Below are 53,803 nucleotides of genomic sequence, written 5' to 3' on the forward strand. Positions count from 1 at the left end.
GTTGAACTTTACAAAACATCATGGTTTTTGTTGTTTTTTCTTTTTTTTTCTTTGTTTGGATAATAATTTCCTTTTTTCCCAAAAGGTATTGTTGCCCAAGAAACTCTTATAGCATCTCCTTTGGTGAGTTTTCAAGTGATACATATTCAAGATAATATTTATGAATCACTTGAAATAGGTAAGTCTCTTCCACCCTCATATCATTTGAATATGTGGTTTTTGTTATCAAACCACCTTTTAATGATCCATTAAATTCTCTAATGGTGGATTATTCATAGACAAAGTCTTCTTGAAAAAAGAGGTGAAATAGTCAAGCTAATGACTATAAAGAAGTGCTTGTTGGAAGGCAACCCAATATTTTGGTATTTTATTTCAATTTGGTATGATTTTAGGGTTTTGTTATGTATTGAGGTGAAAAATGCGAAATTTGATTAAGGAACTCAACCCTTCAATTTGAGTAAAAATTGTTTTTGATTTGTTAGAAAGGGGTAAAATGCATGTTTTGATCATTCTACATGTGCGCGCATTGATAATTTTGACAAAAGAATGATTTAGGATGCACTTTGAGCATTTGGGGTAAAAGTCAAATTTTTGGAAAGTTGCAAATTGCTGCAATTTTTTTTGCAGAAATTGAAAATGTGACTCAATACGCAACCTTAAGTCGCATATTCGATGGTCGCGTATTGCACCCATAACAAAGAAAACGAGGTTTAGCAAAGCGTGACTTCAGGTTGCGTTTTCCTGAAGTCGGATTTTGCTTCCTAGTTTTAAAAGACCAGAAAACGCGACTCATTTCCAGTTCCTTCTTCCTCTCTTTCTTGCGTTTTATCACCCACACTCACACACACTTCACCAATTTTCTCTTATACACCATTTCTTTGTAAGAAATCATCCAACAAACAATATTTGACCTTCATAGAGCCTTTTTAACCAATTAAAATCCAAGAAAAACACTTCAAAATTCGATTTTAAAGAGGATTAAGGTTAGGGTTCTTAGTTCTTAATTTCTTCAATTGGAGGTCAAATGGGGTGATTTTCATAGGACTTTTTTTGCATCATTTGCATCATCAAATATCACTGTACCAAATTGAGGTAAATTTTTTGAACTTAATTTGGTATTTTAAAATTCACCATTTGCATGTTTTTTAGTTTATTGATACACTTTGAATGGTGAATTTATGATGTTATTTGTTGATGTATATAAGCTCCCTTATACTTATTTAACATCTCTAAGCATGTTTAGATGATTAAATATGAGAATGTGATGATCTATGCAATGTTTCACTTTATGCACATTCCTATTTTATGATCAATATGGCACTTACTCTTGGAATGTTGTTAAGCATAATTGGATGGTTCAAATTGTTAAAATGTGACTTATTCATTATGTTTACATGTCTACATTCATTACATGGTGACATTTTAGCAATTTTGAATTTGTAACTTTAGAAAAAGACTAGTTTATCTAGTTTAACAAAATGATGCATTCAAATGGAAATTTATTGCTTAATCTTCATATAGAGTATGATTGGATGATGAATTTTGAATATGTGAAAAATTTAGCAATTTATGTGAAATTTTAGGGGTGAAATTGAACATGTGCATAATGTATGTTCCTTAGATTGCATTTTACTCCTAATCTTGTTATTATATGGTGATGTTATAATTACCTAGAGAAGGAGACATGCTTATATTTCATATTCTAGGTAATAAATGTGATAATTGTGTTAAATGCATAAAAAGTTTGGGAAATATTTGTGATGATGTAGGAAATGTTGGCATAGAGTTATTTGCAAAAATTCTTCATGCCTTTATCACTTTTGCATCTTTTACCCTTATCTAGTTTATTAGCCATTTTATATTTTAGTACTAATGGTTATCCAATGGAACTCGTGAAGTTGTGAAAATAAGCGAACAATGGTTTGTGATACATCATGATACTTCAATCGCAACATAGGGGAGTATTTCTTTCTTTATCTTGCTTTTCCTTTTTACACATTGAGGATAATATGCATATTAAGTGTTCGGGGGAGGGGAGAATTGAGATTATATATGTTGGTTGTGATTGACTTGTGATTGAAGTGATTTGGACTTGCCTTGGAAATATTTCTTGTGCTCTAATTTGTTCAAAACTTGGTTTGTTGGCAGGGAGTTTTGTCCAGTTTTAAGGGAAAACTCTGCCAAAATTTTTTAAAAATCTTGTCCAAAATTATAAAATTGCCCCAAAAGGTTTCTAATTTTTCCAAGTTTATCCAAAAGGCAACAAGTTCGATACCATTAGTAATTCAAATTCCTTCTACTTTTGAGATAAATATATGTGGCTTGAAAACTTCTTTTCTCATTTAACTTGGAAATGACTATTTTGTGATTACAATTTTTGCATTTATAGGAAAGCATATCATATAAAGTGGAGAAAATTATGCCTATATTTTGCATATTTGATGAAATTTCTTCTCTTTATTTGATTATATAAGTTAAGTTATTGTAACACTCTTCTCATGATTATTCTTTCGAGAGAATGTTTATTATCTTTACTTTAAAAAAAAGGCAAAAAAATGAAAAAAACAAAAAAAGAAAAAAAAAAGAAAAAAAGAATAAGAGTTGTTCAACTCCACTGGTTCTTGTACTTAGTAACCAGGAGTTTTCATCTATAAATGTCAACTTTTCACGTAAAATGGTACTTGAATTAAGAGTATGTAAAACAACTTGAGAATGTGAAGTGTTGAATAACCGGCGATCTTCATCTAAAAATGTCAATTTTCGCATCAAAAGGCCTTTTCACAACTTGAGTAATATTTAGCTATGAGATGTAATCCCTCTTTAAATATCAATAAGAAGATGATCATGGGTTTAGGAAGCATTTTATTGACCATATGACTTACTTGCTTGTGAAATTGGGTAAGGATGAGAATTTGACTTGAACTTGTTATAATTGCGGTATAATTGACTCTTTTTTACTTGATATTCTGAGTATCTGAGCTTAGTTGAGTGATTACATAATAGTTCTTAACCTTGTTTTTAAGAAATGAAGTTAAATTGTGCACATATGTTTATTTTCAAAATTTTGGAGTATTGTTCGTTTGTATTTCTTATTACTTGAGGACAAGCAATGGTTCAAGTATGGAGGAGTTTGATAAGTGAGTATTTTACATGTTTTTAGTATGTTTTATCAAGTTAGTTTTGGTGTGTTTATTTAGTTTTATAACTAATTAGCTAGGATTCTAGTGAAAATGTGTATTTTGTGGTTTAAAGTGTGAAAATTACATTTCTATGGATTTTAATGGTGAAAACTTCATATTTTTATAGGTTTAAGGATTCAATCATCAAATGGGATGAATTGAGAAGGCAATTGGATGATTGATGATGATTTGAAGTGATAAAAAGAGAACATGATGTGCAAAATACTCAAAGGATGAAGTGCAAGATTTTCAACTTTGACACCCTGTGATATTTTGGCTATATCTTGAGTTACAAGTATTGGATTGATATGATTCTTGTACTATTTTGAAACTAAGAGATAGATCTACATTTGGTATGAAAAATCGAAGTTCATTTTAGTCGTTTTCATTATAAAAAGTCAAAATACAGAAGTGCATGTTCATTATCAAAAGCTGAAACAAAGTTCTGACCAATCAAGGATAGTTTGGTCATTGCTCAATCCACAGAACTCCAAATTGGATTATTCTTGATGAATTGGAAAGTTAACTCAAAGGACTACAATGTTCATGTTTTGTACAAGATCTAGTTCAGCCTTTATCATCGAGAAAATATCAGTTGAATTTGGACAAAAAACAGAGCAAGGATAAAATCTGCCCAGAATGAGCAAACCTGCAACAAAGCAACACGTGGGATACAATACGTGATCTAAGGTCACGTTTTTTAGGTCGCGTATTCTCCAATTTTGGTTGCAACTTTCTCTTCAACTTGTACTATGTTCACACAAGCTTTTTGACCCATTTTCCTGCGAGAATTTTGGTGGAAACATACCAGGATAGCTACAAAAGAAGCTTTACAACTCAAATCTAACTTGTTTATGGGCTTAAAAGGAATCTTAACTTGATTAAACACTTTGTCTTTTGCACGGAATTCCTCTATAAATATAGGCCTTGGAGACCATTTTCACAACTTTGGAAGGTTAGAGAAACTCTACCAAAATGTAGTTTTCACTAGTTTTTCTTAGTTCATCAGTTTAGTTTATTAGTTTAGTATATGTTAGTATAGTTCCATCCATTTTTGTAGTTGCTAAACTTGGATTATGTTGAGGATGAAGATGGAGATCATGAAACTCATGTGATAAGGGTGACATTTCTCCTATCACTTTATTTCTTGTATTGATTCTAATGTTTAGTTATAATACAAGTTTGGATCTTTTTATCATGTTTAGCTAAAGTTTATGCCTAGAGTATGGATGATCTTTCTATATCCTATTTGTGATATTTATTTGGTTATTTGATAATATTATTTTGAGCAAGTTATTTATCACTTTTGTTTTTCTAATCATGATTAATCGGCCATTAATTGTGATAATCTTAAGGTGTAACGTTTGCAATAAGAATTGGAATTTAGCACTAGTTTAAGGAAATGATAAACTTAGGGAGTACACTCACGAGAGTAGAGGTGCACCTATGTGGATTTAGTGACTTGTTTCATGTAATTTCATAGAAGAAATGAGCTTATAGTTAATTTCATGACCACGAGAGTAGGTATGGCTTAGCTACAAGTATAATTGATTCACTACGAGAGTAGGTTTCGCATATATTAGGAAATTACGTCATAACTTGTCAAGATAATAGCTTTCACTTAATCGGTAATGTCATTTGTAAGAGTAATAAGCAATTCCATACCTCTAGGAGTTTTTTATTGTATTTTTATTACTTTTATAGTGTAGATTTAATTTTTTGTACTTGTGATAGTTTAAATAATAAATGAGTTTGAAAACCACTGGTAATTGACAATCTTCCCTGTGGGATTGACACCTAATACCCCTATTCTCAATAAACGATTCGTATACTTGCAAAAAGTCGTGTGTGGGGTATTTAGGATTTTATAAATATAAAATTTGACTGTGGATGAGATAATTGTTATATGTATATCCCGCGCTCGTTACTCGCACCTAAAACTCACATCACTTACAAAACCCCACTTTTCACCATCAAATCTTCAAACAATCTTTACCAAAACACTCTCACATCCTCTAGAGTGGATTTCATGGTTTCAAATTCTTCAAACACAACTCAAGATCTAGATTCAAGTTTTAAAGGTGTAATACCCGGTGCAACCCAATGAGTACAAACAATTTCACAATGATACACAAAGATATATCAAATTTAAGCACAATAAAGAAAACTTAATTAAAGAGAAAAGATAAGAAATGCAAACCAAATATCAATCCAATAGCCTCTTCAATTGATGGCGATGCTAACCAAGATGTACAAGTGAAGGTTCACTCCTTCCTCACCCCAAATACTCTTTGGTTGAGCCAAGGAGTTTTACAACAATTCTAGTTAACCCTCAACAACCTACACTTGAAAGATCACTCACCCAATTAAGAACTATTTTATACAAATGAGGCAACCTTCACCAAGGTTTTACCACTCCAAGTGATAGGTTCACCTTCACCAAGGTTTTCACTTGAGCAACATCACAACCCAACTTTCCCAACCCCTTATACAACCAACAAAGAATCTTTCTACTCAAAAATCTCACTTGTAAGCTTGTATTTTGTGTTGGCAAAAGTCTCTTGTTTTCTTGTGCTTTGGGGTGTTTATAGAAGGTGAGAAATGGCTTCAAAAGGCTCTCCAACGGTCAAATATTAAATGCTGTCAAAACTAGCCGTTGGCCTGTCGGACGTCCGAACCACCTGTCGGACGTCCGAACCCTGCGTCCAAACCACCTGTCGGACGTCCGAACCCTGCGTCCGACCGTCGTCAGAGAGTCATCAAATCTTTGCGAAATTTCTCAGACGTCCGATGCGATCGATGTGCGTCCGATGCGTGCGTCCGTTGATGTTCTTCATCCTTTCGGACGTCCGATAGCTTCCTTTCGGACGTCCCACATGAGTGCCCTGTTTTTGCTTCTTCTTTTACGCCACAAGAATCTGTTCTAACAAATTACTCACATAAAAACATTAGCCCAAATCTACATTTTGGTTTGATAATCATCAAAACCAAGGATTGATCGACCAAGGTCAACAATCTCCCCCTTTTTGATGATGACAAACAAAATGAAGATTTCTTTTATCAAATAAGTTCAAATAAAGCTCCCCCTTAGAAAGTGCCAACATACAAAGAAATTTCAATAAATCCTACTCCCCCTTTTGGCATCAATCAAAAAAAAAAAACAAACTCCCCCTTTATTTTTCAAATCAAGACCATATTGAATATCAAAATTTTCAAATGTACTTACAACCATATAGCACTACTTGGATCAAATCTTCATGATGTACCTAAATATGAGAAATTTCATTTGGTACCATTTCTTTATAGGGTCCTTGGGAGTTAATACGACATGATCTAGCAATTCACATGAATTTCATGCATTTTCTCATATTTTTCTTAACATAGCAATCATTTTGCATATGTCCAAATTTGCAACAAAAGTTACACATGATATAAGTATTTTGCACATAGGTGGATTTAATGCAACTAATTTTCTTATTTCTTATCATAGTAAACTTATTTGTGCCTTGAAAAGATTTGCTTTTTTTTGTTTGAGAAAACTTTTATTTTTCATTTTGGAGAAACTCGTTCAAGTCATTAATTCTTTTCTTTAACACATTTTGTTCCTCCAACATTTTTTCATAAAACTTTGTTTTCTCTTCTAACTTCCTTTTCAAATTATTTTTGCAATCAAAAACACTTTTTTGATTTTTTAAATCATCATTTTCCATTCTCAAACATTTGTTTTCTTGAAACAGTTTGGAGTTTTCTTCCAACAAATCATTTATTTTTGTTTTCAAATCTTTATTTTTAGCATAAGATTTTCTCAAACTTTTATGCATTTTAATCATAAGAATTTTCACATCATCATCTTCATTATCTTCATCACAAGAAGAGTGATAAGAACTTACCTCATCTTCTCCAACGGCCATTAGTGCCATTTGGGCCAACTTTTCTTTTTCTCTTTTTGAATTGCATTCATCCCATGTAACTTTGCAATCTCCTCTTGAACATCTCTTGTTGAGGATCTTCTTGAAACTTTTGATGTGAGCAGTTATATCATTGTCCACTTCCATGATTTCATTACCCATGAAGGATGGGTTATCCCCCACTTGAGATGCTTTAAAAGCTATGCCTCTCTTATACATTCTTGCATTTTCTTCCTCTTGCACTTTGAATTTCAACTTTAATTCATAAGAGGTTAGGGTATCCACAAGAGATTCAATGGACATAGAATTTAAATCCTTTGCCTCTTCTATAGCATTTATTTTGTTTTCCCATTCTTTTGGTAAGGCATTCAAAATCTTTCTATTTTTCTCACCCAAAGAATATTCTTTTCCAAGCAATTTAAGATCTTCAATAATGTCACAAAATCTACTACACATCTTATCAACATTTTCAAGAGTATGCATTTTGAAAAATTTATATTGAGAAACAAGCAAAGATTTCTTTTGTTCTTTAATATCTTGGTTACCTTCATGAAATACACACAATTTATCCCAAATATCTTTAGCTGATTTACAACCTTTAATCCTACTAGATTCATTTACATCTAATGCATTGTACAATATACACATGGCCTTGGCATTCAAAGAAAGGTATCTCTTGTCTTTTTCATTCAATTCTTGTCTAGTCTTTAATCTACTCAAATTGGTGGTGGAGTCAACTATTCTAGCTTCATAAGGACCATCTTCTACTACATACCATAATTCAATATAAACGGATTGTAAGAAAATCATCATTCTTTGTTTCCACATGCTAAAATGAGAACCATTAAACATAGGTGGTATATCAATAGATTGCCCTTCTAAAAAAGAAACTTTTATGGTTGCCATGATCTTTATTCTAAGCGGTTAAACTTGATCAAAAGAGACCAAGCTCTGATACCAATTGTAATACCCGGTGCGACCCAATGAGTACAAACAATTTCACAATGATGCACAAAGATATATCAAATTTAAGCACAATAAAGAAAACTTAATTAAAGAGAAAAGATAAGAAATGCAAACCAAATATCAATCCAATAGCCTCTTCAATTGATGGCGATGCTAACCAAGATGTACAAGTGAAGGTTCACTCCTTCCTCACCCCAAATACTCTTTGGTTGAGCCAAGGAGTTTTACAACAATTCTAGTTAACCCTCAACAACCTACACTTGAAAGATCACTCACCCAATTAAGAACTATTTTATACAAATGAGGCAACCTTCACCAAGGTTTTACCACTCCAAGTGATAAGTTCACCTTCACCAAGGTTTTCACTTGAGCAACCTCACAACCCAACTTTCCCAACCCCTTATACAATCAACAAAGAATCTTTCTACTCAAAAATCTCACTTGTAAGCTTGTATTTTGTGTTGGCAAAAGTCTCTTGTCTTCTTGTGCTTTGGGGTGTTTATAGAAGGTGAGAAATGGCTTCAAAAGGCTCTCCAACGGTCAAATATTAAATGCTGTCAAAACTAGCCGTTGGCTTGTCGGACGTCCGAACCACCTGTCGGACGTCCGAACCCTGCGTCCAAACCACCTGTCGGACGTCCGAACCCTGCGTCCGACCGTCGTCAGAGAGTCATCAAATCTTTGCGAAATTTCTCAGACGTCCGATGCGATCGATGTGCGTCCGATGCGTGCGTCCGTTGATGTTCTTCATCCTTTCGGACGTCCGATAGCTTCCTTTCGGACGTCCCACATGAGTGCCCTGTTTTTGCTTCTTCTTTTACGCCACAAGAATCTGTTCTAACAAATTACTCACATAAAAACATTAGCCCAAATCTACATTTTGGTTTGATAATCATCAAAATCAAGGATTGATCGACCAAGGTCAACAATCTCCCCCTTTTTGATGATGACAAACAAAATGAAGATTTCTTTTATCAAATAAGTTCAAATAAAGCTCCCCCTTAGAAAGTGCCAACATACAAAGAAATTTCAATAAATCCTACTCCCCCTTTTGGCATCAATCAAAAAAAAAAAACAAACTCCCCCTTTATTTTTCAAATCAAGACCATATTGAATATCAAAATTTTCAAATGTACTTACAACCATATAGCACTACTTGGATCAAATCTTCATGATGTACCTAAATATGAGAAATTTCATTTGGTACCATTTCTTTATAGGGTCCTTGGGAGTTAATACGACATGATCTAGCAATTCACATGAATTTCATGCATTTTCTCATATTTTTCTTAACATAGCAATCATTTTGCATATGTCCAAATTTGCAACAAAAGTTACACATGATATAAGTATTTTGCACATAGGTGGATTTAATGCAACTAATTTTCTTATTTCTTATCATAGTAAACTTATTTGTGCCTTGAAAAGATTTGCTTTTTTTTGTTTGAGAAAACTTTTATTTTTCATTTTGGAGAAACTCGTTCAAGTCATTAATTCTTTTCTTTAACACATTTTGTTCCTCCAACATTTTTTCATAAAACTTTGTTTTCTCTTCTAACTTCCTTTTCAAATTATTTTTGCAATCAAAAACACTTTTTTGATTTTTTAAATCATCATTTTCCATTCTCAAACATTTGTTTTCTTGAAACAGTTTGGAGTTTTCTTCCAACAAATCATTTATTTTTGTTTTCAAATCTTTATTTTTAGCATAAGATTTTCTCAAACTTTTATGCATTTTAATCATAAGAATTTTCACATCATCATCTTCATTATCTTCATCACAAGAAGAGTGATAAGAACTTACCTCATCTTCTCCAACGGCCATTAGTGCCATTTGGGCCAACTTTTCTTTTTCTCTTTTTGAATTGCATTCATCCCATGTAACTTTGCAATCTCCTCTTGAACATCTCTTGTTGAAGATCTTCTTGAAACTTTTGATGTGAGAAGTTATATCATTGTCCACTTCCATGATTTCATTACCCATGAAGGATGGGTTATCCCCCACTTGAGATGCTTTAAAAGCTATGCCTCTCTTATACATTCTTGCATTTTCTTCCTCTTGCACTTTGAATTTCAACTTTAATTCATAAGAGGTTAGGGTATCCACAAGAGATTCAATGGACATAGAATTTAAATCCTTTGCCTCTTCTATAGCATTTATTTTGTTTTCCCATTCTTTTGGTAAGGCATTCAAAATCTTTCTATTTTTCTCACCCAAAGAATATTTTTTTCCAAGCAATTTAAGATCTTCAATAATGTCACAAAATCTACTACACATCTTATCAACATTTTCAAGAGTATGCATTTTGAAAAATTTATATTGAGAAACAAGCAAAGATTTCTTTTGTTCTTTAATATCTTGGTTACCTTCATGAAATACACACAATTTATCCCAAATATCTTTAGCTGATTTACAACCTTTAATCCTACTAGATTCATTTACATCTAATGCATTGTACAATATACACATGGCCTTGGCATTCAAAGAAAGGTATCTCTTGTCTTTTTCATTCAATTCTTGTCTAGTCTTTAATCTACTCAAATTGGTGGTGGAGTCAACTATTCTAGCTTCATAAGGACCATCTTCTACTACATACCATAATTCAATATAAACGGATTGTAAGAAAATCATCATTCTTTGTTTCCACATGCTAAAATGAGAACCATTAAACATAGGTGGTCTATCAATAGATTGCCCTTCTAAAAAAGAAACTTTTATGGTTGCCATGATCTTTACTCTAAGCGGTTAAACTTGATCAAAAGAGACCAAGCTCTGATACCAATTGTAATACCCGGTGCAACCCAATGAGTACAAACAATTTCACAATGATGCACAAAGATATATCAAATTTAAGCACAATAAAGAAAACTTAATTAAAAAGAAAAGATAAGAAATGCAAACCAAATATCAATCCAATAGCCTCTTCAATTGATGGCGATGCTAACCAAGATGTACAAGTGAAGGTTCACTCCTTCCTCACCCCAAATACTCTTTGGTTGAGCCAAGGAGTTTTACAACAATTCTAGTTAACCCTCAACAACCTACACTTGAAAGATCACTCACCCAATTAAGAACTATTTTATACAAATGAGGCAACCTTCACCAAGGTTTTACCACTCCAAGTGATAAGTTCACCTTCACCAAGGTTTTCACTTGAGCAACCTCACAACCCAACTTTCCCAACCCCTTATACAATCAACAAAGAATCTTTCTACTCAAAAATCTCACTTGTAAGCTTGTATTTTGTGTTGGCAAAAGTCTCTTGTCTTCTTGTGCTTTGGGGTGTTTATAGAAGGTGAGAAATGGCTTCAAAAGGCTCTCCAACGGTCAAATATTAAATGCTGTCAAAACTAGCCGTTGGCCTGTCGGACGTCCGAACCACCTGTCGGACGTCCGAACCCTGCGTCCGACCGTCGTCAGAGAGTCATCAAATCTTTGCGAAATTTCTCAGACGTCCGATGCGATCGATGTGCGTCCGATGCGTGCGTCCGTTGATGTTCTTCATCCTTTCGGACGTCCGATAGCTTCCTTTCGGACGTCCCACATGAGTGCCCTGTTTTTGCTTCTTCTTTTACGCCACAAGAATCTGTTCTAACAAATTACTCACATAAAAACATTAGACCAAATCTACATTTTGGTTTGATAATCATCAAAACCAAAGATTGATCGACCAAGGTCAACAATCTCCCCCTTTTTGATGATGACAAACAAAATGAAGATTTCTTTTATCAAATAAGTTCAAATAAAGCTCCCCCTTAGAAAGTGCCAACATACAAAGAAATTTCAATAAATCCTACTCCCCCTTTTGGCATCAATCAAAAAAAAAAAACAAACTCCCCCTTTATTTTTTAAATCAAGACCATATTGAATATCAAAATTTTCAAATGTACTTACAACCATATAGCACTACTTGGATCAAATCTTCATGATGTACCTAAATATGAGAAATTTCATTTGGTACCATTTCTTTATAGGGTCCTTGGGAGTTAATACGACATGATCTAGCAATCCACATGAATTTCATGCCTTTTCTCATATTTTTCTTTACATAGCAATCATTTTGCATATGTCCAAATTTGCAACAAAAGTTACACATGATATAAGTATTTTGCACATAGGTGGATTTAATGCAACTAATTTTCTTATTTCTTATCATAGCAAACTTATTTGTGCCTTGAAAAGATTTGCTTTCTTTTGTTTGAGAAAACTTTTATTTTTCATTTTGGAGAAACTCGTTCAAGTCATTAATTCTTTTCTTTAACACATTTTGTTCCTCCAACATTTTTTCATAAAACTTTGTTTTCTCTTCTAACTTCCTTTTCAAATTATTTTTGCAATCAAAAACACTTTTTTGATTTTTTAAATCATCATTTTCCATTCTCAAACATTTGTTTTCTTGAAACAGTTTGGAGTTTTCTTCCAACAAATCATTTATTTTTGTTTTCAAATCTTTATTTTTAGCATAAGATTTTCTCAAACTTTTATGCATTTTAATCATAAGAATTTTCACATCATCATCTTCATTATCTTCATCACAAGAAGAGTGATAAGAACTTACCTCATCTTCTCCAACGGCCATTAGTGCCATTTGGGCCAACTTTTCTTTTTCTCTTTTTGAATTGCATTCATCCCATGTAACTTTGCAATCTCCTCTTGAACATCTCTTGTTGAAGATCTTCTTGAAACTTTTGATGTGAGAAGTTATATCATTGTCCACTTCCATGATTTCATTACCCATGAAGGATGGGTTATCCCCCACTTGAGATGCTTTAAAAGCTATGCCTCTCTTATACATTCTTGCATTTTCTTCCTCTTGCACTTTGAATTTCAACTTTAATTCATAAGAGGTTAGGGTATCCACAAGAGATTCAATGGACATAGAATTTAAATCCTTTGCCTCTTCTATAGCATTTATTTTGTTTTCCCATTCTTTTGGTAAGGCATTCAAAATCTTTCTATTTTTCTCACCCAAAGAATATTTTTTTCCAAGCAATTTAAGATCTTCAATAATGTCACAAAATCTACTACACATCTTATCAACATTTTCAAGAGTATGCATTTTGAAAAATTTATATTGAGAAACAAGCAAAGATTTCTTTTGTTCTTTAATATCTTGGTTACCTTCATGAAATACACACAATTTATCCCAAATATCTTTAGCTGATTTACAACCTTTAATCCTACTAGATTCATTTACATCTAATGCATTGTACAATATACACATGGCCTTGGCATTCAAAGAAAGGTATCTCTTGTCTTTTTCATTCAATTCTTGTCTAGTCTTTAATCTACTCAAATTGGTGGTGGAGTCAACTATTCTAGCTTCATAAGGACCATCTTCTACTACATACCATAATTCAATATAAACGGATTGTAAGAAAATCATCATTCTTTGTTTCCACATGCTAAAATGAGAACCATTAAACATAGGTGGTCTATCAATAGATTGCCCTTCTAAAAAAGAAACTTTTATGGTTGCCATGATCTTTACTCTAAGCGGTTAAACTTGATCAAAAGAGACCAAGCTCTGATACCAATTGTAATACCCGGTGCAACCCAATGAGTACAAACAATTTCACAATGATGCACAAAGATATATCAAATTTAAGCACAATAAAGAAAACTTAATTAAAAAGAAAAGATAAGAAATGCAAACCAAATATCAATCCAATAGCCTCTTCAATTGATGGCGATGCTAACCAAGATGTACAAGTGAAGGTTCACTCCTTCCTCACCCCAAATACTCTTTGGTTGAGCCAAGGAGTTTTACAACAATTCTAGTTAACCCTCAACAACCTACACTTGAAAGATCACTCACCCAATTAAGAACTATTTTATACAAATGAGGCAACCTTCACCAAGGTTTTACCACTCCAAGTGATAAGTTCACCTTCACCAAGGTTTTCATTTGAGCAACCTCACAACCCAACTTTCCCAACCCCTTATACAATCAACAAAGAATCTTTCTACTCAAAAATCTCACTTGTAAGCTTGTATTTTGTGTTGGCAAAAGTCTCTTGTCTTCTTGTGCTTTGGGGTGTTTATAGAAGGTGAGAAATGGCTTCAAAAGGCTCTCCAACGGTCAAATATTAAATGCTGTCAAAACTAGCCGTTGGCCTGTCGGACGTCCGAACCACCTGTCGGACGTCCGAACCCTGCGTCCGACCGTCGTCAGAGAGTCATCAAATCTTTGCGAAATTTCTCAGACGTCCGATGCGATCGATGTGCGTCCGATGCGTGCGTCCGTTGATGTTCTTCATCCTTTCGGACGTCCGATAGCTTCCTTTCGGACGTCCCACATGAGTGCCCTGTTTTTGCTTCTTCTTTTACGCCACAAGAATCTGTTCTAACAAATTACTCACATAAAAACATTAGACCAAATCTACATTTTGGTTTGATAATCATCAAAACCAAAGATTGATCGACCAAGGTCAACAATCTCCCCCTTTTTGATGATGACAAACAAAATGAAGATTTCTTTTATCAAATAAGTTCAAATAAAGCTCCCCCTTAGAAAGTGCCAACATACAAAGAAATTTCAATAAATCCTACTCCCCCTTTTGGCATCAATCAAAAAAAAAAAACAAACTCCCCCTTTATTTTTTAAATCAAGACCATATTGAATATCAAAATTTTCAAATGTACTTACAACCATATAGCACTACTTGGATCAAATCTTCATGATGTACCTAAATATGAGAAATTTCATTTGGTACCATTTCTTTATAGGGTCCTTGGGAGTTAATACGACATGATCTAGCAATCCACATGAATTTCATGCCTTTTCTCATATTTTTCTTTACATAGCAATCATTTTGCATATGTCCAAATTTGCAACAAAAGTTACACATGATATAAGTATTTTGCACATAGGTGGATTTAATGCAACTAATTTTCTTATTTCTTATCATAGCAAACTTATTTGTGCCTTGAAAAGATTTGCTTTCTTTTGTTTGAGAAAACTTTTATTTTTCATTTTGGAGAAACTCGTTCAAGTCATTAATTCTTTTCTTTAACACATTTTGTTCCTCCAACATTTTTTCATAAAACTTTGTTTTCTCTTCTAACTTCCTTTTCAAATTATTTTTGCAATCAAAAACACTTTTTTGATTTTTTAAATCATCATTTTCCATTCTCAAACATTTGTTTTCTTGAAACAGTTTGGAGTTTTCTTCCAACAAATCATTTATTTTTGTTTTCAAATCTTTATTTTTAGCATAAGATTTTCTCAAACTTTTATGCATTTTAATCATAAGAATTTTCACATCATCATCTTCATTATCTTCATCACAAGAAGAGTGATAAGAACTTACCTCATCTTCTCCAACGGCCATTAGTGCCATTTGGGCCAACTCTTCTTTTTCTCTTTTTGAATTGCATTCATCCCATGTAAATTTGCAATCTCCTCTTGAACATCTCTTGTTGAAGATTTTCTTGAAACTTTTGATGTGAGGAGTTATATCATTGTCCACTTTCATGATTTCATTACCCATGAAGGATGGGTTATCCCCCACTTGAGATGCTTTAAAAGCTATGCCTCTCTTATACATTCTTGCATTTTCTTCCTCTTGCACTTTGAATTTCAACTTTAATTCATAAGAGGTTAGGGTATCCACAAGAGATTCAATGGACATAGAATTTAAATCCTTTGCCTCTCTATAGCATTTATTTTGTTTTCCCATTCTTTTGGTAAGGCATTCAAAATCTTTCTATTTTTCTCACCCAAAGAATATTCTTTTCCAAGCAATTTAAGATCTTCAATAATGTCACAAAATCTACTACACATCTTATCAACATTTTCAAGAGTATGCATTTTGAAAAATTTATATTGAGAAACAAGCAAAGATTTCTTTTGTTCTTTAATATCTTGGTTACCTTCATGAAATACACACAATTTATCCCAAATATCTTTAGCTGATTTACAACCTTTAATCCTACTAGATTCATTTACATCTAATGCATTGTACAATATACACATGGCCTTGGAATTCAAAGAAAGGTATCTCTTGTCTTTTTCATTCAATTCTTGTCTAGTCTTTAATCTACTCAAATTGGTGGTGGAGTCAACTATTCTAGCTTCATAAGGACCATCTTCTACTACATACCATAATTCAATATAAACGGATTGTAAGAAAATCATCATTCTTTGTTTCCACATGCTAAAATGAGAACCATTAAACATAGGTGGTCTATCAATAGATTGCCCTTCTAAAAAAGAAACTTTTATGGTTGCCATGATCTTTACTCTAAGCGGTTAAACTTGATCAAAAGAGACCAAGCTCTGATACCAATTGTAATACCCGGTGCAACCCAATGAGTACAAACAATTTCACAATGATGCACAAAGATATATCAAATTTAAGCACAATAAAGAAAACTTAATTAAAGAGAAAAGATAAGAAATGCAAACCAAATATCAATCCAATAGCCTCTTCAATTGATGGCGATGCTAACCAAGATGTACAAGTGAAGGTTCACTCCTTCCTCACCCCAAATACTCTTTGGTTGAGCCAAAGAGTTTTACAACAATTCTAGTTAACCCTCAACAACCTACACTTGAAAGATCACTCACCCAATTAAGAACTATTTTATACAAATGAGGCAACCTTCACCAAGGTTTTACCACTCCAAGTGATAAGTTCACCTTCACCAAGGTTTTCACTTGAGCAACCTCACAACCCAACTTTCCCAACCCCTTATACAATCAACAAAGAATCTTTCTACTCAAAAATCTCACTTGTAAGCTTGTATTTTGTGTTGGCAAAAGTCTCTTGTCTTCTTGTGCTTTGGGGTGTTTATAGAAGGTGAGAAATGGCTTCAAAAGACTCTCCAACGGTCAAATATTAAATGCTGTCAAAACTAGCCGTTGGCCTGTCGGACGTCCGAACCACCTGTCGGACGTCCGAACCCTGCGTCCAAACCACCTGTCGGACGTCCGAACCACCTGTCGGACGTCCGAACCCTGCGTCCGACCGTCGTCAGAGAGTCATCAAATCTTTGCGAAATTTCTCGGACGTCCGATGCGATCGATGTGCATCCGATGCGTGCGTCCGTTGATGTTCTTCATCCTTTCGGACGTCCGATAGCTTCCTTTCGGACGTCCCACATGAGTGCCCTGTTTTTGCTTCTTATTTTACGCCACAAGAATCTGTTCTAACAAATTACTCACATAAAAACATTAGCCCAAATCTACATTTTGGTTTGATAATCATCAAAACCAAGGATTGATCGACCAAGGTCAACAAAAGGAGTTAGGGCATAACTTTCTTTAATTTTTCAAATGAGCTTGTTTGGAGCAAAATTTTTGGGGATATTTGTATCTCGTGCATCACTAAACATCCCCAAACCACCTTGAGGTAACAAATCTTTACCTAACTTTGTCATTCGAATGTTGCCATGATTGAATATTTTCTATTTATAGCAATTTTGAATTTCATTAATATGTGATGTTTGGTGTATTTATTTGAGCTTATTGATGATTATAGTAATTGTTAGTGATAAATAAATCTCGAAGTTTGAGTTTACTGTATTCATTTGGTGAATTTTAACTATTTTTATGCTTAATTTGATTTGGTGACAAAGTTTCATATTAAATGGCTAATGTAGCATTTTAATTAGCTTGTAGGAGTTTATAATATTCATTTGAGTAGTCTAGATTACTTGATGAATGAAAATGTGCTTGGTTGGATGATTTCTTGAATGCTTAGGTAATTGTAGAAAGTGTGGTGAATTGAAAATTGACCTTTAATGGACGAATTCATGAATGCAATTATGATCTTTGCAGTTCAATGATTTTTAGCATTTCATGAATTCTAAAAAAGGTCACTTCTATTGTGGTCTGGTGTGTTTGCCTCCATTTTGAGATTGCTTTTGTTCTTGGGGGAAATTGATCATTGATGTCAAAATGCTTGAATGAAACTCATTTTGTTCATGATTCTTAGCATATTTGTGAAATTAGCTTAACTTTAGTTTGATTAGTGATGCAAATACTTGTTATGTGAAGTTAACTAAATTCATGTTTTTTTATCCTTGAACATTGTGTTGGTTCCACATGATCGATCCCTTTACTTTTTTTATCTTGATTTCCATGTTTACTTCTTGATGGTTGCAAGTTTTTACTCTTAAGAAGTTATTTTATTTTGATTTTGCCATTTAAAGTGGTGCATTAATTGAACTCTCATTTCGTTGTCAAATAAGGTTGAAAATTCATCACACGGCCATGGATTTGGATAGCACTAGTCATAAGAGGAGCATTATATCTTACTCTTTAATTATTTTTCTTTTCTCACATTGAGGACAATGTGAAGTTTAAATTTAGGGGAGGGGATTAAATGGCTTGTTATTTTATGTCATGTGATGATATTTTGTGGATTTAAATGCGTTAGAAATGTTGGAATTGTGCTTGAAAAAATTGTCATGTGAAAAATTTTCTTGAAATTGGGTTTGTTGGTAGCGAGTTTCGTCCAATTACAAGGGGAAACTCTGCCCAAACATTTTCAAATTCTTTTCAAAATTTCACTATGACCCAAAATTTGTTCCAATTTTATTTTTAAAAAAAAGCCAATTTGTTCCAATCTTAAGTACTGTGCTTCTTGCATTTGTTGGGACTTTATATGTATTTTGAAAATTTTGGCTCTCATTTGACTTGGAAATAGTTAGTATGCTATTAGGACTTTTGCATTTTAGTAAGTATATCTTGTAAAGTGGGGAGAATTTTGCCTATAATTTTGCATGCTTAATGAGATTTCTCCTATTTATTTAATTTTACAAGTGATTGATCTAGTCAATAAAAGTTATACTCTTCCTTTGATTATTCTTATATACTACTAAGAGGGAATGCCTATTTATTGTCTTTTACTTAAAAAAAGAGAAAAAGAGAAGGAAAAAAAGAGAGAGAAAAAGAAAAAAAAAAGGATAAGAAGTTTTTGTTTTATTCCAATGATATTTGTATCGAACAACCAGAGATTGGCATTTACAAATGTTGGCATTCATGTAAAAAGGTATTTGAATTAAGAGTATGCATAGCAATTTAAATAAGTGAAATATTGAGTAACCGGGGTTCTTCACTTAAAAGTGCCGATCTTCGGGTCAAAAGGCAGTTTTACTAGTTGAGTAACAATTAGTATGAATAAGTCCATCTTAGTTGTGAAATTTGAGGAAAAGATGATTGTAGGAGGAGAATAGCTATGAATTGACTATGTGATTTTCTTGCTTGTGAAATTAGGTTGGAGTGAGAGACTAAATTTAACTCATTGAGATTAGGGTATAATTATCTTTCTTTTACTTAATATTATGAGTATTCAATGTAAATTGAACAATTATATAATGATTGTTTGACGAGTTATGAGGAATTGAATTCGAAAAAGTGTATATATTGTTTTATCTCTTGAATCATTGTAGTTGATTATGTGTAGATTGTTTGAAGATATGTAACGAATCAAGTATGGGGGAGTTGATAAGTGACTATTTGGTGCTATATTTGAATGATATTTTATATTATTTTTAATCGCTTTTCAATATTATAAGAAGAAAATGGTCAATTTTGCTAGAATTGGTTTTAAATGCAATCCAATGCTTAAATGAGATATCCCTTTTATTTGAATATTTTTGGTTGTCTTTGTAGGAGTTGGAAATGGACTTTATTTTGGACAAAAAATAATCTCACAATATGACGATTGAAGTCTTAAAGTTTGCAAGGATGATAAGTTTCAAAAGTAGTTTGAGTCTCTAGAAGAAGAAAACGAAAAAACTTGTCAAATATGGAAGTCAACTCGAATCCCTCCAAAAAATCCGGCCAGTTTTAGGAGAGATTGCTTGGAGGGATTCAAAGCAAAGAATTTTGGTGAGACAGGGAACAAATCCCTCCAAAGAATCCGGCCGAAAGTTGGAGGGATTGTTTGAAGGGATTCTGGTCAACAATAACGGCTTCCACTTGTGCAACTTGTTTTCATCTCCATTTGTAAAAGAGATATTCTAGCAATAATTATTGATTTCATTTCTTCCATAATGATGTGATATAACTCGGAGCCAAAATTATTGACTTATTTGGAGTTATGTACACATTGAAGATGCAAGTAACGGACTTGAAGATTTCTCTATAAATAGGAGGTCGTGTCTTCATTTTAGAGAGCTTAGAGAGAGGGACAAGAAACACTATAAAAATGTAGTTTCTTAACTCTTTAGTTTAGGTAGTGTAGGATAGTTTAATTTTAGCTAGTTCATCCTTTCTTGTATGTTAGTTAGATGAAGATGAAGTTGGAGGATGAAGAAGGCAAACAGAGAGCTCATGTGACAAGGGTTACTCTACCTTCCTAACTCTTTATCTTTTGTAATTGATTCTAAATTTAGTTAATATACAAGTTTTGGATTTTATGTTTATTATGTGTTTCTAAAGTTTATACCTTAGGTTTTGGTTGAACTTTCTATGATTATATTGTGTTAACTTCTTGGCTATTTAATGCTATTATTTTGAACAAGTTATTTAGCACTTTTACTTCTTAAATCATGATTAACTTGGTATCATTAATTGTGATTATCTAAAGGTGTTGTTTTTTCAATGAAAATTGAGATTTAACATTAGTTCAAGAAGTGTTAAATCTAAGGAGTACACTCACGAGAGTAGAGGTGCACCTTTGTAGTTTTAGTGATTCATTTCATATAATTTCATAGAGGTATTGAACTTGTAGCTAATTTCATAACCACGAGAGTAGGTATGAATTAGTTATAAGTATAATTGATTCACTACGAGAGTATGTTTCACATGTATAAAAAAATTATGCCATAACTAGCCAAAATAGGAGTACTCAATGATCCAAGAAGTTGGAGGATGAAGTTAGATGAAGATGAAGATGGAGGATGAAGAAGGCAAACAGAGAGCTCATATGACAAGGGTTACTTTACCTTCCTAACTCTTTATCTTTTGTAATTGATTCTAAATTTAGTTAATATACAAGTTTTGGATTTTATGTTTATTATGTGTTTCTAAAGTTTATACCTTAGGTTTTGGTTGAACTTTCTATGATTATATTGTGTTAATTTCTTGGCTATTTAATGCTATTGTTTTGAACAAGTTATTTAGCACTTTTGCTTCTTAAATCATGATTAACTTGGTATCATTAATTGTGATTATCTAAAGATGTTGTTTCTTCAATGAAAATTGAGATTTAACACTAGTTCAAGAAGTGCTAAACCTAAGGAGTACACTCACGAGAGTAGAGGTGCACCTTTGTAGTTTTAGTAATTCATTTCATATAATTTCATAGAGGTATTGAACTTGTAGCTAATTTCATAACCACGAGAGTATGTATGAATTAGTTATAAGTATAATTGATTCACTACGAGAGTATGTTTCACATGTATAAGAAAATTACGCCATAACTAACCAAGATAGTAGTACTGAATGATCCAAGAATTGCACTTGCATGAGTAGTTAGGAAAATCATGACTTAAGGAGTTTTCATTTGTTATTTTCTTTCAATAGGCTTATTTTTGATCACCGTTGTCAAGCACAAATTACTATCATGTGCCTCATTGTCTCTTTGCCTTTTTCTTGCCTATTCTAATAAAATAAAATATGTAGAAGAAGAATTTAGAGTAAAAGGGCTTCTAACCTATGCCTAATCAGAGAAACTCTCTTGTAGATATAGCACCAGAGGCTATTTATAGTTAGGTTAGGGATCCTTGCTGGCAAATATTAAATTCCTAAAATTTTCTTCTATCAGATAATGCTATATCTGATAACGGTATATGTATATATATGTGTGTATATATATCCTGTATTCATTTGTTCGTGTGATAATTGAGTGCAAAGTATTTCATTGTTAGCCAACTTCGTATTTCAACTTGGTAACAAGAGCACTATATACCATGGCTGAAGATATGTCCAAGTCATCTTGATACAAACGTCGTCGCCAATCTTGTGACGAAACCCATAAGAGACAAGCACAGGATCGATAAGCGGTATCAAGCTTGGGAGCGGAGACCTCAACCCGTTAATCACATGATTAACAAACTTTGGTATGAAAGGTAGTAGACGCTACAACCTAGTGTGATTCTAGATAGATAAGTCGTGAACACTTAAAGAAAGCTCTAAATTGTTCAAGAAGCCCTGGAGTAAACCAAGAAAACTCTCAAATCTGATGTATTAATTGAATGATTAAAACATGACCCTAGATAGCCTATTTATAGCCTTACAAGTAAGAAACCTAATGCTAAATGGAAAAGGCTAAAACATGACAAGGCTCCCTACATTTTAGGAAACCTAGAATCGGCTCTCAAGGCTTGCAAGTTGGCCGAATTATTCCCTAATTTGAAATGACTAAACATGACTCCAAAGCAACTAAATAAACGACTAAACATTTCTATGGGTCCGAGGGCAAGTGCTCGGCTAGGTGTAGGTGTCAATTGTGATCCTTCTTTATTTGGACAACATGAACAATCTTCAAACCTTCATGCTCGAATCCCTCAATAGCTTTGGGGATACTTTCTTGGCCGTGCATCTCTCGGACAAGCCCTTGAAACTCCTCTCGCATCTTCTTAGATCGCGCTCATGTCATGGGTCTTAGAGGAACTCGAACCTTAGCCAATGGGCTTTCTCGATTCGTATCATCCCCTCTTCTTGAAAAAGATTTGTCCTCAAATCAACTTCATCGTTTGCAACAAAAGGAGAAAGGTCAGAGACGTTGAATGCAGCACTCACATTGGACTCACTAGGAAGATCTAGCTTGTACGCATTGTCATTGATACGCTTAATGACTTGAAATGGTCCATCCCCTCATGGGAGTAGTTTATTGTGCCTTTGGATACGGAACCTCTCCTTGCGGAGGTGCAACCACACCCAATTACCAGACTCAAACACTACGCGTTGGCGTCCCTTGTTAACCCGTTGAACGACTTGATCCATCTTTCGCTCAATGTTTAAGCGGACCTGCTTATGCAATTTCTTCACAAAATCTGCCCGCTTAGCACCATCTAAGTTAACATGCTCAGATGAAGATAAAGGTGATAAGTCTAGTGGTGTTAAATGGTTAAAACCATAGACTATCTCAAATGGTGAAAAACGAGTAGAACCATGCACAGTGCGGTTGTATGCAAACTCAACATGAGATAAGCATTCTTCCCACGTTTGAATATTTTTCCTAATGATGGCACGTAAGAGTATAGACAATGTGCAATTAACGACCTCAGTTTGGCCATCAGTTTGTGGGTGACTAGGAGTAGAAAATAGCAATTTAGTACCCAATTTTTTTCATAAAATTTTTCAAAAGTAACTCAAAATTTTTACATCCCTATCAGAGACAATTGTCCTAAGCATGCCATGCAATCTAATGATTTCTTTGAAAAACAAGTCAGCAATGTGAGATACATCATCTGTTTTGTGACATGGAATAAAATGTGTCATTTTCGAAAATTTATCAACAACAACATAGATGCTATCATTACCTCTCTTTGACCTACGTAATCTTAAAACAAAATTCATGGAAATATTGGTCCAAGGTTCCTTAGGTATAGGTAGCAGGCTATAGAGACCATAAGATTGAAGTTTAGACTTAGTTTTGTGGCAAGTGATGCACTTAGCCACCATTCGTTCCACATCTCGCTTCATCCTTGGCCAATGGAAGTGTTCTTGAAGGATAGCTAAGGTTTTAGCCACGCCAAAATATCCCATCAAGCCACCTCCGTATGCTTCCCTAACAAGTAAAGAACGAAAGAACGGCTAGGTATACACAGTCGATTGAAATAGAAGAGAAATCCATCAAGGATGTAGAATTTACCTTGAGTTGCTGAACCACAAAAAGCATAAATACCTGAGAAATCTAGATCATTGGAGTATAACTCTTTAACTAACTCAAACCCTAATAACTTTGCATCAAGTTGAGTGAGCAAAGAGTGACGGCGTGACAATGCATAAGCAACAACATTAGTTTTCCCAACTTTATATTTAATCACATAAGGGAACGTTTCAATAAATGCAATCCACCTAACATGACGCTTATTTAACTTGTGTTGTGACTTAATGTGCTTAAGCGATTCATGGTCAGTGTGTATAACAAATTCCCTTGATCTCAAGTAGTGCTGCCAGGTCTCTAAAGCACGAATTAAAGAGTACAACTCTTTATCATAAGTAGAATAATTCAAGACTGCCCCATTGAGTTTTTCACTAAAATATGCAATTGGTTTACCCTCTTGCATTAAGATAGCTACAATACCCACCCCAGATGCATCACATTCAATCTCAAATATCTTGTCAAAACACGGTAATGCAAGTAGAGATACGTGTGTGAGTTGGTATTTAAGTATTTGAAATGCACGTTCTTGAGTATCACCCCACACAAATTTCTCATTTTTCTTAATTACAACAGTTAAAAGTGCAGCAATGGTACTAAAGTTTTTGACAAACCGTCTATAAAAGCTTGCGAGACCATGAAAGCTGCGTACTTCTCCCACCGTGCTTGGAGTCGGCCACTCTCGAATGGCCTTGACTTTGTCCTCGTCCACCTTGATTCCCTGTTCACTCACAACAAAGCCTAGGAAGACAAGTTGATTAGTACAAAAGGAGCACTTATTAAGATTGGCGTATAGTTTTTCCCTTCAAAGCACATCAAGGACAAGTTTGACATGCTCAACCTATTCATCTACACTCCTACTATAAATCAAAATGTCATCAAAATATACAACCACAAATTTCCCTAGAAATAGACGAAATACATGGTTCATCAACCTCATGAATGTACTAGGTGCATTAGTTAGACCAAATGGTATAACTAACTACTCGTACAAGCCATGTTTGGTTTTAAAGACTGTTTTCCATTGGTCTCCATCCTTCATCCTAATTTGATGATGGCCACTTTTTTAAGTCAATTTTTGTAAAAATAACAGCACCATATAACTCATCTAGCATGTCATCAAGTCTAGGAATAGGATGATGATATTTTACCACTATTGTGTTTACAGCCCTACAGTCGGTGCACATTTATCAACTTCCATCTTTTTAGGCACCAAGATGACCGGAACTACGCATGGACTTAACCTTTCCAGCGCCCATCCTTTTGTTAAGAGTTCATCGATTTGGCATTGTAGCTCTTTTGTTTCATCTGGTCTCATTTTGTAAGCTGGTTTGTTAGGAAGTGAAGCGCCTGGAACCAAATCGATCTGATGTTCAATTCCCCTAATTGGTGATAGTCCACTTGGAATCTCATTGGGGAAGACATCATCATATTCCTGCAAGAGAGAGACAATACTTGATGGTAAAGTATTAGTAAAGTCACTTGTAATAACCATCACCTCTTTGCACAAAAGTACAAAGACAGGTGTATTAATACTTAAAACTTTCCTCACTATATTAGTTTTTATCAGTAGATTTTGCCTCCTCTCTTTTCTTTCCTCTTTGGCCGGCTCACTATATGCCTTTTTCCTCTCAATTTTCTCAGCCTTTTCACCTTCTTTTGAACTCTTGGCCTTTTGTTTCTTTTTCTTCTCACTCTCTAGCTCACTTTCTTTTATCGAACTCTCTTGATCCTCACGAACTAGGCTAGGAGTTAGTGGTACAAGAACAATTCTTTTGTCGCCTTGTTTGAAAGAGCACTTTTTGGTAATGCCATCAAAGGTAATTCCTTTGTCGAATTGCCATAGTCTTTCCAACAATACGTGACATGCTTGTATCGGGACCACGTCGCAAAGTACCACGTCCTTATACTTTTCAATTCGGAAAGGTATTTGGACTTGTTTGGTTACTCGAACATCCCCACTATAGTTCAACCATTGCAAACAATACGGTGTCGGATGTCGTAGAGTTGGAAGTGCTAGTTTCTCCACCATTAGTGCACTCGCGACATAAGCGCAACTTCCTCCATCTATGATTAAGCTACACACTTTGCCTTTGATGTAGCATCGGGTCTGAAGATATTCTGTGATGCCTCCACTTCTCCCTAAGGCGAACCAAAGGGTATCCGCGGGACGCCTGCCCAGCTCTCGCCAGGACTCAAGCAAACACCATTCAAGCTTATAGCGGTGCTAGAAATCAACATCCAGAAAAGATAAATACAATTAATACGGAAGCGTTTAAGCTTAATGAAATATAACAATCATCCAATCCTTACATTGGGTTTCCATAATACAACCCAAAATATACAATATCTCAAAAGTCTAGACAAAAGAGTTGGAACCTTATTACATGAGTACACAAAAGAGAAATTCCTCCGAATCTCACTTCAAGCACAAATCCTGTTAAGGAAAACAAATCTACAGGGTGAGTAAAACGCTCGTGAGGCCAAGAACACACATACAGGCATGTAGTTCAAGTAACATCCCCAAATTAATCAATTTACAATAATAACCATTCAATAAACCATTCATGTGAGTAAATCCTGTTTTGTTTTTTGTTTTTTAATTAAAAGTGTTTCAAGATTTCAAGGTTTTCCATTATCTCACTATATAACAAAAGAAATTCTTGACTCTAAGTTTGAGTGATATATCCGCCATGTACACCAGAGCATTCTACACAAACCTACTATGATAGGTGGCCACCCATTGAGGTTTATTTCTCTTTTGAAACTTTATATGCTCTACCTAACTCTTTGAAATGTAATCCTATTTCATTTAAACCATTCATATGCAGAAAAATCAAAAGTCAAGTTTGATTTATCTTCTAACTTTAAGTTTGGGACATTGTTAAACTGGTACAAATTCGAAGGTGCAAAGTGGAGTTAATCATTTCCTAGAACCCTGTTAAATGTATTTCATTTTTTTTAGGTAAATGTGTTTCAAGTTTTCAAGATTTTCTATTATTACACTATACTGCAAAAGAAATTAGGAATGACGACGGGGCGGGGATGAGGCGAGGGAATCCTCCCCCACCCCATGCCTCGCTACCCACTAATCCCCCTTGCCCCATCCCCGCCCTACCTCGCTTCCCCCAGGGAGGGCATCTGTGGGGCTAATAAAAATTTGTCATACAATTTCATTATAGTCAAATTTGAACAGAGGATCAAATACTTAAATGCCAACACATCATCAAATTATTATCCATTGTAATTTTATAATTGTAACCGATAAAAATAATCAAACAAAAGTTATTTGAATACAATCCAACATGATGAAATAAATACAATTAAAGTAGTCAAGTTTTCACTTTTGACACAAATACAATCCCTAAATTATTGTGTTAAGTGTAATTAGAAATTTAGTATAAATGTATTAGTAAATTTGATATAACTAATTAATAATTTCTATTAGTAGACATATATAATTATTAGTATTCGATAATATCAATTATATGACAAATACTAATATACATTATATAACACTTATAATTAATAATATCATTATTGTGAGTTTGTAACTAATTAAATTAAGGATTAATCTTTCCTACACTGACAGTGTATACACTATCAACGTTGGATGAATGACAACTATGCAAAATTTTTAAATTAAATATCATATATATAATTATATACATATACATATATATATATATACATAACTTTTTGAACAGGTGTGGGGCGGGGGTATACTCCCTCCCCGCCCATCCCATTTTTTAATGCGGGAAAAAATTCCCTCCTGCCTCGTTAGCCTATGGGCACCCGTTCCAATTGCTATCACTAAAAGAAATTCTTGACTATGAACTTTGAATGATACATCTATTGAGTATATCGCACCATTCTACTCAAACCTATTGTGATAGATGGCCACCCATTGATGTTTAATTTTCTCTTAAAACTTTTTATGCTCTACCTAACTTTTAGAAATGTAATCCTATTTCATTGAAACCATTTATATGCAGAAAAGTCAAAACTCAACATTGATTTATCGGCTAAGTATATGTTGGAACCTTGTTAAAGGGGTACAAGTTTGAAAATGCAAAGTGAAGTTAATCCTTTTACAGAACCTTATTAAATTGTTTCGTGTTTTTTAGGTAAATGTGTTTCATGTTATCAAGGTTTTCCATTATCCCACTATATATCAAAAGAAATTCTTGGCTACGAACTTTGAATGATATATCTGCTTGGTACACCACACCATTCTACACAAACCTATTGTGATATTAAAACTTTTTGTGCTATACCTAACACTTTGAAATGTAATACTATTTCATTTAAACCATTTATATGTAGAAACATCAAAAGTCAAGATTGATTTAATTGTTCTACTATAACCATTTGTAACTGCTACTTCCTCCATCCTATAAATATTGTCATTGAACAAATTATGTTTACTATCTAGCTATTTGTTTCTTCCTTCTTTGTTTTTCAGCTTGCCTTTCAACATACAAAATGGCAAAAGGTTCAGCTTTAGCATCCATCCAAATTTCCCTTGTGCTATTACTAGCAATCTTTGTTTGTTCAGAAGCTGATCTTCTTGACCCTTACTACTGCTGCCGTGGAAAGGAGACCAAGATTACTGTGTACCTTCAATTGTTTACAGGCGGACCAAAAACCACCAGTGTTGCAGTTGCCGGCGCCCCTGGTAGGCCCAGAACTCTCTCCGAATTTGGAACCATTTTTGTTAATGATGCTAACATGACAGAAGGCATCAGCTACAGATCTCCAACTATTGGTCGAGCCCAAGGCCTTTATATAGTTTCAGCCCGTAATGGATCCAGCTCACAGGGCTTATTTTCCCTCCTTTTCTCCAACTCACAATACAACGGTAGCACATTGGAATTCCAAGGACCAGGATTTAACTTACAAACAGGTGGTCCGACGAGTGAAATTCCAGTAATTGGTGGCACCAAAAAGTTTAGGCTTGCTCGGGGATATGGACTTTTTAAGATAGTTCGACAAAATCTGTCACTGAATAATACGGTTATAATGGGCAACATTACCGTAGTGTCCAATAATAAGTTTGAATAATAAAGGAAAAACCAATAATAAAGAAAGCCAATTACAGGCCATATACGTACTTGGCAGTCTATGTTTCACATGTACTTCTTGTTCACTCGACTATCTTAATAAGAAATCCATCTAGGAGGATGGGAAAAAATAACTAATAAAAGAAAAATAATAAATTAGAAAACCAAGTATAGATTTTTATCTTTATTGCGGACTTATATGTACTTGGTGATCAATGTATGACTTTTCTTCATGCACTTTTTGTTTCGTCAATATGTTCATCTTAATAAAAACACTATCGGTGTTCTTCAATTGCACTTGGCTTCGCATTACATAAGCTTGTGAATGTGTTAAAATAAGATATTTGCATTTACTAATAGAGATGTGTATTGAAACTTAGATAAAATCTACTCCTAATTGTGGAATTTGCTTGAACTGATGGTGTACGTTGATTATTGCTTTTTACATATGCAAAATCCCCACTATAATGTTTTTGGAAAATTTTTTAACTATCTCCCCTGAAGTTTTTTATTATTACAACTACGTCCTCTAGGGTCTTAAAAATTTATGCTCACACTCCTTGATATTTTGAAAAGACTACAACAGTCTTCACAAAAACTTAAAATACTAAGTGACAATCACGTTGGAAAAAGGAAAAGGGAAACCCTTCTAATTAAGCTAATGCCTCCCTATCCTAAAAGTTCCAACCCCATCTAATGTAGCACGTTATATTTCATTCCCAGTTGTGGTGAATGGATTTTTTCTGAGTTCTGTGAAGAGCTAACCAGCAAGTAGCAATGCATTTGTTAAAAGAGATCTCTTCACAAATTAATTAGAAAAAAGAAAGTAAAGTCCAAGCACCAAAAAATCGTTCGAATTTTAAAGAACTACTCAGAAATTTTTAGATAGTAGGTAATGGTGATATTTGACTTCCTTTAGCATCTAATTTGTTTTAGAAATCAAATAAGGACATTACTTGTTATGTCGTGTTTAATTTGCATTGAAAAGAATTCAGCCTGAAACTGACACACTAAACTTTTGTATTATTTCGTGTTGTGTCATGACCTGCTTAATAACAGGTTAACCCAATCCACTTATTCATGTAACCCATTAGTTTTGCTATCGAAAAGGTTTTCAATGACAAAATGCACCATAAATATTTCAACAACAAATTAATCCAATATTGAAATACAGTAATACATAATGAAAAATAGAACTTAAAGAGTTTTCAAAGTTTTTAAAGATATGATACACAAGGAAGTCTCCTTAGTATGAAACAAGTCTCAAGTTTTAGAATTTTCAACAAAAACAAAGTCTAATACTACCATATATAATTAGACATTGAACTTATGAGTTCTTAAAACTTTTAATTTAAATCTTCAAGCAAAACAAGCAAGCCTGGCCATGAAACCATCCTTATTATAAGCATTCATTTTTTCTCTTTTTTTTTTCAATTCTATAAAGGAAAAAAGGAAATTATTTTCAAAACAAGGAAGAAAAAAAAAAAGAAAACCAACAACAAGCATGGTGGTTTAGTAAAGTTCAGCTATTATTCAATTACTTTGTTACCTGCGGCTTTGTCCAACTCAACCCATTTAAATTCCTTTCATTGACAGATCAGTCCAACAATGACCTACTTATACTCTTATTATTTTCAGGTCGCATTTGAGTTGTATTACTCCATTGTGTTAGAAATTGTCATCTCAATCTACATGTAAAAACAAGAGATCGTGTATTGCAACTTCAATACATCAAATTCACAGAATTTTTTTTCCATCTACTACTTATCCAGTTGTTGAGCAATCTGGAATCCCTATAAATATTACAATCTGATGAACCCAAATTAGCAATAAATTCATAAGAAATCGATTAAGAGGTAAAAGAAATTCCTCTCGTATTGACAAAGGCTGCGGCTATAGTAGTTTTCTCAGTACAAAAAATACCACGACTCGAGGCTATCACTGATGCATATATATGAAACTATAGACTCCTACACAATAAGCCCTATACGGCTTTTTATCTAATATGCTAGTAATATACCCAAGATAGCTACTGACTCCTAATACCAGTAATAAAGGGAATAATCCCATACAACTCCAACACAAATTGACCAACTAACTATGACATGTAGACAACTAATAAATAAACATTAAAGATTGGTTGAAATTTCGTACAATGCCTCCTCTAAACCAAACTCTTCAAGGTTGAACATACCCAACTTCTCCTTCAACTGCTATAAAAGTAGTTTTTAATGTCAACTTCAATCTTCTTATCTTGAACCAACTCAAGTTTGAAGTGATATTTAATATCAATGTGTTTGCTGCGCCCATAGAAAAGAGGAATCTTGGACAACTCAATGGTCGATTTACTGTCACAATAAATTTTCGTAGGATCAACCTGGTTGTGTTATACAACACCAAGAATGTGACACAACCACAAATTTTGAGTTGCACTATTAGCTACTGCAATATACTCCGCCTCTGTAGTAGACAAAACTATCACCTACTACTTCTTCAAATACCAAGATAACACCCATGAACCAATAACAAATGCATAATCTGAAATGCTCTTCCTTTCAACTGTATCACCTGCTAAATCACTATCTATGTAGCCAAATAACTCAATTGGGTCATTTCTTGAATAAATATACCTACGGGTCCGTTTGGTTCATGGGATGACATAAGATTGAATTAATCATCATGTGTCATCCCATGTTTGGTTGCATTTTATACATGGAATGATACATCCTACCTAACCGAATTAATTCCCTATTCATGGGATAAAATAATCCCATGCGAGAGATGGAATTAGTCATCCCGGTATGACTAACAGATAGGATGATAAAATTTTAGACTAATTGATCCTTACAAAAAATACAAATTTATACTCTTATAATTATATAATCCTACTCTCACATGATAATATCATATGAATGGGCTAATTTGCCCCTACTAGTTAATTTTAAATTTTGAAACCAAGAGATAGATCTACATTTGATATGAAAACATCGAAGTCCAGTTCAATCGTCTTCATTGTCAAAAAGTCGAAATACAGAAGTGCAACTCTGCTGTCGAAAGTTGAAACAGAGCCCTGACTAGTCAATGGTATTTTGGTCATATCTCAGTCTATAGAGCTTCAAATTAGATGATTCTTAAGGCATTGAAAATCTAACTCAAATGGATACAACTTTCATGTTTTGCACAAGAGCTAGTTCGGCTTCCATCTGTAAGAAAATAGCAGTTGAAGTGGTGCCAAGTGTGTAGAAGTGAAAACGCGACTACATGAATACGTGACTTGAAGTTGCGTATTCCCTAGTCGCGTATTCCTGAATTTCAGCTGCAACTTGTGTTTTATTCACACAAGCTTTTTGACCCATTTTCCTGGAAGAATATCAGTGGAAACAGCCCAAGACAGCTGCAAATGAAGCTTTACAACTCATTTCTAACTTGTTTATGGGCTCAAGACATGGTTTAAAATTTTGTCTCTTGCAAGAAGTTCCTCTATATATAGAAGCCTTTGGAGGATATTTTAATAATTTTGGAAGGCTAAAGAAACTCGCTAAAAATGTAGTTTTCACTAGAATTTTCTTAGTTCATTAGTTAGAGTAGTATAGTATAGTTAGTGTTGTTTATCCTTCTTGTATTTGTAGTTAGATTCGAATGAAGATTGAGGAGCAAAGATGGAGAGTTTGAAACTCATGTGACAAGGATGACATCTCTCCTATCACTTTCTCTTTTGTATTTAAGTTCATGTTCAACTATAATACAAGTTTGGATCTTGTTTTCATGTTTAGTTAAAGTTTATGCCTAGAGTTATGGATGAACTTGCTATATCTTGTTAGTGATGTTTACTTGGTTATTTGATGATATTATTTTGAGCAAGTTATTTATCACTTTTGCTTGTCTAATTATGATTAACCAGTCATTAATTGTGATTATCTAAAGGTGTTGAGTTTGCAATGAGAATTGAAATTTAACACTAGTTCAAGGAAGTGATAAACCTAGGGAGTTCACTCATGAGAGTAAAGGAGCACCTATGTGGCTTCAGTGACTTGTTTCATGTAATTTCATAGAAGAAATGAGTTTGTAGTTAATTTCATAACCATGAGAGTAGGTATGGCTTAGCTACAAGTATAGTTTATTCACTACGAGAATAGGTTTCACATACATTAGGAAATTACGCCATAACTAGCCAAGATAATAGCATTCACTTAACCGGTAATCTCATTTGCAAGAGGAGTAAGGAATTTCATATCTCTAGGAGCTTTCTAGTATTATTTTCCTTACTTTTATGTTTATGGTAGTCCAGATAATAAAGAAATTCAAAAATCACCGGTAATTAAAATCTTCCCTATGGGATCGACACCTAATACCCCTATGCTCAATAAACCATTCGTATACTTGCAAAAAATCGCGTGTGGGATATTTCGAATTTATAAATGTAAATTTTGATTGTGGATGAGCTTAATTGTATAAGTATACCCCACGCTTGTCAACTAGCTAATGGACTTCCGACCATTTTGATAGGGTTGAGGAAAGGTTAGCTGAATTAGCTTCTCACTTTGGTAGAATTCAAAATCAATTCTTGATTTGTGTGAAATTATTTCTTCTAATGATATGCAAATTGACTCTAACATGAATGGTGGGAATGATGCATGTGAAAGTAGACATCTTTTTTATGATAATGATAATTCTAATTGTTGTTTCAATAAGAAAATGTCCATTTCACAAGATAATATCCTTGGAACTAATGACAAACTTCAAAAGATGAACATTAGTTATTCATATTTAACCCCTTTTGATAAGTGCTCTGAAGGTGTAGGTTCTAAAGATGTTATCTTTCAAGAAGGTCATGTGGACATTCCTTGGATGAGTAATCAAGTGATGCACATTTAAGATAATATCTATGAATCACTTGAGATTGGTAAGCCATTTCCATCTCTCACATCATTAGAACATGTGGCTTTTATTGTCGAGCCACCATTTGTTGATTCACCACGTCTTCTAAGGGTAGATCATGCATTAACTAAATTTCATTGAAAAATGAGGTTATATAGTCAAGCTAATGACTATAAAGAAATGCTAATTGGGATACAACCCAATATTTTGGTGATTTATGTTAATTTGGTATGATTTTATGTTTAAATTATGTGTAAGTTGTTTTGTTGTTCTTCATTTGAAAGAATTGGAAATGGAAGCAAAAATGGTCATTTGAGGTGAAAATGACAAACTTCGATCAAGGAACTCAACCTCTCGATTTGAGTAATTGTTGTTTTTGATATGTTGAAAAGGGTTAGAATTTACGTTTGAGGAAAAAACCTGAGGAGCCCTTAAACTATTGTCGTTGTCATCTTTTGGCCCCCCATCTAAAATTTGTTTCCGATTGATCCTTAAACAATAAAAAATGCATACATTGAGGACTTCTGATGACTTTAACCACAAATCTGACCGGAAGTAAAGGGCATTTTTGTCCGTTCATGTTTGCACCCTCGGGACCAGCAACTAAGTAGTGTAAAAAGAGATTGAAAGATGCAACTCTTCAATTCTTAAGCAAGGCAAAATCGAAGCAACGGAAATCCTTTCCAAAAATCGAGTTTTGCCCATTTGTTGAAATTTCATCTTCTTCTTCTGCAAAAGAAAGAAAAATTAGGGTTTTCTTGCACGTATAACATTGGAAACGACGAGGTGGAAGATGCCAAGATCAAATCCAATACCTCCAATGTGTGCCTGCGGAATGAGTACCATTCTGAAAACGTCATGGACTCCACGGAATCCAGGTCAAAGATATGCGGAATGTCCAGTTGCTCAAGTAATGGATAGCAGTAATTTAGTGAAGTTGTTAGTAATTGCTGAGGTAAGTTGTTAGTAATTGCTATTTTGTTATGAATTTGAATTTGGGTTAGGGATGCAAGTACTGGAAATGGATAGATGAAGAAATGTGTCCGCGTTCAGTGGAGATTATACCTGGGTTGCTTCGGCGAATCAATCAAATGGAGAAACAGCTCACAAATGCCGAAGAGTCTGCACAAAAGTGGGAGTGCAAAGCAGCAAAATTGCAGACAAAGGTTCGAAGGTTGGAAATTATGATGCAACAACATGCATCAAGGGAGAGGAAGTTTGCTGCAGCTCTTGCAATCACCTATGGCTTTGTGTTAGCAGGATTTGCAGTCTGGGTGTTTGGAAATTTAGGAAATAATCATCTATTGCAATTGTGGCGACCCCACTTCCCCCTAAGGCGAACCAAAGGGTTGGCGGGTCGTCTGCCCAGCTCTCGCCAGGACTCACGCAAGCATTCTAACCCAAATCCTTCCGGAAATTTAACCTAGCTATTACAACAGAGATTCTTCCGAAATAAATCGATTTCTATCACCACATTAACTTCAAAGATAACAGAATACAAACTTAGCCAATCGACGGCTCTTAAACACTTCACACGTTACTCACAAGGGTTAAAGCCATACCATACCAATACAAACATATATACCGAAAATCGGAATTAGGGATTAAACCTTTCCAACCTCAAGTGGCAATCCAAAATGAAAGGTACAATGCTTAACTTAGAATTCATTACAAACCGAAATTTAAATTCAAGTTGTTCAAGTACATTCATAGGAAATATAAGCAGCTCAAATTCTTTCAAACTTCCCATCCTGTAAGGAAAACAAATAAACGTGGGGTGAGCTAAAGCTCAGTGGTGCCCCAAAACATGCAGTCACGTAAATCAAACAGCGAGTAATAGCTTAACCAAATTGAACAGTTATGAAAGCGTATAACAGCACAAGGTAGGATACAGGGGCTCTCAGGAGCCATTTTCCTCGCTTGATCACTATTCATCGTAGTTGACCCTCCGTCAACTCTCACTACTTATAATCCATGTAGATCCACTCATTTTAATCCTAACCCGTCACCGTTCTAACCCCTGTCCCGGGCCCGAACACCGACTAAGGACGCAGTATACTCGAGATATACCCGTAGATGATTGGTCGAGGGATTCATCCAACGACGTTATTGTAGTTGGATTCAGGATGTCGAGGGATTCACCCAACGACGCAACTACATTTTGATTCACGGATTCAGGAGAAAATGATTCACGCAAGTCACCACTCGAACGGCTAGTGCGATAAAGCACACACTGCTCACTTCGATGGATCAAAAACTAGTTTTGCAAATATCACATTTCAAGTCAAGAAAGCACTTTAATCAAGTAGGAATAGAACAAGCAGGGACACTCACCAAGAGTGAGATTCAGATGTCAAGTTGGGAATTGAATTCCGCATCCTCGCAAAACCCTAAAATACCAAATTTTAAAACTATAAGTTGGCTATACTAGTTCTAGAATTATGTAGGAAAATTATTTGCAGTATAGCTAGTTTATTTGTTTGTAATAAGTCACAAACCATGTAGTAGTAGAACTAGTAAAATACTTGGTAAAGTCTCTGTAATATTCCTTTTCTTGTAAAAGTGTTACTAAAACTAATTTTTACGTGAAATAATGTTTCTTGCCGAACAAGTTTTCTACGCTTTTAGCTAAAGTCACAAAAGTCTCGTATTTTAGAAATTTCCTCTAGAAAACTAGTCAAGGACAAATTTTAACAAAAGAAAAGGAATTAAAGCGAGACTTGAGTTTTTGAACCAGGTGAAATCATTTCCTAAAAGTAGTAAGGTTAATTTAAGCTCAAGTAGAAAGCGTCGAGTCGGCAAGATTTAGAAAATCCCCACACCAGAATTTCTAACTTAAACGTTCAATACTAAATTTTATCGATTAATGTTAAGCACCAAAGTTTTTGAATAGGTTGCTTAAGCCTTCGCAAATTTGCAGGGTCGAAACGAATTCACAAATTCGATCCCATCTCGAAATCCCATTTTGGTTCAAATTTGCCAGCAAATCAAAATCACATTTTAATAGAAAATCCCTAGGGCTTCGTCAATCATTAGCCCTGGGTTTTCAATAGATTCACTTTTGATCAAGATGGAATAAATGACCAAGGCTTCGTCAATCATTAGCTCTTGGTTTTGGCAAGTTCGTATAACCTCACAGTTGAAGCAAAATAAATATAAAGACTTCAAGTAATTCTAGCAATTGATTTCATCACGCTTTAACACTTGTATAAAATCATTCAAATGACCAAAACGATCTTAACAATTCCAGCTCATTTGTACAGTGGATTCCAAGTCACAAATATAAACAAAGTCACAACCCAAATATCAATTTCTCTAGGGCTTCATCAATCATTAGCCCTAGGTCTCAACAGATTCTAGTACAACCAAAATTCGACAAAGGAAGTCCAAGGTATCAAAGTAATTCCAAATCACGACCCATGGACCTTCCAAATACATTTCAGCCAACTACTTGGACAGTTTATTAAAATTAGATTCTTGCAGGAACTACTTGAATGGCCAAGAGCTTCATCAATCATTAGCTCTTGACAGCAAATACTCAATTTTTAATCACAACTCAATCCAAAACAAGAAGGATAACCACAGCCAACTTGACTCCCGAATGACTCTAAGAATTCAGGTTTTCTTTTCTTGTTTCGGAAGTCAAGAAAATTCCAGCAAGTTTCAACCCAAGACGACCATTAAATCTCCAACTTTTACTTGCTAGAATCACTAAGCTTATAGCTTATAATCTGCCCAAACCAAGCTAAAGTAAATAACACACGAATCCAGCAAATGAACTCACCAAAAGTTTGAACTAGTACGGCTAGCAACCATGTACAAATTTCCAGCAAAGATACTTCAAAATTTTCAACAAGGTTTCCATCCTTAACTTGCTTTAAACACCAAACACTTAACATGCATTTTATCCAACATGGAATGAGTCAAATGGTAAATAATTCCAGCAAGTTATTCCACCAAAAAGTCCTCATAAATCTGTCATCAGTTAGGTTATCATTTTCCGGCAATTGATAGATTAAATTTTGAAACTTTCTCCATAATTCCTCATTTTCTTTCCATTCCAGCTCAACATGCAGAGTGCAGTTATCATGCTAAGGTGTATCTTGTGCAATAATATGAAATTTATAACCAAAGATTCAAAAGAAAAAGTTGGATAAAACTCTGTTTCTTTCTCTCGGCCCAAGCTAAGAAACTCCAGCAGCTTGTTTATCTTGGATCAATTTTTTTCTCAGCTAAAACAGTGTTTTAAGTATTCCATTGGGACATGCAAACTCTTAGCTAGCTGATAAAAATTTCCAATGCAAAACCAGATTCAAACAACAATTATAATCATCTAATACAATTCCAGAAATTTGTCCAATTAGCCTCGGATGAACATATATGTAGCAGATTTCTATTTCATTTTATTTTTCTGATTTAAACCCATTAATTAACTATATGCAGAGCTTAATTATCTTGTAATTAACTAGTTAATCATGGTTAGAGGCTCAAAACAGCAGAATTTACCAAATGAAGCTGCATTATTCAAGTCAAGCTCTCGGCAGTCCCAAATTCTTATGCATAACAGATTTCTTTTTTTTTTTCTTCACATCATCAAGTTTTCACTCGGCTAAATCACTAGATTATGCACTCAAAACCAACATGCATACCTAATAAATGGAATTGTTATCCATTCTAGTCCAAAACAGAGTCAAACACCAGCAACGTTCATAAAAAAAATCCAGAACCTATTCAGCTAGTTGTCGGACAACTTGCATGCAGCAGATTTTATTTTCCCTTCTAATTCTCGCTTAAACACAGCTAATAAATCCCATACAAGCTTAATCATCCATCTACTAATTAGCTAATCATACAACTAAGCTCAGATCATCACAACTTAGCAAATTAAAACTGAGATTACCAGCTCAAGCTCTCGGACAGTACCAATTTTTTTTTCAATCAAATTTCTGGTAACTTAATCCTTTATCCAAACATACAACCCTCACATGCATGCCTCCAACAGCCTCATCTACCCAAAATCAACTAGTTCAAGTCTATATATTACCTCAACCTGGAGTTTACACACACGGCTGGCAGCAGAAATAGTTTTCCTCCTTTCAACGGCCCAGAAATTGCAGACCGCTATCTCTCTCTCTCTCCCTTGTTCTGGCTTGCGGCTGGATGAAAGAAATTTGGTCTCAAACTCTTCACCAGCTCACGGATGGAAGGCAGAATGGGCCGCAAGTCACTCTCTTCCCTCTCTGAGTTACGGATAGGAAGAAAAGAAACAAGAAGCTCGGCTCCCTCTTGCTCACTCTTGTCGATGGAACCGAGGCTACAGCTCTCACTCCCTCCTGCTCTCGGTCCGAAGCAGAAACTGAAATGTGTAGTGGAGTTTGGGTGCTTAGTGGTTGATATGGTTGTGTGTGGTAGTGGAGTCGCGGTTTTTGAAGAATGGTGAAGTGTTGAAGTGGTGAAGTGAGTGCATTGGTCGAATGAGAGGTGAGTGATCATGGTGTCCGAAAATTTGCTTGGTTTGCATGGTGATTTTGTGAGGTTGTGAGGGTAGTTTAGACATTTCACATCGCCCTGCTAATCCTCACTTAAATCCTTAATCCTAACTTAATTCCACAAATTTATCCCGAATATAAATTAAGCTCCTAATAATACACTAATCTTGCAAGGCTTCAATTATCGAAATATTTACGTCCCACGCGTATTTAGTATACTTGTATTATTCTTATCTAAAATTTGTCGGCTTTATATTTTTAACGTGAAAATTTTTAGTAGTATTAACGTTATTCACTGATTAGAATTAATTATTGGACTTTAAATAATTTATTTTAAGGTAGTAAGATTAATCAGCTCAAGTATCGTTGATTTAGCGTAATGGAGACTAAGTGTTCTAACGTTTTATGTTAAGGCGATAAAATTGTTCTAATTCTAAATGTATTAATATATTTAAGCAAAACCAAGAAATTTCATAACTTAGAAAAATTATATTAGTTCACCCATGAAAAGTGTTTTTAAATACTTATTTGAAATAAGTGAAAGTGATGCTAGAAATTATTAAAGAATTAGAAACGCAAATGAAATATGAAATGATATTTGTATATATATATATTCAGGGATCTCACAGCAATTACCCCAGAAAGATGTATTATAAGCAAAGGAATGAAGAAAGTGGAACTGGAATGTAATATGTACAAATGTAGTTCATGGGTGAATGGAAAAGCATGTTTTGCTTTAATTGGACACAGAACGTATTGGAAAAGCATGTTTTGCTTTAATGATTGCATCATATTGGTTTATTCTGTTTTTGTGAGCAATGTACAATTGAAACAATGGTATATTTGACGTGTTCATTTTAACATGTTTAACAATGGAAAAGCTAGAATAGTGTAAAATTGGATTATGATAGAACATAGGGAAACCAAAAACCTTTTTGATTAAATACCAACTGCCAACATATAATTACATCATTAATACCAAGAGTCAAGCCACTTAATTAACAAACAAAAGGTGGTCCAACTGTATGACATCTACGAATAAACCACCAAAAAGACAAGTCATTTTCATGCTCGACATAGCACGAGATAAGTCATGTTCTGAAAGCAAAAGTAAAAGGGCATCCAATGCCATTGACTAGGCAACAAATCTAATAGTTAGTTGAAGATGAAGGCACACGTCCTCTTCCTCTTCCTCTTGCACCAGCACCCTCACTTTGAGTTGGATTGACATTTCTTCTTCCTCCTGTACCAGCAACTTCATCCTGATTTGGATTCCCACTTCCTCTTCCTCTTCCACCAGCACTTTCACTTTGATTTTGAGTACCACTTCTTGTGGATCTACCTTTGCCCCATCTTCCTTTCCATCTTCCTACAGAAAAAGGAGGCTGCTTTCCAAGATAAGCATAGTTGGAGTTTATCCTTCCCTTTTCAGCATCAGTCAATGTATTGTTTTTCTTTGTCCTGGAGGCTTGATTCTGGAGTGGTTGCCGTTGCTTTTGCTGTTGTGTTGACTGATTGAAGGGTGGTGGTTGGTGTTGTTGTCTAGCCTGAAATAGCTGTTGTTGTTGGTTGTTTTGTGATTGATTCTGCTGTTGGGTAGGCTGTCTAGATTGCTGTCCCTGCTCTTTATTTGCATGAGAAGATTCAAGTACACCCTGCTTTTCTCTCCTTCCCTGAAAATGTAAATCTGGTCAGATCAATATGTGGATTAATGTACAAACAATGTTAGTGAAAATTCAAATTTCATACTCGTTTGGACTGTTGCTTTTCTGAATTTTGGCTTTGCTGTTGCTGCTCAGCCCCTCTATCCCTTGAACAAGTTGCAGCATTGTGGCCAGTCTCTCCACATTTTCTACAGTGCATCACAACTATCTTGCGCAGCTTTGTACCATTTCCCTTTTCCTCTGTTATATCCCTTCTTCTAGCCTTTTTTGGCCTTCCAGGTTGTACACAAGCGACTGGAGGATCCATTTCCAAATGCTCAGAATTAGGCCAAAATGAGACCCCACTAATTGGCTCCAAGACATTCTCATAAATTTTAGCAAACAACTCTCTTGAGTAGCATGGGGCTGTGAACTGCATTGGATTTCTATCAGACACCAGCATTGCAGAAATGGCATGAATACACGGAATCCCACTTATCTCCCAAAGTTGGCACGTGCATGTGTTTTTTCTGAAATCTACTGCATATTGAGCTGCCCGAGGACCTTTCACTTGGTAGCCATACAAACCATTCCAGATTGGCTCCCAAAGACAGGCCTGCTTAATTCTATCCTCAATCAATTCTTTGATTAGGGGCCCTACTGGTTCAGTCCATTTAGATATCCCTTCTCTTCTTTGTTGGATCCTCTGCATCACCTTCTCTCTTATTTGTTCAAGCATTGATATTATTGGTTTGTCTCTGGCTTCAAGAATGAACGCATTGAAGGTTTCACAAATATTGTTTACCAGCATATCACATTTCGTATGGACTGGAAAAAATGCCTTACACCAGTGCCTGGCATGAGGTGCTTTTTCCACCCATTTAAAGGCCTCACAGTCAAAATCTTTCATGTCTTCCATGGCCTTGTTGAACTCTTCCATACTTGTACTAGTGGCTATACCCCACATCTTGGATTTCAAAGCTTTGCCGGGATGTTTCTTTTTAAAATTTCTGTACATATGTTGTACACAATATCTATGCTCACTCCCAGGAGGTATCTCAGACATAGCTCTGTCCAATCCCTTTACAAAGGTAAAAAAACATGAGTCAACACTCAAACTGATAAATATGAAGGATATCGTTTCTATTGGAACAATTGTTAACACTCAAACTATATTGATATTCTTACCTTTTGTTGATCAGAAATGAAGGTGTAATGATGTTGATTGTCAATATTCAAGTCATCAGCAAGGAGTTGAAGGAACCATTTCCATTGCTCTCCAGCTTCTTTTTCAACAACTGCCCATGCAATGGGCCACCATCCATTGTTAGGGTCAACACCCATAGCTGTTAGTAATTGACCACGATGAGTTCCTTTAATATGACAACCATCAAGACCTATTAGTGGCCTGCAACCACTAAAAAATCCCCTCTTAAGTGGCCCCAAACAGCAATAGAATCGCATGAATGTTGGATTACCACCAGGTTTTCTGAATGGAGTGAATACAATTTTAGTCGTTGTACCTGGATGAGTTTTTTTAAGCTCCTCAGAGTACCTACCCAAAAGTTTGTACTGCTCTTCAGCTGAACCCTTCACAGTTTGGGTAGCTAGTGCTCTTGCTTTATATGCCACTGCTCTAGTGATTTTGGACCTGTACTCTTCATCAACTGTTTGTATTAACTCTTTCACAGGCAGTTGTAGGTTGGATCTGTACCTCTCTTCATACCTATTTGCCAACCACTTTGAGGTAATAGCTCTATTCTTCCAAGCATGGCCACAGTTTTCATGCTTATCATAGATTGACTTCACCACTAAGTCATTTGTGCCTAGACAATTTACTGTTGAGGCAAAAACAAACCACCTACAGGGGTGCTTACATTTTGCTCTAACTCTTTTTCTCTCATTTTTGCAAGGCTTCACAGGTTTACCATTAACAATTGCATAGTTTTTAAGAGCTTCTTTGAACTCCCTGCTATCAGCAAATCTTTGCCCTTTAAAGAATTTTGGATTCTTCATGTCCCTCTCTGGGATAAAGTCAATGAATTTAGGGATATGTCCTCCCCTTTCCTCAGATGACTCTTCCCCACTATCTAGTTGATCATCTATTTTGTCCCCATCAAATGCAGCTCCAACATCTATAGATTTTGAACCAAAAGTTGCAGGCTGTCTTGCTTTATTTTTTTTGCCTTTCTTTTGTGATTGTTGGGTAGGAATGTTAGAAGTTCCAGTCACATCTTCATGCTCCTGCTGCTGCCTTCCCACAGATTGCTGGTCATTTTATGTTTCATCTATACTGCCTGCATCCTCAAACATCAAGTCATCTCTGCAGAAATTATCATCAGCACTGAACTGCTCATTATCTGAGCTGCTGGTCGTGTCATCAGCAGCATCATTGTCTCTACCCTTACTAGTACCTACCCCTCCCACTGTTTTAGTTGTTGTCTTTTGTTTGCCACTTTCAATTTCAGCCTGTGAGGTTGGAATCTTTTCATTAAGAATGTCTTTCTGCACCTGTTTTTCTGTTAAATTTTCACCTACACTTGCACCACTTTTTTTTTTTAATTTTGAGTTTCAGCATTCAAAGGCTTTTTGGTTAATACCATATCAGTACAAGGCTCCTCTATAACTCTGCCCTCATCATCTATTTCTTCTATCAAAACACCAGATTTTGGTGGTGCTGCATATGTCTCTACTGGCTCATTGAATTGCATTTTCAATACCTCTTCAATGGTCTTATGGTCACAGTAAACTTCCATCACCTTATATTCCTATACCCAACTACAGAACTGGTTAACATGTTGATCAGTTTGCAATTGCCTTAGTCCATCAGGTAGAACACTTGTCGGCTCAAGGTAATAGTACAACACAGCTTCCTCTTCCCCATACCCCAGTTTTTTTAACATTTCATTAATCTCAAGCACTGACATTCTATCACCATCACACAAATCTATATGATCAACTTCACCACCAGTATAAAATCTGTAATCCGAACCATTAAACTTGCCCCCATAGTGCAATCTAATAGTAAAATATTCACTCCCATGTTCTGTACAATCATGTATCAAATTAAAGTCAAAATTCACTATATTCATAGAGTAGTAAAAAATAAGCAGCAAAATTGCTAAATAAACAATTGCCCATGCAACATCAACTATTTTTTGTCAAACTCTATACCAGAAATTTCATTAATTTACTATTTTTAGTAAACTAATAATGGACCACAGATATAGTAGGACCCCATGCAACCTACCAACAGGACAAAACTCTCAGACCCTGTTTCCACCCAATTAATTTAATTAAACTCCACTATATCTAAGCCCCTCTCAACCAACATCTAATTCTTTAACAGCCCTTAAATTGTTCAATAATAACACAACAATTACACACACAAACCCCGACGATATAAGCTTACAAATCAAGAGGCACATTACCGTATACGAGATATGGGTCAAAATATGCATCCCTCCTTCTGATCATCCATTTCATTTCTCCGTCCATCTGTAGCTTTCAATGCAGAATTTCTCCCATGCAACCTTCAATAGCTGTAATTGAAAGATTATCTAGCCATTCTTATACTTTAGATGAAATTTCAACAAGAAATGGGATTTCAACAAATGGGCAAAACTCGATTTTTGGAAAGGATTTCCATTGCTTCGATTTTGCCTTGCTTAAGAATTGAAGAGTTGCATCTTTCAATCTCTTTTTACGCTACTTAGTTGCTGGTCCCGAGGGTGCAAACATGAACGGACAAAAATGCCCTTTACTTCCTGTTAGATTTGTGGTTAAAGTCATCAGAAGTTCTCAAAGTATGCATTTTTAATTGTTTAAGGATCAATCGGAAACAAATTTTAGATGGGGGGCCAAAAGATGACAACGACAATAGTTTAAGGGCTCCTCAGGTTTTTTCCTCTGCATGTTTTGATCATTTTATATGTGCATGTATTGATTATTTTGACAAAAGAATGATCTAGAATGCATTTTAAAAAATTGGGGTGAAGTGTGTAATTTTTAATTGGTGAAAATTTTCTGCAAAAAATTGCAGCTCAGTGATAAGTGTTTATTATAAGTGTTTTTAAGTAGAATTTTGTGCTTATTTTTTATATAAATTAGGATATTTTAAAATGTAACTTGCTTCCTAAACTTCTAAATTTTGTGAGTTTCGATTGAGAAACTTAATGTGCAAAGTTGGTTATATTTGTAGGAATGGATGTGAATTATCAATGTTGGATCGAGATGGATTCAATTCGAACTCATTAGCACTTGATTCAACGACAATTCGGAAAGTAGAAGAGCATCAAATACAAGTATTATTGGTGAAATGTATGAACAACACTTGGACATCTTGCAAGTGATATTAGTGATGAATTGGAGCAGAAAAGAAGCAAGAAAACGTACTAGAAGACAACACGTGACCTCAAATACGCGGGCTTATGTGCCCTATTGTAGGGTCACGTATTGTGCCCTGTATTTCTACAACTTGCTCTATTTTTACACTACTTTCCAACTGAATTTTAGCTCAAAATTTCAGTTGCACAAGCTCAAGATTCCTTAGGAAAGAAAAAAAAAAGCTTTATGTCATATCATTTTCCACTTTTTGACTCTCCTAACATTATACATGTAAGAATCATTGAAGAGAGAGGAAGTTCTTGACAGTAATTAGTTGTAGTTTTTTCTTCTTCTCTCTAGTTAGGAACTTGTAAGAAAAACTTGGAGAACTCATTGTATCACTTATTTTCAGGTAATTTTGTTTCAAGTTTTTAAGGTTTTCCATTATCCCACAATACAATAGAAGAAATTCTTGATTATCAACTTTGAATGATATATCTGCTGAGTATACCATTCTATACAAACCCATTTTGATAGGTGGCCACCCATTTATATTTAGTTCTCTCTTAAAATTTTTTACACTCTACCTAACTTTTAGAATGTAATCATATTTCATTCAAACCACTTATATGCAGAAAAATCAAAAGTCAAGATTGATTTAGCTACTGAGTGTTAGTTCGGAACCTTATTAAAGTGGTGGAAGTTTGAAGGTGCAAAGCGGAGTTAATTTTTTCCCAGAACCTTGTGAAATGTGTTTCATTGTTTTGTTTTTTGTTTTTTAATTAAAAGTGTTTCAAGATTTCAAGGTTTTCCATTATCTCACTATATAACAAAAGAAATTCTTGACTCTAAGCTTTGAGTGATATATCCGCCATGTACACCAGAGCATTCTACACAAACCTACTATGATAGGTGGCCACCCATTGAGGTTTATTTCTCTTTTGAAACTTTATATGCTCTACCTAACTCTTTGAAATGTAATCCTATTTCATTGAAACCATTCATATGCAGAAAAATCAAAAGTCAAGTTTGATTTATCTTCTAACTTTAAGTTTGGGACATTGTTAAACTGGTACAAATTCGAAGGTGCAAAGTGGAGTTAATCATTTCCTAGAACCCTGTTAAATGTATTTCATTTTTTTTAGGTAAATGTGTTTCAAGTTTTCAAGGTTTTCTATTATTACACTATACTGCAAAAGAAATTAGGAATGGCGACGGGGCGGGGATGAGGCGAGGGAATCCTCCCCCACCCCATGCCTCGCTACCCACTAATCCCCCTTGCCCCATCCCCGCCCTACCTCGCTTCCCCCAGGGAGGGCATCTGTGGGGCTAATAAAAATTTGTCATACAATTTCATTATAGTCAAATTTGAACAGAGGATCAAATACTTAAATGCCAACACATCATCAAATTATTATCCATTGTAATTTTATAATTGTAACCCATAAAAATAATCAAACAAAAGTTATTTGAATACAATCCAACATGATGAAATAAATACAATTAAAGTAGTCAAGTTTTCACTTTCGACACAAATACAATCCCTAAATTATTGTGTTAAGTGTAATTAGAAATTTAGTATAAATGTATTAGTAAATTTGATATAACTAATTAATAATTTCTATTAGTAGACATATATAATTATTAGTATTCGATAATATCAATTATATGACAAATACTAATATACATTATATAACACTTATAATTAATAATATCATTATTGTGAGTTTGTAACTAATTAAATTAAGGATTAATCTTTCCTACACTGACAGTGTATACACTATCAACGTTGGATGAATGACAACTATGCAAAATTTGAATTTGAAATTCAACTTTTGCACACATGTCATGAATCCAACGCTGATAGTGTATACACCGTCAGTGTAGGAAAGATTTACTCTTAAATTAAATATCATATATATAATTATATACATATACATATATATATATATACATAACTTTTTGAACAGGTGTGGGGCGGGGGTATACTCCCTCCCCGCCCATCCCATTTTTTAATGCGGGAAAAAATTCCCTCCTGCCTCGTTAGCCTATGGGCACCCGTTCCAATTGCTATCACTAAAAGAAATTCTTGACTATGAACTTTGAATGATACATCTATTGAGTATATCGCACCATTCTACTCAAACCTATTGTGATAGATGGCCACCCATTGATGTTTAATTTTCTCTTAAAACTTTTTATGCTCTACCTAACTTTTAGAAATGTAATCCTATTTCATTGAAACCATTTATATGCAGAAAAGTCAAAACTCAACATTGATTTATCGGCTAAGTATATGTTGGAACCTTGTTAAAGGGGTACAAGTTTGAAAATGCAAAGTGAAGTTAATCCTTTTACAGAACCTTATTAAATTGTTTCGTGTTTTTTAGGTAAATGTGTTTCATGTTATCAAGGTTTTCCATTATCCCACTATATATCAAAAGAAATTCTTGGCTACGAACTTTGAATGATATATCTGCTTGGTACACCACACCATTCTACACAAACCTATTGTGATATTAAAACTTTTTGTGCTATACCTAACTCTTTGAAATGTAATACTATTTCATTTAAACCATTTATATGTAGAAACATCAAAAGTCAAGATTGATTTAATTGTTCTACTATAACCATTTGTAACTGCTACTTCCTCCATCCTATAAATATTGTCATTGAACAAATTATGTTTACTATCTAGCTATTTGTTTCTTCCTTCTTTGTTTTTCAGCTTGCCTTTCAACATACAAAATGGCAAAAGGTTCAGCTTTAGCATCCATCCAAATTTCCCTTGTGCTATTACTAGCAATCTTTGTTTGTTCAGAAGCTGATCTTCTTGACCCTTACTACTGCTGCCGTGGAAAGGAGACCAAGATTACTGTGTACCTTCAATTGTTTACAGGCGGACCAAAAACCACCAGTGTTGCAGTTGCCGGCGCCCCTGGTAGGCCCAGAACTCTCTCCGAATTTGGAACCATTTTTGTTAATGATGCTAACATGACAGAAGGCATCAGCTACAGATCTCCAACTATTGGTCGAGCCCAAGGCCTTTATATAGTTTCAGCCCGTAATGGATCCAGCTCACAGGGCTTATTTTCCCTCCTTTTCTCCAACTCACAATACAACGGTAGCACATTGGAATTCCAAGGACCAGGATTTAACTTACAAACAGGTGGTCCGACGAGTGAAATTCCAGTAATTGGTGGCACCAAAAAGTTTAGGCTTGCTCGGGGATATGGACTTTTTAAGATAGTTCGACAAAATCTGTCACTGAATAATACGGTTATAATGGGCAACATTACCGTAGTGTCCAATAATAAGTTTGAATAATAAAGGAAAAACCAATAATAAAGAAAGCCAATTACAGGCCATATACGTACTTGGCAGTCTATGTTTCACATGTACTTCTTGTTCACTCGACTATCTTAATAAGAAATCCATCTAGGAGGATGGGAAAAAATAACTAATAAAAGAAAAATAATAAATTAGAAAACCAAGTATAGATTTTTATCTTTATTGCGGACTTATATGTACTTGGTGATCAATGTATGACTTTTCTTCATGCACTTTTTGTTTCGTCAATATGTTCATCTTAATAAAAACACTATCGGTGTTCTTCAATTACACTTGGCTTCGCATTACATAAGCTTGTGAATGTGTTAAAATAAGATATTTGCATTTACTAATAGAGATGTGTATTGAAACTTAGATAAAATCTACTCCTAATTGTGGAATTTGCTTGAACTGATGGTGTACGTTGATTATTGCTTTTTACATATGCAAAATCCCCACTATAATGTTTTTGGAAAATTTTTTAACTATCTCCCCTGAAGTTTTTTATTATTACAACTACGTCCTCTAGGGTCTTAAAAATTTATGCTCACACTCCTTGATATTTTGAAAAGACTACAACAGTCTTCACAAAAACTTAAAATACTAAGTGACAATCACGTTGGAAAAAGGAAAAGGGAAACCCTTCTAATTAAGCTAATGCCTCCCTATCCTAAAAGTTCCAACCCCATCTAATGTAGCACGTTATATTTCATTCCCAGTTGTGGTGAATGGATTTTTTCTGAGTTCTGTGAAGAGCTAACCAGCAAGTAGCAATGCATTTGTTAAAAGAGATCTCTTCACAAATTAATTAGAAAAAAGAAAGTAAAGTCCAAGCACCAAAAAATCGTTCGAATTGTAAAGAACTACTCAGAAATTTTTAGATAGTAGGTAATGGTGATATTTGACTTCCTTTAGCATCTAATTTGTTTTAGAAATCAAATAAGGACATTACTTGTTATGTCGTGTTTAATTTGCATTGAAAAGAATTCAGCCTGAAACTGACACACTAAACTTTTGTATTATTTCGTGTTGTGTCATGACCTGCTTAATAACAGGTTAACCCAATCCACTTATTCATGTAACCCATTAGTTTTGCTATCGAAAAGGTTTTCAATGACAAAATGCACCATAAATATTTCAACAACAAATTAATCCAATATTGAAATACAGTAATACATAATGAAAAATAGAACTTAAAGAGTTTTCAAAGTTTTTAAAGATATGATACACAAGGAAGTCTCCTTAGTATGAAACAAGTCTCAAGTTTTAGAATTTTCAACAAAAACAAAGTCTAATACTACCATATATAATTAGACATTGAACTTATGAGTTCTTAAAACTTTTAATTTAAATCTTCAAGCAAAACAAGCAAGCCTGGCCATGAAACCATCCTTATTATAAGCATTCATTTTTCTCTTTTTTTTCAATTCTATAAAGGAAAAAAGGAAATTATTTTCAAAACAAGGAAGAAAAAAAAAAGAAAACCAACAACAAGCATGGTGGTTTAGTAAAGTTCAGCTATTATTCAATTACTTTGTTACCTGCGGCTTTGTCCAACTCAACCCATTTAAATTCCTTTCATTGACAGATCAGTCCAACAATGACCTACTTATACTCTTATTATTTTCAGGTCGCATTTGAGTTGTATTACTCCATTGTGTTAGAAATTGTCATCTCAATCTACATGTAAAAACAAGAGATCGTGTATTGCAACTTCAATACATCAAATTCACAGAATTTTTTTTCCATCTACTACTTATCCAGTTGTTGAGCAATCTGGAATCCCTATAAATATTACAATCTGATGAACCCAAATTAGCAATAAATTCATAAGAAATCGATTAAGAGGTAAAAGAAATTCCTCTCGTATTGACAAAGGCTGCGGCTATAGTAGTTTTCTCAGTACAAAAAATACCACGACTCGAGGCTATCACTGATGCATATATATGAAACTATAGACTCCTACACAATAAGCCCTATACGGCTTTTTATCTAATATGCTAGTAATATACCCAAGATAGCTACTGACTCCTAATACCAGTAATAAAGGGAATAATCCCATACAACTCCAACACAAATTGACCAACTAACTATGACATGTAGACAACTAATAAATAAACATTAAAGATTGGTTGAAATTTCGTACAATGCCTCCTCTAAACCAAACTCTTCAAGGTTGAACATACCCAACTTCTCCTTCAACTGCTATAAAAGTAGTTTTTAATGTCAACTTCAATCTTCTTATCTTGAACCAACTCAAGTTTGAAGTGATATTTAATATCAATGTGTTTGCTGCGCCCATAGAAAAGAGGAATCTTGGACAACTCAATGGTCGATTTACTGTCACAATAAATTTTCGTAGGATCAACCTGGTTGTGTTATACAACACCAAGAATGTGACACAACCACAAATTTTGAGTTGCACTATTAGCTACTGCAATATACTCCGCCTCTGTAGTAGACAAAACTATCACCTACTACTTCTTCAAATTCCAAGATAACACCCATGAACCAATAACAAATGCATAATCTGAAATGCTCTTCCTTTCAACTGTATCACCTGCTAAATCACTATCTATGTAGCCAAATAACTCAATTGGGTCATTTCTTGAATAAAATATACCTACGGGTCCGTTTGGTTCATGGGATGACATAAGATTGAATTAATCATCCTGTGTCATCCCATGTTTGGTTGCATTTTATACATGGAATGATACATCCTACCTAACCGAATTAATTCCCTATTCATGGGATAAAATAATCCCATGCGAGAGATGGAATTAGTCATCCCGGTATGACTAACAGATAGGATGATAAAATTTTAGACTAATTGACCCTTACAAAAAATACAAATTTATACTCTTATAATTATATAATCCTACTCTCACATGATAATATCATATGAATGGGCTAATTTGCCCCTACTAGTTAATTTTAAATTTTGAAACCAAGAGATAGATCTACATTTGATATGAAAACATCGAAGTCCAGTTCAATCGTCTTCATTGTCAAAAAGTCGAAATACAGAAGTGCAACTCTGCTGTCGAAAGTTGAAACAGAGCTCTGACTAGTCAATGGTATTTTGGTCATATCTCAGTCTATAGAGCTTCAAATTAGATGATTCTTAAGGCATTGAAAATCTAACTCAAATGGATACAACTTTCATGTTTTGCACAAGAGCTAGTTCGGCCTCCATCTGTGAGAAAATAGCAGTTGAAGTGGTGCCAAGTGTGTAGAAGTGAAAACGCGACTACATGAATACGTGACTTGAAGTTGCGTATTCCCTAGTCGCGTATTCCTGAATTTCAGCTGCAACTTGTGTTTTATTCACACAAGCTTTTTGACCCATTTTCCTGCAAGAATATTGGTGGAAACAGCCCAAGACAGCTGCAAATGAAGCTTTACAACTCATTTCTAACTTGTTTATGGGCTCAAGACATGGTTTAAAATTTTGTCTCTTGCAAGAAGTTCCTCTATATATAGAAGCCTTTGGAGGATATTTTAATAATTTTGGAAGGCTAAAGAAACTCGCTAAAAATGTAGTTTTCATTAGAATTTTCTTAGTTCATTAGTTAGAGTAGTATAGTATAGTTAGTGTTGTTTATCCTTTTTGTATTTGTAGTTAGATTCGAATGAAGATTGAGGAGCAAAGATGGAGAGTTTGAAACTCATGTGACAAGGATGACATCTCTCCTATCACTTTCTCTTTTGTATTTAAGTTCATGTTCAATTATAATACAAGTTTGGATCTTGTTTTCATATTTAGTTAAAGTTTATGCCTAGAGTTATGGATGAACTTGCTATATCTTGTTAGTGATGTTTACTTGGTTATTTGATGATATTATTTTGAGCAAGTTATTTATCACTTTTGCTTGTGTAATTATGATTAACCAGTCATTAATTGTGATTATCTAAAGGTGTTGAGTTTGCAATGAGAATTGAAATTTAACACTAGTTCAAGGAAATGATAAACCTAGGGAGTTCACTCATGAAAGTAAAGGAGCACCTATGTGGCTTCAGTGACTTGTTTCATGTAATTTCATAGAAGAAATGAGTTTGTAGTTAATTTCATAACCATAAGAGTAGGTATGGCTTAGCTACAAGTATAGTTTATTCACTACGAGAATAGGTTTCACATACATTAGGAAATTACGCCATAACTAGCCAAGATAATAGCATTCACTTAACCGGTAATCTCATTTGCAAGAGGAGCAAGGAATTTCATATCTCTAGGAGCTTTCTAGTATTATTTTCCTTACTTTTATGTTTATGGTAGTCCAGATAATAAAGAAATTCAAAAATCACCGGTAATTAAAATCTTCCCTATGGGATCGACACCTAATACCCCTATGCTCAATAAACCATTCGTATACTTGCAAAAAATCGCGTGTGGGATATTTTGAATTTATAAATGTAAATTTTGATTGTGGATGAGCTTAATTGTATAAGTATACCCCACGCTTGTCAACTAGCTAATGGACTTCCGACCATTTTGATAGGGTTGAGGAAAGGTTAGCTGAATTAGCTTCTCACTTTGGTAGAATTCAAAATCAATTCTTGATTTGTGTGAAATTATTTCTTCTAATGATATGCAAATTAACTCTAACATGAATGGTGGGAATGATGCATGTGAAAGTAGACATCTTTTTTATGATAATGATAATTCTAATTGTTGTTTCAATAAGAAAATGTCCATTTCACAAGATAATATCCTTGGAACTAATGACAAACTTCAAAAGATGAACATTAGTTATTCATATTTAACCCCTTTTGATAAGTGCTCTGAAGGTGTAGGTTCTAAAGATGTTATCTTTCAAGAAGGTCATGTGGACATTCCTTGGATGAGTAATCAAGTGATGCACATTTAAGATAATATCTATGAATCACTTGAGATTGGTAAGCCATTTCCATCTCTCACATCATTAGAACATGTGGCTTTTATTGTCGAGCCACCATTTGTTGATTCACCACGTCTTCTAAGGGTAGATCATGCATTAACTAAATTTCATTGAAAAATGAGGTTATATAGTCAAGCTAATGACTATAATGAAATGCTAATTGGGATACAACCCAATATTTTGGTGATTTATGTTAATTTGGTATGATTTTATGTTTAAATTATGTGTAAGTTGTTTTGTTGTTCTTCATTTGAAAGAATTGGAAATGGAAGCAAAAATGGTCATTTGAGGTGAAAATGACAAACTTCGATCAAGGAACTCAACCTCTCGATTTGAG

At 34.4% G+C, this 53,803-nt stretch overlaps 3 protein-coding genes across 3 annotated transcripts; 2 read left to right on the forward strand and 1 right to left on the reverse strand.

Annotated features, from left to right (window-relative positions):
* Positions 1–22,827: 22,827 nt before the first annotated feature.
* LOC140015961 (uncharacterized) lies at positions 22,828–25,871 on the reverse strand. The gene is made up of 3 exons (XM_072068798.1): positions 25,014–25,871; positions 24,454–24,560; positions 22,828–23,191 (listed from the first exon to the last, which is right to left on the reverse strand). Exons 1-3 carry the CDS (start codon positions 25,869–25,871, stop codon positions 22,828–22,830), a joined length of 1,329 nt encoding a protein of 442 aa, XP_071924899.1.
* Positions 25,872–28,324: 2,453 nt separating this feature from the next.
* LOC113714134 (dirigent protein 2-like) lies at positions 28,325–28,903 on the forward strand. Its single transcript, XM_027237930.1, has one exon. The coding sequence runs from the start codon at positions 28,325–28,327 to the stop codon at positions 28,901–28,903; it is 579 nt and encodes a 192-aa protein (XP_027093731.1).
* Positions 28,904–47,986: 19,083 nt separating this feature from the next.
* LOC140015962 (dirigent protein 2-like) lies at positions 47,987–48,565 on the forward strand. Its single transcript, XM_072068799.1, has one exon. The coding sequence runs from the start codon at positions 47,987–47,989 to the stop codon at positions 48,563–48,565; it is 579 nt and encodes a 192-aa protein (XP_071924900.1).
* Positions 48,566–53,803: the final 5,238 nt, after the last annotated feature.

The sequence above is a fragment of the Coffea arabica genome, chromosome 10c (genome assembly GCF_036785885.1).
Source record: "Coffea arabica cultivar ET-39 chromosome 10c, Coffea Arabica ET-39 HiFi, whole genome shotgun sequence".
Taxonomy (NCBI): domain Eukaryota; kingdom Viridiplantae; phylum Streptophyta; class Magnoliopsida; order Gentianales; family Rubiaceae; genus Coffea; species Coffea arabica.

Coding starts and splice junctions, on each gene's coding strand:
- LOC140015962 (XM_072068799.1), top strand. CDS start 47,987: ATGGCAAAAGGTTCAGCTTTAGCATCCATCCAAATTTCCCTTGTGCTA.
- LOC140015961 (XM_072068798.1), bottom strand. CDS start 25,871: ATGGTGGAGAAACTAGCACTTCCAACTCTACGACATCCGACACCGTAT. Junction 24,561..25,013: donor TTGATAAATGTGCACCGACT/GTAGGGCTGTAA, acceptor GTGAGTGAACAG/GGAATCAAGGTGGACGAGGA. Junction 23,192..24,453: donor CTCGCAAGCTTTTATAGACG/GTTTGTCAAAAA, acceptor TGCCATCATTAG/GAAAAATATTCAAACGTGGG.
- LOC113714134 (XM_027237930.1), top strand. CDS start 28,325: ATGGCAAAAGGTTCAGCTTTAGCATCCATCCAAATTTCCCTTGTGCTA.